Source organism: Anomaloglossus baeobatrachus, chromosome 1, assembly GCF_048569485.1.
Source record: "Anomaloglossus baeobatrachus isolate aAnoBae1 chromosome 1, aAnoBae1.hap1, whole genome shotgun sequence".
NCBI lineage: Eukaryota > Metazoa > Chordata > Amphibia > Anura > Aromobatidae > Anomaloglossus > Anomaloglossus baeobatrachus.
The window spans coordinates 52,086,142-52,158,230 of NC_134353.1; the positions used below are offsets into that span (position 1 = coordinate 52,086,142).

The 72,089-nt window shown below is 45.0% G+C and overlaps 2 pseudogenes; both read right to left on the reverse strand.

Moving 5' to 3' along the window:
* Positions 1-5,850: 5,850 nt before the first annotated feature.
* LOC142256640 (forkhead box protein I1c-like) lies at positions 5,851-21,470 on the reverse strand (annotated as a pseudogene).
* A 419-nt stretch (positions 21,471-21,889) lies between these two features.
* Positions 21,890-46,117, reverse strand: LOC142257446 (forkhead box protein I1c-like; annotated as a pseudogene).
* Between the last annotated feature and the right edge of the window lie 25,972 nt (positions 46,118-72,089).

A 72,089-nucleotide genomic window follows, 5' to 3' on the forward strand; every position in this document is an offset into this window, starting at 1 on the left:
AGAAATCCCTTTAATTCAAAGACAATTTTTATTAACAGCAATAGAGTTTATACTAGAGAATAATATATTTAGTTACCTTTGAAGGATCCCACTATAGACAGATCAGGGGCTGTGCGATGGGGACGAGATTCGCACCAAGCTATGCTAATATTTTTATGGGTGCATTTGAATCCGTCTCCATCGCACAGTCAAAATATAAAGAACATATAGTCCTTTACCGTCGTTTCATCGACCTCTTCCTAATATGGAGGGGTCCACTTATAAAAGCAGAAGAATTCATAAAAGACCTAAATAAGAATGACTGGGGTCTATCTTTCACATTTAATTACTCTGATAAAACCATTCAGTATTTGGATTTACAGATTACCCTTAATGAAACTGGAAAAATTACAACATCAACTCACTTTAAGACCGAGGACGTTAACAGCTATCTGAAATTTGACAGTGGACATTTACCAAGATGGGTTCGGAATATCCCATATGGACAATATAGGAGGATAAGGAAAAACTGCACGGCAGATAAGGATTATGAGAACGAATCCAAAATTCTCAAACAGCGATTTATAGAGAAAGGATACCCGAAAAAGTTAATTCGGGATGCTTTTAAAAAAACAAACTCCCTTACCCAAGAAAAATGCCTACAATCTAAACAAGAGAACATGACAGAAAAAGAAGGAAAAAATAAATTTTCAAAATGGAGTTTAGTCACTACATTCTGCCAGCCAAGAACCCACATCGAAAAACTACTGAATAAATACTGGTTTATATTAAAAAATGACCCCATCCTAACAGAATATATACCTCATAGACCAATCGTTATATACAAGAAAAATAAGAGTATAGGTAACATGATTGCACCCAGCAACACCTCTATAAAATCAATAACAACTAAAGCTGACAACCCGGGCCCCTGGGGCTGTTATCCCTGTAAAACACCTAGATGCCTATGTTGTCAGACAATAAAAAAAGGAGCAAAAACCTTTACTTCAAAAACCACAGGGGAAACTTTTCCAATAAAACATAAATTTAATTGCCAATCCGCATATGTAATTTATTTGTTAGAATGCCCATGTGGCACTCAATATGTGGGTCGGACGATACAAGAAATGCACTCTAGGCTTAATAAACATCGACACAATATTAAAATTGGCTATACATTACATAGTATTTCAAAACACTATAGTACCCAGCACAATAGGGATCACGAAAAAAATGACACTTACGATCATAGATTCCATCAACAGCAAAGATCCACAAGCACTAACTAAATTAATCAGGAAAGAACGTTACTGGATCTTTAAGCTGGGCACTCTGGCCCCAGAAGGACAAAACCTAACACTGGACAATGTAGCCAAATAATGTAAAGATCTCTATTTGTTTGATATCCCATTTGTACTACTTTTATAATCTTTTAATGGTTTTATGACAAACTTTTTTTTTTTTAATTTTTTTAAAATTTTTTGAACAAATTAATTTTAAAGTACAAAGATTTTATAGTATGCACACAAAAGAGTATAAATATATTGATTATATTTCTAAATTTGACAGCAATTTTTATGGTTAATATGAACTTCCCTTTATTACTGTTTTTATATATTGCTATTTTTTACTATATATATTATATATCTCTTATAGTCAATATTGTTCCCAATGGGATCCAAAATAAGTGTTTTATCATGTATACCCCGATTTATTATAAGAAAAAAATACCATTAGGGCCAAATGAACCAATGATTTAATTGTACAGCACACCCACAGATTCCACCTGTGGGGTTCTTATAAATTTATTGTATGCCAACTACTCCTGTTATACCTGAGGAAAGCAACAGACTATTTGCTGAAACGCGTTGTATGTAACCAACAGGAGCTCTCTAATATTTTAATAATAAAATTAATCTACTGACGGAGCCTGTCAACCAATCATTAGCGCTCACTAAGACCGAAAAATTTTTCTACTATATGCCTACTCCCTCTAAGGGAATTCGGTCAGAGCTGCTGAAAGACACAGGAATCTCTAATCCTAACGTGGAATCTCCAGCTGGAGGACGGCGGATCGCATTCAGCACTCCAGGATCCACAGTGCCGGTGAATCCTAGGAGTAACGAGCGGTACCTAACCCGGGCGCCTCCAACAAAGCAACGATCCATCAGCGGTGACACCAGGAACCCCCCAACCCGGAGGATTCTTTTAACTAACACCGGGGTTGTGCGAGGGCGCACAACCTCATCAGGTGAGCAAAACCAAATTTTTAAACTTACTCCTATATCCACGGGTACTTCTCATATGCGCTGCTCTATTTTTTCATTACCCCTGCATGTTGGCACTCTTTTGAGAGCCAGCCCTCATGCAGGGATTGTCTGGCAGACCACTGCAATGCCACAGCCCTGTTAGTTGTGGAATTGCAGTGATTGGCCGGCCCGCACAGCGTGACCGAGCCTTTACACCGGCGGGCGCGCTGTGCTCTGCACACAGCCATCTCGTATTCCCTGCTTTCCTCGCCCACAGGCGCCTATGATTGGTTGCAGTGAGACACGCCCCCACGCTGAGTGACAGGTGTCTCACTGCACCTCATCACAGCAGCCGGTGGGCGTGTGCATACTGTGCAGTGAAATAAATAATGAAACCGGCGTGCGGTCCCCCCCAATTTTAATACCAGCCAGATAAAGCCATACGGCTAAAGGCTGGTATTCTCAGGATGGGGAGCCCCACGTTATGGGGAGCCCCCCAGCCTAGCAATATCAGTCTGAGCTGTCACTAAGCTTATCCGCGGCCACCACTGGATCCAACGGTGGCCGTGAGTTACCTGACTGACAGCAGCTGATCACGCTACTCACCTCAGTTGCTGTGTGAAGCTGACAGGAGTGGCTGTGTATTCTGCAGCTCCTGTCACCTTCATGTAGCAGAGCTGGAAGCGATGCTGGAGGTCCGTGGATTACGCCAGACATGGAGGGCTTTTTGGGGCTTATTAAATTGGTTACGAGGGAATTGTTTTGTTTTTTGTTTTTTTTTTTCTTTATTTCTAATTGTGTGTGTGTGTGTGTGTGTGTGTGTACACTGTAATTTACAGATTAATCATGGAAGGTATCTCGGGGAGACGCCTGACATGATTAATCTAGGACTTATTGGCAGCTATGAGCTGCCATTAACTCCTTATTACCCCGATTTGCCAACGCACCAGGGCAAATCGGGAAGAGCCGGGTACAGTCCCAGAACTGTCGCATCTAATGTATGCTGCAATTCTGGGCGGCTGCTGACTGAAATTGTTAGGCTGGGGGGCTCCCCATAACATGGAGCTCCCCATCCTGAGAATACCAGCCTTCAGCCGTATGGCTTTATCTGGCTGGTATTAAAATTGGGGGGACCGCACACCGTTTTTTTTTTTAAATTATTTAATTATTTATTTCAGTGCACAGTATACACACGCCCACCGGCTGCTGTGATTGGGTGCAGTGAGACACCTGTCACTCAGCGTGGGGGGCATGTCTCACTGCAACCAATCATAGTTGCCGAAAAGCAGGGAATACGAGATTGTTTGTTTAATGAGCGGCCGGCTTTTTCAAAAGAGGAAAAGCCGCCGGAGTTTAGTGAACATCTGTGCAGCGCCGCGGCAGTGATCGGGGAACGGTAAGTATGAGAGAGGGGGGAGACTAACCGACAGACAAGACAGAGAGAGACCGACCGACGGACTGAGGGAGATAGAATGAAAGAAAAAAAAAATAACCGACATCACTAGTAAAAAGCACAAAATGTGCGTTTTGGACATCTGAGTGCCACACAATGTTTTCACGTAAAATCTTTCATGTAATCTCCAAAAGTAACATACACCAGCTCTCACTATTGGGTATGTGCCCTTAACATTTCCGCCATAAATTCATTTTGGTGTCATTTTGGAAGGTTTTCTGGTGAGTCCGTAAAACTCGGACAAAATTGTTCACAGCTGTGACTTTTGAGTGATAAATGCTTCAAGGGGTCTTCCCCATGCTGTTGCCATGTCATTTGAGCACTCTTCTGAGACGTTTGTGACATTTTTAGGGTTTCTACATGCTGCCGGGGGTCATTTCATAAAAATACTCAGGTCTCCCATAGGATAACATTGGGCTCGGTGCTCGGGCCGAGTACACGAGTATCTTGGGATGCTCGGCCCGAGCCTCGAGCACCCGAGCTTTTTGGTACTCGCTCATCACTAGTGAAAACCCCTATATTTGGAATAACACATGACATCTGAATAGGGACTTTTTTTTTTTTTTTTTTTTTTTTTTTTTTTTTTTTTTTTTATTGGTAACATTTGACAAGGATCACATTTTTTGTGTTCTATGTTGAGCACTTATGTCAGAGTTTCTGTGGACATCTCACGAAAAAATGCTATTGAGACAAAACTCCTGATGGAGCCACTCGCTATAAGGGCTCTTTTTCCACTTGTACTGCTTCCAATGCGAGAGCATCAGAAGCGATATGCTAATGACCCTCTGCTCCGGGTGTCAGCCGAGGGTCATGCGAATGTGATGTGATCACATCACAGCTACGGAGAAGATGGAGGGAACACTTTCTTCCATCTCCTCCGCTGTCTGTGTAGCACCCCAGGGTTCATATGCCACAGTAACACAGTTAATTCCCCACACAACACAAATACCTCCAGGTCAGAAGGGGGAGACCAAGCTGCTTCCCTGTATATTCTGGTGTGGAGAGGAAGTGGTCAGTTCAGTCTGTTCAGTTCAGTTCCAGGGAAGACTGAGGAATAAGGATCTTCAGGTTGGAGCTGGTTCAAGCTCACCACAGGATCCGCTGACCAATTCCAGGCCTAAGCCAAGGGTCTGAGGAAAGGAGACAGAGGAACATACCTGGGTGAAAGAGTATTGCTGAACTCACCCCAGTGGAGTGCATAGAACAGATGCCAGATCCGAGGCTGTGCAGATTACACACCGCACATCTAACACCGGAGGAGAAGTGAAAATTCCAGATTCTTCACCTCTACCACAGACACAGCAACACCACAGAGTTCAGGAACATACAAGTAAGGACTCGAGTTGCCTGTCAGGTCGGTACCCGGGAGGAGAATAGGGCTGGCTGCCTAGTTTATACAGCAGCAGGGCCACACAAGCACAGGGCAGAAAAGGGAGCCAAAGCGACCCAGCTGTGTGGGAGAAATCCTGACAGACTCCGTGGACAGTACTCTGCTGAATGCCATCTTCAGTAAAGGCTAAGGAACTGCAAAACCATGGGTCTGCTTGTTTGTTGTGCTTGTGTCTTGCACTCCCCCCCCCCCCCCCCCCCCCTTCCCGCCATAGACTAGACCATCAAACTGCCCCGGGGAGAAGGCTCTACCCGTGGGGAGCTGTTCCATCTCAAGCTGCCATCAATCACCCCCGGAGGCTCTGCAGCAGTGGTGGTCATCTCTGATCACATTTGACGAGTGATGTCACATACATAACCCCCCCCTTCTTATTGTTGAACGAGGGATCACAGACCAGGTCACGACACAGTGATCCCCTTTCCAGAAGCGACCCCTTGGCCAGGTTCGGAGTATCCCCTTAGCCCCTGGCGACACATCTGTCTGAGTGCACCGCACTGACATCGCATAACATGCAAGTGCAGTGCGATTTTTGTTTAATTTCCCTGCCCCTCCCTTTTAGATTCTTCTTTCCCAAACAATAACAAAGCTTAGTTAACCTTTTTGATCTTTTGTTAAATGATTTATTGGAAAATCTTAGATTAATAAATATATGTGGAATTTTATATTGCTTTAATTTTATATGTACATGGCAGATAACTGTGGTGTCATTTTTATGGTTATCGCTTTAAAAAGTTCTACAGAATCTTTATGATAAACAGCAGAAGCCCAAAAAAGTTATCTCAACAGCAGCCGGCATGACCTAGCTCTTGAGGATGCGCTCTTCTGCCGTCACTGGAGTAAATAAGGCTGTCAATGCTGAGATCATTGTAGAAATGGCTGTGGAATTGGCTGCTTTGATGGGAGTCTGTGAAAGGACCTCTGTTGTGTAATGTGTCCTGAAAATCTGCAGATGGTCCCACCACAGAGCTTGGGGTGAAACTGCTTAACGCAGAGAAGTTCTGCTGGGAGATATCATTCACCAGCCCCAGAGACACCGGCCTGTTCACGGAGCTGAAGTCCAAGGAGTAGGTCATACTGCTAAAGTTTATTAAAACAAGGGGTAGAGCTGATTCCAGGGAGAGATGTGCTCTTCTGGTTTTCTAAGGAGGCTTCCACCACTGGGGATCATGGGGTGACCATAGATGGGCTATCCCCACCTTCCCTCCCTAGAGCCGAGGACATTTTTTCTCTTTTAGCCGTGACAGCGTCAGTCTTGTTGGATTTTGATATGCGCCGCCTTCTCCTGCGGAAGTTCCCATCGTCCATTATCTTCTCGCAATTGGGATCCAGGGTCCAGCAATTGCCTTTGCCTAAACATTGTAAAAGATAATATAAAATATAAACAAAGAAATAAAAATATAATAGTGCTTAAATACCTAATATAAATACAGTAGAAGATATTAGAAAAAAAATCTGTGGGGAAAAAATAGGTTTTACTGATACACACCACACAAACTTTTGAGGTGTGTGTGTGTGTGTGTGTGTGTGTGTGTGTGTGTGTGTGTGTGTGTGTGTGTTCCTCTTTAATCTTTAATTCATTTTAAAAAAAATTATATAATAAATTCTATTATACTTGTGTAATATGTGTATATATAATTTTACTAACATTTTCTGATTGGCCGGCCGCTTAATGACGTCGTGGTGACGTCGCTGTGATGCCGAACATCCCTCCCCCCGATAATGTTCGCTGCGGCAGTGATCACACGATATCGCACACACGACGGGGGCGGGTGCTTACACGCTCGATATTGCTAGCAATATCGTAGTGTGTGTAAAGCCCGCTTTAGGCCGTTTGAGAGTAAGAAGTCCATGAATAGAAAAATTAACTTTTTTTTTTTTGTATATTTAGAAGTCAACATATTTTTAATTAAAAAAAAAAATGAAATTAAATTACAAAATCAAGGGCGACTTTTATACTATTGCAACAGTAAAATATATAAGATGATATATAGAATGATCTCAATCATAATCTTACCTGGGTCATCCTCATCTCTTGGCATTTTCTTTAAAGCTGTTGTCGCGGGCGGAGGAGGGGACGCCGCGCTCTCCCACTACTCGGGTCCGGCTGCTGCGGCCTGCCGCTGCTCGGTGGCTCGAGCGATGGGCCGGATCCCGGGGACTCGAGCGGCGCTCCTCGCCCGTGAGTGAAAGGGGTTTGGGTGTGGGGATTGTTTATTGTCCGTGACGCCACCCACGGTTGTGGTGATTTGTTGCCACCACCGCTGCTCTGTATGGGGATCCCGGGGACTGATGACAGGGAGCAGCAAAGTTGTTGGTTCTCCCCTCCGTGGGTAGGGGGTTGTTGTCCCGGGGCCCAGTGATGAAGTGGGTGATGCAGGGCTTGGTGGGGTGCAGGGACGCGGGGGGCAGCTCTGTGCCTTGCGGCACTGTGGTACTCACTCAGCCTGAGACGATGACACAGTTGTCGGTAAAACACACGGCTGGAAAGACTGTTCCCATGGGCGGCTGCACTTGCTTTCCCCAGTAGGTGACGGTCCCTTTTTCCTGCACCTAAGATGATGGTTGCGATGGGTTCCCACCGATAACCCGCTCCCCGGCTTGGATATGGGCCGGAGGAGCCCTACTTTGCCCGCAGGCGCTGGCCCTGAGAAACTGGTGCCCTGGCGGTGGCGGTGTCTCTCCGTTACGGTTTCATAGTTTCATAGTTTTTAAGGTTGAAGGGAGACTCTAAGTCCATCTAGTTCAACCTGTAGCCTAACATGTTGATCCAGAGGAAGGCAAAAAAACCCCAATGTGTCAAATAAGCTCCAATGGGGAAAAAAATCCTTCCTGACTCCACATACGGCAATCAGACTAGTTCCCTGGATCAACACCCTGTCATAAAATCTAATATACATAACTGGTAATATTAAATTTTTCAAGAAAGGCATCCAGGCTCTGCTTAAATGTTAGTAGTGAATCACTCATTACAACATCATACGGCAGAGAGCTCCATAGTCTCACTGCTCGTACAGTAAAGAATCCCTCATCTGTGATTATGATTAAACATTCTTTCCTCAAGACTTAGCGGATGCCCCCTGTTCCAGTCGCAGGCCTAGGTGTAAAGAGATCTTTGGAAAGGTCTCTGTACTGTCCCCTCATATATTTATACATTGTGATTAGATCCCCCTAAGCCTTTGTTTTTCCTAACTAACTAACCCCAAGTTTAATAACCTGTCTTGGTATTGCAGCCCACCCATTCCTCTAATAATCTAGGTCGCTCTTCTATCTACCTGTAAGATTATGCTATTTATAACCTTCTATACTTTTGCTAACAAGAAATGCATCCATTCCTCTCAAATTCATTCAGTGAGTTGGCCATCACTACTTCCTCAGGAAGAGAGTTCCAGAGCCTCACTGCTCTTACCGTGAAGAACCCTCTTCTATGCTGATGTAGGAATTTTCTTTCCTCCAATCGAAAAGAATGCCCCCTTGTTCTTGTCATAGTCCTTGGTACAAACAGATCATGGGAGAGATCTCTATATGGCCCTCTGATATATTTGTACATATTTATTAGGTCTCCCCTAAGTCTTCTCTTTTCTAGAGTAAATAGACCTAATTTTGATAACCTTTCCGTGTATTGTAATGCACCCATTCCATTTATTATTTTAGTAGCCCGCCTCTGAACCCTTTCAAGTTCAGTAATGTCTTTCTTCAGCACCGGCGCCCAAAATTGCACACAATACTCCAAGTGTGGTCTGACTAGTGATTTGTACAGAGGGAGAATGATGTTTTCATCTCGTGCCCCCAGACCTCTTCTAATGCATCCCATCACCCTATTTGCTTTGGTGGCTGCTGCCTGACACTGGGCACTCCAATTTAGATTCTTATTCACTAAGATGCCTAAGTCTTTTTCCATGTCTGATTTCCCCAGCAGTTTCCCATTTAGTAAGTAATCGTAGCATCTGTTTCTCCTTCCCATGGACTGTTGCCTTCAATCGGGACTTGGTTGCTAGGAGACAGACGTCCCCTTCACTGACGGATTTGGCAAATTATGGCGACTCCTAGCCTTGCCGGGATCCGAAAGGCCCCTGCCCTGGTGCTGACCTTCGTATACTGCTCCAGACCGCCGGGTCACCACCCATCCGCGGTCCTTCCAGCAACCTCCGAGCAGTCCCTCTGCAGATTATCACCGCCGTCTGCTGACCTTGCTGTCACAGTCCGGGGCACACACCCGGACCAACTTCAGGCTTCCTTAACTGTCACTTTCCACTGTCTCTACTCTCACTGTTTACTCCTTCTACTTCCTCCTCCTAAACTAATCTGGCTGGTTCTTCCTGCCTCCAGGGCTGTGAACTCCTTGGTGGGCGGAGCCAACCGCCTGGCCCACCCCCTGGTGTGGACATCAGCCCCTGGAGGAAGGCAAGGATTTTTGGTTAGCCTAGGTGTTCCTAACTGGGGTGTAGGGTGTGGTGGTGTTATGACCTGTGACCCCTGGCTTGCCCAGGGCGTCACACTGTCATTGATAGAAGTTGTGCAGAACAGAATTTGCCATCCTGCTTTTTATAAAAAGGAATATTGTCCTCCATGTACTGGTATGTCTGGATAAGGGGTCAATTCTGTTCAGGTGTATTTTGTATGGCCATAGCAATAAGAACTGAGTAAAAAAAAAATGGAGGCCTTACTATATTCAAAAGTTGCTTCTGAGAAGCTATGGAAAACCAACTCTGATCTGTCAAAATGAATCCAGATGATTTTGGCAGATATGGTCTCTGAGATCCATAAGAAGGTGCCATATAGGAACTTGGGTTACCTCCATGAAGATTGCAAAGTGTATTGTTGCACATCAAGCCAAAAGTGAGGATTGGTTGAAGGTTGATAGTCCTGAATTCCATAATTGGCCAGCCTTGATGCTGAATCTAAGTTCTGCTCATTGATCATACTGAAGTTTTCATAATTTGATGCCATCTTTGTGGTCTCCTGGGACATTTTTGGATGGGTCTAATGAAGATTTGAAGATCTCTGAGCTCGAAGCTTAATTCGGCTAAAAATCTTCACACATGAAGGTTCTGCTGGGAAGAGATGCCTTATGGATTAGAAATGGTGGCTTTATATTTCTCTGGAGCATAGATCCTCCCAGCTGGGGGCCAGTGACTTGGTGTGATTTTTGCATATTTTATTATTCTCAACAACCAACTACATGCACACCCTTGTCTTTCAAATGAGGCATACAAAGTGAAGGGCCAATCACCAATGAGTAAAGCTGGTTGAACTTGCAAACAACTGGGACCTGCTGAATTAAAAAAAAAACAAAGCCACTCTGGAATCTTCTAGCCATATAAGTCTTTGGAGACCAAAATTTGGAGATTAAAAACATTGGTTGAAGGGATAGGGGTAGGAGCGCACGCAGTGTATCTGTGGCGCCCCTGCAGCAGATTGAACTGCTCAGATCCGGGATGGTGTCAGTTCATGGCTCGAGAGTCTCCAGCCCTGGGGGCTTAAGGGCCACACTCTAAAATGGGATATTTACAGGGGAGTTGTAGCTCGTGACGCCACCCATGGTGTGCGGTAATCGGGAGTACTGCTTTTGTTGGGAGTACCCGGGGAGATGGATTGGGGCAGCAATGTGTTATTACCCTCCACTGGTAGGGGTAGGCTCCGGGACTCTGGATGGTGATGCGGGACACAGTGCAGGGGTCACTCATGTACTCTCTCAGCCAATAAGCAGATGCTGATGTGAAGCCCCACAGGTGTTGTGTCGGTGCATTACTTTCAGGGACTCCACGTGGTGGTACGGTCTTTGGTCGCAGGTAGGGAACTTTCTCTTTAGGATTTTCATGACGACACTCTCTGTATTGCGGTCAGTGGGGACCGCCACTGCAGATTAAAGAGTGTCTGGGGCTGATGGTGGGTGCAGTCAGTTGTAGTAGCCTCCCGAGAGTGAGGCAAGCCCCAGGGCCCTGTGTAAGTGTGAGGAACCACAAGGCGCAGAATGTGTTTCAGGTGTTCTACTCACATTAGGTGGCAGGGTGAGTAACCCGGGCGTAGCTGGGATGAACCAGGCTGGAACCAGGTATCCTTCTGGCTGGCTGATGAGTGACTACCAACTCTCCTTCCTTAGCCCTTTTGTGTTTGTGGTGACCCCGACTTGAAGTCCCTACGGGGGTCACCCAGGGAAGTTGCTGCTGCCTGTTCTCCCTTCGTTTCTGCCCGTTTGCTTGTAGCCTGGACCAGGTCACTCCAGCTGCTTGCCTCCTGTGAACTATGGGCCCTCTCTTTGCTATGTGGCTGTGGACTCTGTAGTGTTGTCTTGAGGATCTGAAGTGCCCCCCCCCCCCTCAGGCAGGTTTGGCAGAAGACAGGTGAATCTATCTCTGCACTGGGACCTGATACCCTTGCGGGCCTGGTACCTCCCTGGTAGTCCCCTTACTCTGCAACCACTTTGCTCTCTCTAGCCTTAAGTGGATTTTGGGTGGCACTATCAGGTGACCAATCTCCCCTCCCCCCCCCCCCCATCGGTAGTCACTGTGCGGGCACTGTTCAAGTGCCCCAACTCCAGGGTCCTCTTACTGCGACTGCTCTCCCTGGGCTGCACACTCTAAACTGGCTCACTCGTGGGTTCTGCACGTCTGCTCTCTGAGCTCCACTTCCAGACTCCTCACTCCTTTCTACTTCCTCTCCCCACTGTGCCTGCCTACGCCACCTAGCAACCAGGCTCTCCACCATACCCCTTGAGTGGACATGGAGGCCACACCCCCTCCTGGAATCTCTCAGGAGTCCTTTCAAAGGTCAATGTGAGACCTGATTACTATGCGCCTGTGTAGTCACACCTCGGTCAGCCTTCTGGATTACATGTATTGCACTGCCCCCAGCATGGGTGCAGTACTCAGTGGTGCCTGACCAAGTCAGGGGCGCCACACTGACAACCGGGTAAACAAAGTCTCTAGGTGCCGCTGCCTCTCTCGGATTTCGTCTGGGTCCCGTCCCCTGCAGTGCTGCCTGGTGTACTGAGACCAGCCTCCTTGCACAAAGTTGAGATTTTACTGATGTGGCCCGGTAGTTTGCAACTTGCCGGGCCCCGCTCCCCACTGTGGCCAAGTGTGGGAGCCTGCTCTCAGGGCTCATGCTTGGGATCTTGTGGGCTGCATATGAGGAAGGCCCTATTCCCCTTTTTTGCGCTAGTGCCCCGATTTTGGAGCTAGTGGGAACAGTCCATAAAGGCGCTGCTCTCTGCAGGTTAATTGCCAGGTTGCCTGAAGCTTCTCGCCCGACCTAGGGTCTGTGTACCCCGCTGTGCCTTTTGGTTCTGGACCGGAGCTAGGACCAGGCTGATGACTGTCCTCTTGACAGGTCCTAGGCAACTCACCTCAATCTGCTGTGACCGGGGGTCCGACTCCTCTAGGCCCAGACACCACCTGCAACCTAGACAGCTACTTTCGGGAGGCACTGCTTCCTCCAGGCCCCTCAATGGTGTCCGGTAGGTTAAAGTGGTCAGTGTAATTAGTTGCAGTTAGACGTGCCCCCACCCTGAGTGTCAACTGACTGCAACCAATCACAGGTGCCAGGACAGCCGGTGGGTGAGGAAAGCAGAGCAAGTGTCTGCGAGTTAGTATGGTGGTAAAAAAATAAATTAATAATCTGTGCAGGGTCCTTGTATTCTGATGCCAGCACAGATAATGCCCGCAGCTGCAGCCCCCAGCTGTCAGGCTTTATCGGTGTTGTGTATCAAGATAAACCCAGAGTAACACATGCGAGGGACTTGCATCGCATGACCTGGCAGCTGCACACACTCCTGGCAGGAGCATGCAGGTAGATAGAAACACAATGGCTGACCCGCTCCTGTCAGTGGGCGGCTGTGCCAGGTGATGCAACACGAGACTCACGCGAGTCCCTTGCAAGTGTGATTCCGGCCTAAAAGACCTTATTTAGCCAAGACAAAGCCAGCTGGGGGCCAGTAATGCCGCATCCATTAGATGTGGCAATCTTTGAGCTTTACTGGCTCTTCTAGATTACCCTGGTGCGGTGGCAAACAGCTGCTATTAAACCCTGGGTTAGTGATGAGGGGTACAGAAGTACAAACACAAAGAAAATCTTTTTATATGTAATAAAATAAAAAATTTCTCCCTTTCACCACTTAACCCAAACACTCTGCAGGTCTAGCATAATCCACGAGATCCCATGCCGCTTCCAGCTCTGCTACATCTTAGTGAGCGGCCATAGAACACAATTGCCGGCTGTGAGTGTAGACAATGACCTGAGCTGCAATGACTGCAGGCACACTGTAACAGGCTGGGGGCACATCTGACTGCAACCAATCAGACGACAGGACGGTCGGTGGGTGGGGAAACGCACAGTTTGTGTATTTTGTGTATTTGTGTGTGTGTGTGTGTGTGTGTGTGTGTGTGTGTGTCCTAATGCGCAGTACAGGAAGTGAATGTGTACCGCCAGCGGCCGAGCTGCTCGGGTCCGGAGTCGCGGTGGCTCGAGGGGTCTCCGGATTCAGAGTGGTCCACGCGGACACTCTATTAAAGGGGGGATATGTACAGGGGGGGGGGGGGGGTTTGGAAAGTTCGTGGCTCCACCCATGGTGTGTGGTAATGTGAGGGACCACCGCTGCCATTGGGGAGACTGGTGGCGATGGTGTTGCAGCCTGATGTTTAACCCCCTCCGTGGGTAGGAGTTTGTGTCCCAGGGCCCGTCAATGATGGGTATGGCATTTAGGTGCCGTTGTGGATAGGAACAGGGGTTTCCAATGGACTCACTCCGTCCCGGAATAACTACACCAACAGCTTGTAAACCAGAATTCTGAGCGCCACTGCAGCCTGTAGGGAGCACGCCTGGATCTGTGCCCTTGGTGTTGCTGTTTGCCTATGGCCCTGTCCTTGGCACCTTCGTCTGTTGGACACGTGGGTATAAAACTCTTCGGGTCCCGCACACCCGTATGGCTAACGGAGTGAGCTTGCTCTCAGGGTTCACGCGTAGGATTTCTTTGGACTGTAGTGGGAAAGTCCTATCCCATCGAAGCACTACTACCCCAATTTTGGAGCTGGCGTGAAGCTACTTTCCAGCCTAGGGGTCCACGTACCCCATCGTGCCCTGGCCCCTGCCCGGTGACAGCTCAAGGTCACCCTCCTCGGCAGTCCGTGCCCCTTGACACTGTCCCCTGCGACTGGGGTTCCAGCTCCTACCAGGCCCAGACCAACGTCTGCCACCTAGTACACAGGAGCTCTCCTCCATGGTCTCTGACTCGCCCACCCCAGGGCTATGGGACACCCGGTGCCGGGCCGGACTAGTCCGGTGGTAGTCAGTGGTGGCTGGGCCCGGCTCCGTGGCCCTGGTGGGTGTCAGTATAATATGTGGCTGATGACTTTAAGTTTGTGTTCGTGACGCCACCTGTGGTATGCGGCTAATAAGCCGCCGCTGCTGTGTGAGGCCTCCGGGATGATGTTATGGCAGCAATGGTAGTACTGCTCCCCACAGGTAGAGCAATGCCCGGGGCACAGTTGGTGCTTGTGAATGTCTATGCAGATGAAATAACTGAGGCAACTTCAGAGGTGCAGTTCAAGTTCTTTACTCACAGTTCTTGTCAGGGCAGGCAGGACCCTTGGACTGCTGGGACCGCTGTCAGGGACCTCCGTCTTTTGGGTGATTCCGAGTGTGAAATCGGTACCCCTCTCTCTTAGTGTCTCCTTCTCTGCTGTCTTCACTAGCCTTGCCCGAGTTTGGATGGCCCTGGCTTGGCCTCCACTACAGCCTCCAGGCTGGGGGGTCACCTGTCGGCTGATTACCCCTTTTCTGAAGGTCTGCTATGGGTTCTGGCCCTGGAGCTTGCAACGTCCCTGGGCCTCGGTTTTTACTGTTTGGAGATTGTCTTTGCACTCCTCCAGTCTCTAGGGACCGTCCCCTGTCGCAGCTTAATCGCTCCACCGATGTCAATGTGGACCAGGCCACCGCAGCCTGCAGCTACTCGTAGCGCCTCTGGGCCCTCGGCTTCGGTACCCAACAAGGACTGCTCGTGGTACCTACAGGACTACCCGCGGCCCTGCGACTCCTTCTGTTCCTACGTGGTGTCACCTGGACCTATGGGTCCCAGGGTCTTCACCAGGAAGCGTCTCTTTTAGTTCCTCTGCTCCTGTCTGACTTGGAGCTTTCTTTCCTTCTTTCTTTCTTTTCTTTCTCCTCCTTGCCTGCCTCCAGCAGGCCTCCTCCTCCCTCCTTTCTCTCGTTCTTCTCCTCCAACTACATGCTGCTTCTCTCACTCCCTGAGGTAAACTGAAACTAACTTGACCTTCCTTTCTCTATCTGCTCTCTGGTGGCTCCTCCCACCTCCCCAGTTGCTAAGCTACCACCCTATGGGAGCAGGGGATGGGTCTTACAGCCCCTCTCAGCATGCAGCATGGGAGGGTTGCCTGCCACTTTCCCTGGTCCTGTGTGTCCCTAGCAATGGGTGTAGTGTGGATTTACCAGGGGACCGGAGTTCACTCTCTTCCTCTCCCAGAATGGGGCATCACACCGCTGATGGGGTGCAATGACCTGTGGCGACGGAAGCCTCAGGGGCGCCACATCTCTCCTCGTGAGAGCCACCACCACTCCACTGTCTCAACTCAACTGTCACTTTCCTCATCTTCACCTCAACAACCCCCCCCCATGTGGGCGGCTCTATTCCCTTCAGGCCCCCCAATGGTGTCTGGTAGGTTAAAGTGGGCAGTGTTCCTAGGATTTTGATTGGCTTAAGCTGTTAGCAACACCAAAGGACCAGGATCCGTAACCAAGGGGATGGAAACAACACACACACACACACACACACACACACACACACACACACACACACACACACACACACACACACACACACACACACACACACACACACACACACACACACACACACACACACACACACACACACACGTTTTGTACCGACTCCTATCCCCATAGGGAACACATGTAGGCTAGATTCATATGACCGTTCCATTTTTGTGATCCGCAAAAACGCTTTTTTTTTTTTTTTTTTCACTGATTCATCCATGTGGGATCAGTGTGACATCCGTGCCGTATACGGTCCATGTGCCTTCCGTGTTCTTTTTTGTTTTTGCGGACCGCAAAAAAAGGAAGCAGCAAGAAAGATAAATGAGTAGATAGAGATGGATAGATATAGACAGAGGAATGAATTAATGAATAGAGGGATTGAAAGATAAGAGACATATAATGTCCTAACCCCCCCCCCCCCCCCCTGCATATTTTAAGCTTTAAGCACCCTTTAGTGACTTTCATGTGGCACTAAAGGGTGCTTATGTGACGCCCTGGCAAAAACCAGGTAGTCACAAATAGGCCCCCGCATAACACCTTCCCTCACAAAGCAACACCAGCCAACCTTTAAACCCTAGTCACCCCCCCCTTAGGGACAGTTAGATACACCAGTGGGCGTGGCCAGGCGGTTGGTGCACGCCCACCCAGGGGTCTAGACTGCCCAGGGCTGAAAAACAAACAGTCTAGAGTCTAGTTCAGTTGCGTCTGATCTGTGGTAAAGCTCAGTTTGGAGAGGAGTGTGGAGTGAGGCCAGGCCTGAAGCTGACTGACAGGTACCAGGGTAGGAGCCCTGGTGCCACTGGCTAGGAGGCAGACGGTGGTCTCCGTCAGCAGGACACGGGAAGATGGTAGAACCGAGGTGGACCGAGACGGGGTTGTAGCCTGCCGGTACTGACATGGGGAACCGACCCGGAAACCGTAGCACACAAGGGGGTACTCTGAACCTGAAGCCGGCACCAGAAACCACTGGAAACAGCTAATTAACCAATTGAGGCCAGGACTAGAGGCCATGTCCCACCTAAAATCCCTCATAGAAGACGACAGCGCACCGATTCAGGAAAAAGTCACTGCCAGGGCCCATAGATCCCACGGGCCAGCGTCTGCGGGCACGGCTCCTTAGGCCACATCCAGCCAGGAGCAGACTCCTAAGCTTTATACAAGGACAGTCCAACACACAAACAGTGCAGAGAGAAGATAGAGACCCCCAGCTGGGTGGGGGACCAGAACGCAACCGTCACCGGCCGCCACCACCACCTTGGTTTACCAGAGACTCGTGTGTTTACTAAAAGTGAGTACAACTACACTCCCTGTGATCACCATCCCCTGTACTGTGCCACCGGGCCCCGGGGCCACCATCCCTACCCACGGAGGGGTTAAGAACTTGCTGCCCAACATCGCCCCTTCGTGTTCCGCAATAGCAGAGGTGATGTCCCACCTCACCACACACCGTGGGTGGCATCACAAACTCACTATGGCCTAGCCCGTATAACTACATCCCTCTATTTATTCGGCGTGTCCGCGAGACCCCCGGGTCCTGAGACCCTCGAGCCACCGCCCAAGGAGAAGGTCCGGATCAGAGCTGCGTCGGCTGCTGGGCACGGGGGCGGCACACTTAGCCTTGTATTTAGCCCAAAAAATAAATGAATACTTAAACACTGGGGGACCCCCCCCCTATCTTTTGTAGCCAGCTAGGTTAAAGCAGACTGCTTCAGTCTGCAAACCACAGATGGTAGCTTCACCTTGGCTGGTAATCCAAAACAGAGGGCACCTCACGCTGTTATTTAAAATAAATAATTTAAAACAAAAAACACTGGGTGCCCCCCCCCCCCCCCATTGGATCACCAGCCAAGGTAAAGCAGACAGCTGTGGTCTGGTATTCTCAGACTAAGGAGGTCTGTTATTGGACACTCCCCAGCCTAAAACTAGGCTACAGCCTCCCCAGAAGTGGCGAATCAATTAGATGGTTTAACGGCAACTCCAAACCTGGTCGGGGTCCGTAGGCCCTGCTGAATGGTGCTGGCTTCTCTTCACTCCCCGGTTCGGTACCGGCGGGCCACCGCCCATCCCCGGTCCTTACGGTTATGCGTCAATCGGCCTCTCCTGTAGACGGTCACCACCGTCTGCCAACCTTGCTCTAGGTGCCCGGGCCACGTACCCGGACACAGTCAGTCTGCTCCACTACCACTTCACTCCTTCTCCTTTACTCTCCCTAACTGCTCTCTGACTTCCATTTCCGCCTCCAGGACTGTGAACTCCTCAATGGGTGGGGCCAACTACCTGGCTCCACCCCACCTGGTGTGGACATCAGCCCCTGGAGGGAGGCAACAAGGATTTGCGTGTGACTGATGTGCCTAACCGGGGTGTGGGGTGTGTTGTTGCAGTAACTGTGACGTCCTGGCTTGTCCAGGGCACCACATCATTACCTGCTGTGACTATCTCCTGCACTCCTGACGCCAGCGCTGTCACTGACTTCCATTGCCCGCCGCGTTCTCAGCAATATTGTGGGAGCCCGTGACGTCACCGCTAGTGACAGTCTTGGGCCGCCCGCGAGACTTGATGTGAGAACGTGGCGGGCAATGGAAGTCAGTGACAGCGCTGACGTCAGGAGAGCAGGAGATCGTCACAGTAGGTAATGATCTCATCTAACCTCTTGACAGCAATGCTCGTCATCCCCGTGGCTGCCCGCACTGCAGTGTGAGAAGCTGCTGATTCTGCAGTCTAAGCAGCCGCGGGGCTGGCAGGGAGCAGGACACAGACTGCACGAGCAGTGATGAGAAGCTGCGCTCCCTCTGATCAGTGCTTTCAAATGTATCGTCATCTGTGATGCCAATACAATTAAATGTGCGATCCTGAGCAGGGGGCCCGGTGCTGGCGGTGACACCGTGGGCAGCCGCCGCCAGGTCCCTCCCCTTCAGCTCATGGATCCCACAGCAGTGCAAGGGGAGGTTGCGGGGAGAGTACGGGTGCAGGGAAAGTGGGGCCGGGAACTCCACGCACTGTACCCGCCCAGCAGGGTGGCAACATGCTGTTCCCAGATTTGCATGTCAACCTGGTCCTGCCCATGTTGACATGAAATGACCGGAAGCCGCAAAATCGCGGCAGGAGTGGTCACATGACCGCTCTGAGCCGGGTGAGAGGGGCTGACAGCAGGGCAGGTAAGTGGTCACTATCTACTTACCTGCCCCAATGTAGCCCAATAGTGAAATAATAAAAAAAGTCAAAATAAGCCGGATAACCCCTTTAATTCATCTAGGGCTGCAGTGACTAATTTGGTTCCACAGGTGATTTTACTTTGTGACATTTTACACCATGCTTTTTCTGTAGGATAGCAAATGCCATTTTACTTGGCCTATATTGTGCTCAGCGTCTCTTGACATGCACCCTGTAAATTGAGTTCTCCTTATTACAGTAATGCCAATCGTGTCGGATAACTGTAGTTTAGGCATACGGTGACGCTCAGGAGGGGACATTTTGGATTTGGGAGCAAAGAATTTGCTGAATTTTATTTGAAGGGTGGGAGCCATGTCGCTTTTTCAGAGTCTTTCTACCACCAAGACTGATGGCATACCAAACCACACCTCCCTCCCCACACGAAACCAACTCCCCTAAACGTAACGCGCCGAAAAAGAGCCACCTCAAACAAATCGGTGCACACCGACTCGAGTGCCAATATTAACTGACCCAGGAGCTTGTACGAAACCGGACTCTTGACTCCTTTCTAACATGTTGTCGTTTCCAACCTTTCAATGCCTGTTGGACTACAAAATCTTTGGTCACTTCCTGCAAACCCCGCAGACGAAGATGAAAACCGATGCCTAAAATCTGACAGCCGTCGAATATGGTGCCTCCAGTGCCCTGAGACGTAATAAAAATTCCAAAATGGATTCGCGAAGCTGGTCTGGGACAAACCACCTTGGCATTTCGCCCACCATCTCGTACCACTCTCTCCATGCCTTACCATATGATGACCACATAGACTCCGCAACTGAAGCTCTCACCAATGACATTAACCTTTCGTCACCAGGTCCCACACCAGCTGGGGGCAAGATCTGCCTTCGCTGTTTGCTCCTGGCATCAATTGATGGAATTCCTGCCAACGGAAACGGGAAAGGGCATCAGCACATTTGTTGTTAACCCCGGGAATATGCCGGGCACGAAACCACACGTTATACTGCAGACTGCGAAGAACCAGATGTCTCAATAGTGATAATACAGGGAGAGAGAAGACAAATTAATAGGTTGTACAACAGACATATTGTCAGACCAAAAACGCACCCTCTTATTCCGAAGTTCGTATCCCCACAGTTCCACCACAATTTGAAAAAGCTCTAAAAGGGTGCGGTTTTTGCACAGCTCCCCTTCCAACCAAATTCCAAACCCTATGGAACCCTCTGCATCCGTGAAAAGTTCTAGTTCCTCATTTGACACTTCGTCTGTTTGACAACATTTTCTCCCATTATAGCTTTGGAGAAAAACCCTCCATACCTCCAAATCCGCCTTCAAGGGGCTGGTGAGACGAATCTGGTGTTAGGGCCTAACCACTGCTCTTGTTGCCAGGGACAAACACCTTGAAAAAACCTTACCCATGGGCATTATGCAGCACGCGAACACCAAAAGACCTAAAAGCGATTACATCTGCTTCAGGGTTACCTTTTTTAAAACCGCTAGAAAATCGTTGATCAGGTCCAATATCCGCACCACATTCTCCACTGGGAGGCAAAATAGCATAACCTCTGAATCTAATTCTATGCCCAGAAAGGACAAACACTGCACCGGCCCAACTGTTTTTTTCCGTCGACAATGGTACACTGAAACGTCGCATAAGGATACTAAAGGAATACAACAGAAATTGGCGCCTGGCCCTGTCTCTAGCTACAAAAAGAAAGTCCTCCAAATAATGATCACCCTGGACCCAGTCTCACAACAGGTTACCCACTCAAAGGAGCTAAACAATTCGAAATAGCATGATATCGAGCAACCCATTGGTAGACACGAGTCATAATACAACAGGCCATCCATGCAACACCCTAACAGGTAGTAGCAATCAGGGTGACCCGGAAGTAATCGAAACGCTGCCTCAATATCAGATTTTGCCAAAAAGGCACCTGTTCCCGCATCCTGAAGCAAAGACACTGCTCTGTCAAAGGAAACATATGACACTGAAACCTCATCCTTAGATATCCCATCATTCACCGATGACCCCTTTGGAAAAGACAGATGGTGAATCATGCAATATTTGTTGGGCTCCTTCTTTGGCACAATACCTATGGGGGGGATACTCTCAAATTCACAAACTGGGCAGATTCAAACAGGCCTACTATCCTGCCCAAAGAAACCTCCTTCGCAATCTTCTCTTACCATTTGCGGCATCTGAACTGCTGATTTCAGATTCTGAGCTAAGCTGGGGAAACGTGAAAAAACTAAAGAAATAAAGAACCCATAGGTAAAACCGGTTCGCAGCCGCTGCTTTATTAGGATATCGGTCTAACCAGGGTTCCATCTCTGCCACCTTCACTGGGGTCTTTCCCATTAGAGGAACCAATCGCCCGACTTTGCTTAGGTTTTGGACATTTGACTGCCATGTGCTGGCCGCCGCACGAGGAGCACTCATGCTTCTATTTACATAAGCCAAAAAACCGGCAGTGCCCCTCATTGAACAGCCAGCAAACTCCTGGTCTTCGCACGGCCACCCCTTGACCTTGGGGAACTGAGGGGGCGGCCGCATGCTGAAAGGGCCTTTTGGCCATCAGACGCAACCAAATGTCTGTCGCTTTCACACCCCAACCGATATCAGGCTGCAGCGAAAGACGCCGAAATTCTTCGTCATAACTATGCCAAGCACTGCCGCCATGAGATTTATATGCACTGTAAATTAAATCCATGTAAATAAATAACTCCGAACAGCGCTCCAGTTGCTTTTGACCCATTACGCATCCGAATACCGTAAATGCCTGAATCCAGTTCCCAATCGTGCGAGCCACCTTGGGTCGCCTGTCCAATGACCTTTCCGTATTTGGTCTCCGTTCCTTTTCAATAGTATGTTGGTCGACTGAGACCAAAGACCAAATGTCCACATACTGGTTTGACCAAATCTTCATCTTTTATCTCTTCGTCCAAATGCGGGCCCAAAGAGCTGATTCCGCAGATAAATGCTTCCTTGTGCACAGCAGCCTGAGAACGAAACTCTGGCTGCTGCACCGAGGGGGCCGAGGGCTCGCTAGAGTCCAATATAGCTAGCAACGTCTTAACTGCTGTTACTAGGCTAACATCCTCCTCTGAACCCCAAGCCCCAGCAACATTAAACTTGCCATCGGCTGGAGGAGACAACTACCCGTGCAGGGAAAGTGGCACTGCGTTGGCTTGGCTTGCCTCACTGAACGGCTGACAACGATGATCTGTGTCTTCAATTCCGACTCGACCCGCCGGAGCTGTAAGAATTGCCTGAAGATGACGACTGAGAGCGATGAGATCTTCCTCTCAGTTCTGACACCCTGGAACCATGTCTATAGCAACGCCTGCACTCTTCAGCTGAGTTTCTTGGACGGTCTGCTCCGCGGGAAGGTGATCTCGATCGCGCCCTCCTACGACGGTTACGCTCCAGTGACTCTCTGAGATGTCTTTCAGTATCATGCTGCAAATATACTGAGGGCAACGCCCCCACCTGAGGCATCCCCGTGACACCTCATGCGGCCGGCTCCTGTCCAACTTGAAATCCTTGAGTGGGAGGGGGTGTAGGGGGCTCCTCCGCTGACGAGGCTGCTTGTGCTGTATTCCCCATGCTTATATTAGAACTCTGCGCTGTTATGTTTATATAGTTACTGTCACACTGCACTGTTGCTAAGCCTCTAACTGCTCCCTGCAGCGACAACGCTCTCAAAGATGGCTGAGGTTGCTGAAGTGGAGTTACCTCAGCATTACCCTGTGACCTGAGGCTGAGTACTGCAGGTGGGAGGGGAGGGGGTGGGACGCTCGCACGGGAGCTTGAGGGAGCTCTCCTCAGCTGACTCACCGCTCCCCCTATTCTGTGGGCGGTCCCTATGCTGCCCAGGACTTAAATGCTGTGGTTGCCGGACATGACGCGACTAATGCCTGCCCCTGATTCCTTCAGCCTCAGCCTGCACTGCGCCGTTCACCAGCTCCCTCAGCCGTGCCTGGAAAACTGGGTCTCCCGACTGCAGGCCATGAAGTAAGTACCTCCCAGCAGCTCCTTGTCAGCCATCGCTGTGTAAAGGTCACGCTGTACGTGGAGCTTCAAACAGCCGATGCCGGTAAGAGGCTGACAGCTGGGGTGGGGGGAGGGGCAAGCTTATAAACCTTTGAGCCCTACCACCTTGTAACGTTAATGGGGAGGGGGGGTGCAACAGCAAAAATGGGATATACGCTAACTCAACGCAGGCTGAAAAGCCAAAGGCACCCCTGCACCATAACTAAAACCGACTTTTTTTTTTTTTTTTTTTTTTTTTTTATAAATTAGAGCATAAAGTTAACACTCATTCCTTTAAACCCAACACTCACTACTGAGGCACACTGCAAGACACCATAATGACTACACTTCCAAAGCCATCAGTCTAGGACCACTTGCCAAAAAGGCACGTAGTCTGACATAACGTGAAAACCCCTATATTTGGAATAACACATGACCTCTGAATAGGGACTTGTTCTTATTGGTAACATTTGACAAGGATCACATTTTTGTGTTCTATGTTGAGCACTTATGTCAGAGTTTCTGTGGACATCTCTCAAAAATTGCTATTGAGACAAAACTCCTGATGGAGCCACTCACTATAAGGGCTCTTTTTCCACTTGTACCGCTGTAACTGGGTGCCAGGGGTGCCTCGGGGGTTGTAGTCGTGGCCCCATTTTCTATCAGGTTAACCCCCGGCTCCGCCGTCACTATTGGGACAGGAGATGGCTTGGTGGGGCAGAGTGTGGTGATGCAGAGAACGCTGTCAGACATATAAAGACTTTGCAGACGACGGTCAGTTGAATCAGAAGGCACGTTTATTGCACACATCCTCACAACAGTGGCAGTAAGCTGATAGCGTCGTTTCACAACTCCTGATGGGGGAAAAACACCTCTTCTTATAGTCTCCTCTCGTGGGGATGTGCCCGGCTACTCTACTTCACCTGGGCTCCCACTCCGGCTACCGCAGACCTGACGCACTCAAACCTGTTTCACCATAGAGGACACTTTCTCTTTCTCTGTTCTTTGTGCGCTGCTCACTTAGCTCCCACACCCTGCCCCCACTGCTCCTTCTCTCCTGTCCCGGACTCGACTGCCTCCTGACTCAAAACCTTTTTTTCTCCAACACACTCTCTCCCTCCCCCCCAAGCTGCCGGCTCCACCTCTCTCCTGCACTGTTTCTATGGGGACAGCCGTCCTACCCGGCCACTAGGGGAAACCACTAAAACAGTATAAACACAATTTATCATTAACATTAACATTACAACTTTATCTACCCCAGCATGGGGTATCTTCAGGGGGGAAAACTACTCCTCTTTGTAAGGGGACCGTCCACCCCTTACACCGCTTCCAATGCGAGAGCATCAGAAGCCATATGCTAATGACCCTCTGCTGCGGGTGTCAGCCGAGGGTCATGCGAATGTCATGCAATCTTGTGACCACAGCTACGGAGAAGATAGTGAGCACTTTCTGCCATCTCCTCTATAGTCCTATCTCTGCGTGCACCGCACTGAAGTCGCATAACATGCGACACTGGCCTGTTGACAGAGCTGAAGTCCAAGGAGTAGGTCATACTGCTAAAAACGTTTATTAAAACAAGGGGTAGAGTTGATTCCAGGGAGAGATGTGCTCTTCTGGTTTTCTAAGGAGGCTTCCATGACCAGGGATGATGGGGTGACCATAGATAGGCGATCACCACCTTCCCTCCCAAGAGCAAAGGACATTTTTCTCTTTAGCTGTAACAGCGTCAGTTTTGTTGGATTTTGATCTGCGCTTTTGTGACGCCCTGGGCAAGCCAGGGGTCACAGGTCACAACATCACATGCACCCTACATTCCCTGCAGGAACACCAAAGCTAACCCAAAATCCTTGTTGCCTTCCTCCAGGGGCTTATGTCCACACCAGGGGGTGGGCCAGGCGGTTGGCTCCGCCCACCGAGGAGTTCACAGCCCTGGAGGCGGGAAAACCAGGCAGATCAGTTAAGGAAGTGAAAGGAGAAGAAAGTGAAGTGGTAGAGGAGCTTAGGAGAGAAGCTGAAGTAAAGTGAAAAGAAACAGTTTGTAAAGCCTGAAGTTGGTCCGGGTGTATGCCCCGGACTGAGACAGCAAGGTCAGCAGACGGCGGTGATAGTCTGCAGGGGGACTGCTTGAATGTTGCTGGAAGGACCACGGATGGGTGGTGACCCGGCGGTACCGGAGCAGTATACGAAGAACAGTCAGCACCAGGGCAGGGGCCTTTCGGATCCCGGCAAGGCTAGGAATCGCCATAATTTGCCAAATCCGTCAGTGAAGGGGACCTCTGTCTCTTAACAACCAAGTCCCGATTGAAGGCAACAGCCCGACCGTGAAGGGGAGACACCGCCACCGCCAGGGCACCAGTTTCCCAGGGCCAGCGCCTGCGGGCAAAGTAGGGCTCCTTCGGCCCAGATTGAAGCCGAGGAGTGGGTAACCGGTGGGGACCCATCGCTACCAAGAGACTTTACATGGGTGCAGGGAAGAGACCGTCACCGCTAACTGCAGGGAACATCAGCACCGTGAACCGTCCGAGGGACCCGTCCAACCAGCCGTTTGTTTACCGAGAACTGTCGTGTCTACTGGCTGAGTGAGTACCTCCGTGCCGTGTGGCACAGCGCTGTCCCTGCGCCCCTGCATCTCCACAGGCCCCATACCCGCCTGTCCACCATCCCAATCCCATCACCGGGCCCCGGGAGCACCAAGACCCCTGCCCACGGAGGGGCAAATCAACTGGCTGCTCCGTACCATCACTCCCGGGCTCCCCAAACAGAGCAGCGGTGGTGTCCGCTCAATCACCACAGCCGTGGGTGATGTCACGGACAATAAACTATCCCAAAACCCAATCCCCTTTCACTCACGGGCGAGGAGCGCCGCTCGAGTCCCCGGGATCCGGCCCATCGCTCGAGCCACCGAGCAGCAGCAGGCCGCAGCAGCCGCGGCAGCCGGACCCGAGCAGTGGGAGAGCGCGGCGTCCCCTCCTCCGCCCGCGACACTTTCTTCTCCTGCGGAAGTTCCCATCGTCCATTATCTTCTCGCAATTGGGATCCAGGGTCCAGTAATTGCCTTTGCCTAAACATTGTAAAAGATAATATAATATATAAACAAAGAAATAAAAATATAATAGTGCTAAGATACCTAATATTATGAATACAGTAGAAGATATTAGAACAAATCTGTGGGGAAAAAATAGGTTTTACTGATACACGAAGTTCAAAAGTTTTTTAATTCCTCTTTAATCTAAAACTCATTTAAAAAAATATATATAATTTACTAACCTGTTCTGCTAAACTTTGTTTTTGGTTGTACAATGTTTTATGCTGGGCTATACTTGGGCTGTTTGAGAGTAAGAAGTCCATGAATAGAAGAATTAACAGGATTTTTTTTTTGTATATTTAGAAGTCAACATATTTTTTATTAAAAAAAAATGAAATGAAATTACAATCAAGGGCGACTTTTATACTATTGCAACAGTAAAATATGAGATATAGAATGATTGCAATCATAATCTTACCTGGGTCATCCTCATCACTTGGCAATTTCTTAAAGCTGTCATTGAGAGATTGTGCAGAACAGAATTTTGCCATCCTGCTTTTTTATAAAAAGGAATATTGTCCTCCATGTACTGGTATGTCTGGATAAGGGGTCAATTCTGTTCAGGTGTATTTTGTATGGCCATAGCAATAAGAACTGAGTAAGAAAATTGAGGCCTTACTATATTCCAACATTGGTTCTGAGAATATGGAAAACCAACTCTGATCTGTCAAAATGAATCCAGATGACTTTGGCAGATATGGTCTCTGAGATCCATAAGAAGGTGCCATATAGGAACTTGGGTTACCTCCATGAAGATTGCAAAGTGTATAGTTGCACATAAAGCCAAAAGTGAGGATTGGTTGAAGGTTGATACGCCTCAATTCCATAATTGGCCAGCCTTGATGCTGAATCTAAGTTCTGCTCATTGATCATACTGAAGCTTTCATAATTTGATGCCATCTTTGTGGTCTCCTGGGAACTTTTTGAATGGTTCTAATGAAGATTTGAAGATCTCTGAGCTGGAAGCTTAATTCGGCTAAAAATCTTCACACATGAAGGTTCTGCTGGGAAGAGGTGCCTTATGGATTAGGAGTGATGGCTTTATACTTCTCTGGAGCATAGATCCTCCCAGCTGGGGGACAGTGATTTGGTGTGATTTTTGCATATTTTATTATTCTCAACAACCAACTGCATGCACACCCTTGTCTTTCAAATGAGGCATACAAAATGAAGGGCCAATCACCAATGAGTAAAGCTGGTTGAACTTGCAAACAACTGGGACCTGCTAAATTAAAAAAAAAAAAAAAAACACAAAACAAAAAAACCCCAATTTGCTCTGGAATCCGCTAGCCATATAAGTCTATGGAGACCAGAATTCGGAGATTAAAAACGTTGGTGGAAGGGATGGGGTGGTGGTGGGGTTAGGAGCGCACGCGGTGAATCTGTGCAGCCCCAGAAGCGCATTGAACTGCTCAGATCCGGGGTGGTGTCAGTTCGTGGCTTGAGGGTCTCCAGCCCCGGGGGCTTAAGGGCCACACTCTAAAGTAAGAGGGGATATTTACAGGGGAGTAGTTTATGACACCAACTGTGGAGTGCAGTTGGGAGTACCCAGGGTGATGGATTGGGGCAGCAACTACCCTCCACGGGTAGGGGTAGGCCTCGGGACTCTGCATGGTGATGCGAGGACACAGTGCAGTGGGTTACTCATCTACTCACTCAGCCAATAAGCAGATGCTGACATCCGGGTAAACCAAGTCTTTAGGTGCCGCTGCCTCTCTCGGGGAGCTCGTCTGGGTCCTGTCCCCTGCAGTGCTGCCTGGTGTACTGAGACCTGAGTCCTTGCACAAAGTTGAGATTTTACTGATGTGGGCAGGTAGTTTGGAACTTGCCAGGGCCCGCTGCCCACTGTGGCCAAGTGTGGGAGCCTGCTCTCAGGGCTCACACGGGATTTTTTTGGGCTGCATGTGTGGAAGGCCCTATGCCCTCGTTGCGCTAGTGCCCCGATTCTGGAGCTAGTGGGAACAGTCCATAAAGGTGATGCTCTCTGCAGGTTAATTGCCAGGTTGCCTGAAGCTTCTCCCCGACCTAGGGTCTGTGTACCCCCGCTGTGCCTTTTGGTCCGGACTGGAGCTAGGACCAGGCTGCTGACTATCCTCTTGACAAGTCCTAGGCACCTCACCTCAATCTGCTGCGACCGGGGGTCCGACTCCTCTAGGCCCAGACACCGCCTGCAACCTAGACGGCTACTTTTGGGAGGCACCGCTTACTGCTTCCTCCACCTCCAGGCCCCTCAATGGTATCTGGTAGGTTAAAGTGGTCAGTGTCCCTAGGATTTTGATTGGCTTAAGCTGTTAGCAACTCCAAAGGACCAGGATCCGTAAGCAAGGGGGGTGGATACATCTGGCTCTGCACCCCCCCCCCCACATGCACACGCGCGTGCACACACAATCTCTCTGTACTGACTCCTATCCTCATAGGGAACACATGTAGGCTACATTCACATGACCGTTCCATTTTTGTGATCCGCAAAAAACGCTTTTTCGTTTTTGTTTTTTTTTACGGATGCATCCGTGTGGGATCAGTGTGACATCCGTTCCGTATACGGTCCATGTGTCATCAGTGTGCCTTCCATGTTTGTTTTTTGTTTTTGCGGACCACAAAAAACAGAAGCAGCAAGAAAGACAAATAGATGAGAAGATATAGAGATGGTTAGATATAGAGGAAGGAATTAATGAACAGAGGGATGGATAGATGAGACATATATATATATAATGTCCTACCCCCTTGCACATTCTAAGCTGGCACCCTTTAGTGACTTTCATGTGGCACTAAAGGGTGCTTAGCCTTGTATTTAGCCAAAAAATAATTTTTAAAAAAACGACGTGGGGTCCCCCATATCTTTTGAAGCCAGCTAGGGTAAAGCAGACGGCTGCAGCCTGCAAACCACAGATGGTAGCTTCACCTTGGCTGGTAATCCAAAACAGAGGGCACCTCACGCTGTTATTTTAAATAATTTAAAACACAGGGTCCCCCCCCCCCCCCCAGATTGCTTTACCTTGGCTGGTAATCCAGACAGCTGTGGTCTGGTATTCTCAGACTAAGGATGCCCACTGTTATTGGACACTCCCCAGCCTAAAAATGACAGGCTACAGCCGCCCCATAAGTGGCGCATCTATTATATGTGACAATCCTGGCGCTTTGCCCCAACTCATCCCATTGCCCTGGTGCGGTGGCAAACTGGGTAATATATGGGGTTTATGCCAGATGTGTAGTGTCACCTGGCATCAGGCCCTGGGGTTAGGGATTCCAAGTGTCTATCAGATACCTGACATCACACCCAGTCAGTAATAAAAAAATAAACAAAAAAAAGTTTTATTTGAAAAAACACTCCCCAACACATTCCCTCTTTCACCTGTTTATTGAAAAGAACAATCAAATCTGGGTCCAGCGTAATCCAATAAGGGGGTCCCACAGCTATCCATACCATAGTCAATGTCCCAGTCAATGAATTGAATGTTCCCCATTTGGCTGGGAGAGTAGTGCAGTGACCCGAGCTAACATCATTAGGTCAGCCCAGGTCACTGCAGGGGATGACTAGCATTGCTGTCTGGAGGTTAGATGAGATCATTACCTGCTGTGACTCATCTAACCTCCTGACAGCAACGCTAGTCATCCCCGCGGCTGCCCGAACTGCTGTGTGGAAGCTGCTGATACTGCAGTCTAGGCAACTGCGGGGCTGGCAGGGAGCGGGACACAGACTACACGAGCAGTGATGAGAAGCAGCGCTGCGCTCCCTCTCATTAGTGCTTTCAAATGTATCTGCATCTGTGATGCCAATACAATTAAATGTGCGATCCTGAGCAGGGGTCCCGGTGCTGGCGGTGACGCCATGGGCAGCCGCTGACAGGTCCCTCCTCTCATCTCATAGGTCCCACAGCAGTGAGAGGGGAGGTTGCGGGGGGAGAGTACGGGGGTTTGTGTGGGAGGGTGCAGGGAAGGGGGGGCGGGGACTCTACACACTGTACCCGCCCAGCAGGGGGGCAACATGCTGTTCCTGCCCATGTTGACATGAAATGACTGGAAGCGGCAAAATAGCGGCAGGAGTGGTCACATGACCGCTCGGAGCCGGGGGAGAGGGGCTGACCGCAGCGCATGTAAGTGGTCACCATCTACTTACCTGACCCAATGTAGCCCAATAGGGAAATAATAAAAAAAAAGTCAAAATAAGCCGGATAACTCCTTTAATTCATCTAGTGCTGCAGTGACTAATTTGGTCCCACAGGTGATTTTACTTTGTGACATTTACACCATGCTTTTTCTGTATGATAGCAAATGCCATTTTACATGGCCATATATTGTGCTCAGCTTCTGTTGACATGCACCCTGTAAATTGAGTTCTCCTCACTACATTTGTAGTGGCCCGGTCCAGATTGTGTCTGTTTCTTTAAGTACATTCACTTATATGTAATATTATGCTATGTTATAAGTAAAGCATTTTTAATTTGTTGTATTCTAGCACCATCTACTGGTGAAAACTGTAAGAATCTGAAGTGTTCATTGGGTGTTATCCTATTGGCTAGTTCTTGGTCACATGGCTCAATAGGCGGGGCTATTCTCCAGCCTCTGTCTGGAAAGAACTGGAATGAACTGTAATGAGCTGGTTCTGGCTGAGTCTCCTCTGAGGGAAGATATTATGTGGAGAATCTCTTCACCACAAGACTCCTACTAGGCCTGAGGCCTAGAATTTCATAATTTCCTGATTTTTATTTTTTTTTTTTTTTTTTCTAACCGCCAATATGCTGAAGGCTTCCTATCATGAATCCTTACTGGCCAGATATACATTGTGCATCTCTTCAGACAGTAGGGCATACTGAGTATATACCCGACCCTACTGCATGTAGATTGGGGAACTTTGAGGGTATCCCGCCCCACTGCAATATTAGTGGCTTGGATGCCATTGTCCACGAACCAGCCGTCCGGTCCCCGTAGCGCGCTGGGAAACTGTCTTCATTTGCTTACAAGTACTGCACGTGTCTGAACTAGCAGTGAAATTAACCCCAGGACTCCAGGTCTGTACAATCTTATTATATCTACCCTCTAAGCTCAAGAGACTCTGAACCTAAAGCATACCAGTATTAATTCTGAAACAAATCGTGCTCTTAAAGCTCCAGTACCCTAATTGCACTTCAGCATTCAACTCCAAGCTGTATTTGCCGTGGCCTACCCACGAGAGACTGTGAAACATATATTCCGTATTCATTTGCTTTGTTCCTGCTATATTAAAGCAACTGTTATCCCCAAGACCGTGTCTGTGGACTGTCCATCAGCTGTGGATACTGTGTGGGGGTGGTGGATAGCAGGGAACATCTGGGCCCTTACACATTCATATGTATTAAAAATATATTTCAAACCAGGACAAACTACAATTACTTATACAGTGAAAGTTAATAAGGTGTCTTAATCACTTTGCTTAAGACAATTGAGAGGTGGAAGGTAGAAGACCTACAATACTTCAAAGCAATATATGTCAATGCTGAAGGGGAACAGGTAAAAAATGGCCATGTCCTTAATCTTCCCCTATCAATGTCTTTTCCTGCCTGTCAATGGAGTACATCCTTACTTAGCCAATGCCCCCATTCCTCGGCGGCTCTCCCTTGTAAATCTCTTCTCTTTTCCTCTCAAACAATACTCAAAAAGTCTCTCTAGTGATGAGGACCACCTATGTCTCTGGCACTCAATTATAATAAGAAAAATACAAATTTATAATATCTTCAATAAGGGCTATCCCTCCACAATCTCACTCTTGCCTGGTAATGGCGTACACCCTTATTTTTACGGTGCCCTCATTTCTCTGCGGCTGGCCCTGAAGAAGCCCTATAATCCTGGTTATTACCAGGTGTCAATCCAAAAAAGGGACCTTTTTTTCAAAGTTTATAACAATAGGACTTTGCACTTACCTGATAATTATGTATCATAAGGTGCCTAGAGAACATCCAAATTTTCATGTCATGATTTCCTTAGGATCTCCTCTCGTCTCAACGCGTTTCACTCCATATAAATGACCAACGGAGCTCGTCCAGATTTTTTCATTTTTCAAAATTGCATAGTAGCCTGGCATAAGAAAACCATTGTCAAAGTCAAAAAAATATTTAAAAAAATTATTTTGCCAAATTATTTTTGTTATATTATACAGAAGTTGTCCCCCAAGGTAGGTCCAGTCCATATATAATACACCTTTATCATATCATGTCAATTCAAAAAACAGTATAAAACAGCATAAAGGATGGATTTTTACCTTTTAGATGTTGTGGTCTCCAAGGATCAGAGCGGTGTGACACACCATAGCTCAGACACTAAGGTTTAAATAGGATAAAACCCTCCCCTTAAGCGCACATGACCCTTTTCAGGCTATTCCATTGGTTAGGAGATTGTTCACATCAAAGGCTGATTTAGCTTAGTTGGAATTTATAAACCTAGTTGATTTAGGCTATTGTTACCTTAATCGCTATGTTTTATACAGTCTGAGTTAATCAAAACCAACTAATATAGTTTCAAATGCATATTCCCGGTAACCGGAAGTGTTTATGCATTTCCATTATTGAAGATATTATAAATTTGTTTTTTCCTTATAATTGGGTGCCAGAGACATAGGTGGTCTTCATCACTAGAGACTTTTTGAGTATTGTTATTGTAATTATTTTTGAAATATTTTTCTGACTTTGACAATGGTTTTCTTATGCCAGGCTACTATGCCATTTTGAAAAATGAAAAATCTCCTAAGCTCCGTTGGTCATTTATATGGAGTGAAATGCGTTGCGATGAGATCCTAAGGAATTCATGACATGAAAATTTAGATGTTCTCTAGGCACCTTATAATACAGAATTATCAGATAAGTGCAAAGTCTTACTGTTCTAAACTTTGAAAAAGGTCCCTTTTTTTTGATTGACATCTGGTAAATAACCAGGATTATAGGGCTTCTTCAGGGCCAGCCGCTGAGGAATGGGGGGGGCACCGTAAAAATAAGGGTGTATGTACTGCCCCGCGGGCTCGGCTGCGACCGCTGAGCCGCTTGGATCCGTGCTCTTACTGCGGGTGGTAGCTCGAGCCTCTCACGGACCCGGAGGTCACGTCTCTCTGCAAGGGAGTTGGCACTACGCGCGGGACTCAGGTGAGGAGTTCCACGGCCGGGGCTGCAGTGGTTTGATTTAGGATGTAAGTTCGTGACGCCACCCACGAGTTGTGGTGATTGTAGACACCACCACTGCGGTGAAGGTATGGGGGCTCCCGGGAGCTGTGTAATGGCGCAGCTAGGTGTTGACCCCTCCATGGGTAGGGGGTGTTGGTCCCGGGGCCCGATTTTGGCGAGGGCCGGAATGCAGGGTGAAGTGTTGCGGTGCGGCACGGTGCGCGGCCCGAAGGCACTGGTGTACGCACTATGACACAAGACACCGGAGTCTCTGGTAAACCAAACTGAGTGATGAACGGGGCCCGCAGCCGTCTGCAGCTTCTCCCAGAATAGGTTGGTGGTTTCCGCCTTTCTCCTGCACCTCTGTGTGTAAATGTTTGACTCCTATGCCTAGACACCAGTAGTCCGCTCCCCGACTTGTTATGCCGTAGGAGCCCGTTTGCCCGCAGACGCTGGCCCTTTGGGTCTCTATGCCTTGGCAGTGGCTTTACCCTGTATGGTTGGGCTGTTGTCTTCTAACGGGACTTGTGTGGGATAGGTCCTTAAGTCCAGTCCTCAATCAGTTGATGACTCAGCCCTGTCGGTTTGGGGCTTCGTACTGGGTCTGAGTAGTCCTCCTGGTGCTCCGGTTTCCAATCTGTTCCCCGGTTCGGTACACTAGTTATACAATCTGTGGATTGGGAGCTGTAACCTCTTTACAAATAGATCCATCCACTGTATATTACATGTGTGACACAAGTCCAGTTATCGACCGCCGGGAAGACTTTGTATATATCTATTAGGACAAAAGGAATAGTGTAGTAATGTCCACCGTAACATATATGATTTTCACTAGTTTGTCATTATTAATGTAACTAAAAGTTCTGCTTCATTTTGAATTGGCAAAAATATATATATATTAGCATCACCTGTTAGCGACTGTGTAAATCATATGAACAGGTATAGGGACAGTGCAGTTTGTTCTATGAGATAGTGTTCCTACTGCAGAATCCAAAATAGTTCTTTTAAGGGCTGAAGATAGTATCCACTGTGCTAGCTGCTGTGTAAATCATAGAACTGCAAAAAAACAAAACAAACAATGGGTTCAGGTGTAGAGCCTGTCAGCCACCATCTCACTTCACAGTCTGAGTGTTACCAAATGTTTATTGTGTTAATACTACAAGCAACCTAGCATACTTTTGGGGGGGGGGGGGGGGGCCTCATATCTTACAGAACCTACCTAGTGGCTTGCTGCCGCTAACAGTCTCAGCGTTATCCAATTTTTGTTAATACTCTGTCAGGGTCACAACTTCTGCCTCAAGGCCAGTACCTTCCTATCAGCCACCTAGTGCAATTTTGGGGGCTTCATATTTTACAGAACCTACCTAGTGACTTGCTCTTACTAACACAGTCTGAGTGCCAAAAAGCAATACTAAAATAAAAAAAAAAAAAAAAAAAAAGTGTTGTCAAACCTGGTTTTCTTTTGGGGCTGAAAGACATTCACAACATCTTTGTCGACTCCAAGTGGTCGTTTGTCCAATAAAAAAAAGGTACCTTTTGGTTTTTAGACTTACAGAAACAGCTATTGTAAGAAACTATTAACACAAGTATAACAACCCGGCATAAGTGTTGTTCCACTACCCGTAGAAAAGGTCACGTTAAAGTATTCACCTTCAATAATAAAAAAAAAAAAAAAAAAAAATGGAAAAAGAGGGGGTAAGGGCCGTGGACGAGGTGGTAGTGACAGTGGTGGTCGCCCAAGCAGTGTGATTGAGCCAAAGAAAAAGGGTTCCTGCTTTATCTACCTCTGCCTTCCTATTCCAATTTTCTTGTCCACGTGGGAAACCACTCTTGCGCCCTGAACAGTGCGAACAGGTAACGAGTTGGATAGCAGAAAATGCCTCCAGTTACTTGTCAAATAGCAAATCCCAAGAGTCCACACACAGACTTGAGTAGCCCAGAGGCTGGCCCATCGAATCCTCAGCCTGGTCCTCTCTCCTCACATCATCAGTATTCTAAGTAAACATATGACCCCAAAGCAGGTTACTCTGAGGAACTGTTTACGGGTCCCTTTGGCCTTTCACCGCACCTCTCACTGCACAACACCAACGCAGATGAGGCTGCGGTGTGCAGTGATGCACAGATCTTTGAACACCCAAGGCCAAAAGAAAGCCATGTTGTTGGCCGTGATATGCTGACCAATCAGGTGGAAGTGTTGGAGGATGATGAGACAATTTCGCTCAGGTCAGCCTGAAACCTCCATTCCCGAAGATATTGACCTTCAGGAATATGAAGAAGACATGGTTGATGAGGTGATTGACCCAACATGAACGGGTGGCATGGATTGCGAGAGCAGCAGTGCAGAGGAGCATGTGCCCATAGTCCGCAATAAGGCTGGAAGACATAGGGTTTCAACCACTGCCAGAAGTCAATCAACTGTGCACATGATACCACCACCTGTGGCATCTCAGAGTCCAAGGGTCCATGCACCACCTCAGCCATCTTAGAGTCTAAGGGTCCGTGATGCGATTGTGTGGGAGTTTTTTTTTCCCAAGAGTCCTTCACACCAAATGGTAGCCATTTGTCAAACCAAGCTTAAGAGGCAAAAATTACTTCCAACTTGGGCAACTCCAGCATGAGAAACCATATGTTAGCCAAGCACACCACTAGGTAGTTGACAGCTCTAGGTGAAAAAACACGATTTCCAGACTCAAAACTCTGCCACTCCCCCTTGGCTGCCTGCTTCCCAAAGTGGTGTGCAAGAAGGTGGCACTGTTGCCTCCTCTCAACCTGATGTTGGCCAAACTCAATCAACGACATCAGCTAACAGACTATCCAAGTAAAGTGCAGACAATTTGATTATGATCAAAATGAACCATAGATGGATTGCCCCAGAGTATCTCAGGCCGCCTGTTAACAAGGCCCAATAATAAGTGTAGCCCCAAAATTATTTGTATTTCTTAAGTTCAAATAAGTTCCATTGTTTCTCATTCAAGACTATTTTGTCTTCTATCATCTAAGGACACCACATGACTAATGTAACTTGTTATGCTGCTGCCATGTAATTGTTTGGCCCTATTACTGAGGGCAATATTTTTCAAGCCTTTGTACATTATGCACTGGCACAAGCACTGTCGAGGCTACACTGTCTAGAACAATTGGTCAGGCAGTCTCTATTTGTGTTCTTTATTGATGCTGTGCTCGACGGTGTGTTACACATGGCCTTCTGCCAAATCAGAATTTATTTTTTTTAGCTCCTTGGCATGTTATGCCCTGTTTATACTTCAAATTTTTTTTTTTAATAAAAAGCTGTTGGGAGTACCTTGTGATGCTTTGCTGTATGGTGTCTGAACCACTACACCCTAGGGGAACTGAATGTATTAAACTCCTTGGCATGTTGTGCCCTGTTGCTTAGACTACAATTTTTTTTAATTTTTTTTTTTTTTTTTTTTAAATAAGCTGTTGGGAGAAACTTCTGATGCTGTGCTACATGGTGTTCGAACCATTCCCCCCTGGGGAAACGGAATTTTTCTAAATACTCGGTGTTAGCTAGTGGAATAAAGCCCAAATTCCAGAGTGAAACAACAGCCACTTCCACGGTGCTGCATACCACAAACTGTGGTCTATTCTGCAGGTGATTATTCCTCCTGCTCCCAACCTGCTTTTGGTCAGATGTAATCATTAACGACATCATTTGTCCATAAAAACATACATTTCTGAATCATTTGAATAGAATTTGAATAGAGGGCCACTGGAGCCGGTGGTGCCTTGTGGAGGAGTAGGAGGAGGGCAAGGTCAACATCCCAACATTCAATAGATAGCTCTATACTGTCCCTTGATAAAATTGCACATTGTAATAAAGTCACTCATTAGCCTTTAGCCTAAATTTTTCCAAACTGAAAAACCTAGATTTTACCTCATCTTGGTATTGCAGTCCATGCATTCGCCTAAATATCCTTGTTCTCCCTTTTCTGCACCCGCTCTAGTTCAGTTATGACCTTCCTACACACTGTAAATTAAAATTTTACACAATATTCTAAATGAAAGCCCACTAGTGGCTTGTAGAAGGATAAAATCATGTCCTTGTCATGACCATCTATGCCTCTTAATGCATCCTATTTTATTAGGCTTGGCAGCAGCTGCCTGTCACTGGTCACTAGAGAGGAGTTTGCGGTATACTCAGACCCGAGTCCTTTTCAGTGACAGATTTACCCAACGTTTTCCATCAGATATTTTTTGTAGTATATTTTTCAAAAAAAGTGTTAATGTGACGCCCTGGCAAAGCCAGGTAGTCACTCAGGTACAATTCTCCACCCTCCTTGACAGTCCAACACAAAACCCACACCCAGGTGCACAGCACCAACCAGTAAAGCCTAGTCACCGCCCATGACAATAGAAACACACCAGTGGGCGGGCCCAGGTGGATGGGAGCGCCCACGTAGGGGCCCTGAGGTGTTCTGGGAGGGAACAAGACAGTCTAGTTTGGACAGTTGAGGTGGAAGAGTGCGAGGTGACAGCAGAGTCAGGGGTAGGGGCACCTCGACTACTGACTAGGTGGCAGATGGCAAGCAGGACCACAGGCGATGGAGATCCAGTAGCGGGAGACCTTAAGTGGACCGGGGCAGGGTTGTAGCCCGCCGGTGCCGACAATGGGAATCCGGTCCAGAGGCCGTGCACAGTCGGGGTGCCTGGACCCGAGGATGAGGAAGGTTGCAAGCCCCTTGTTAATTAACCAGCCGGGGACAAGGTTTCAGGCCTTGTTCCACCATACGCCCAGAGAGTGAAACGGAAGCCCAACACAGGGGATAGGGTGTCCGCCAGAACCCACAGAGACCCCAAGGGACAGATTTCGCGGGCCACAGCTCCCAACGTACAAAATACCGAGAGTGGACTTCCCCATTCTAAGCGGAGTTATCCCATTGAAGACACAAACACTGAGTGCAGGAAGAAGGGACCACTGTTTGCTACACCCGGGTGTGGGACCCGAATACACCCGCTGAAGGAGACTGGTCACTGGTAATTTGGTTTACCACTGGACTGTGTGCCATTCTTTGGAACTGAGTACACCATTCATCCCCGGTCCATCCCTGCATGTCAGTCTCCGCAGCCATTGCTCCCGTACACCCTGGGCTCTGGGCCCACAGCTCCCCTACCCGTAGAGGGGATTCCATCCTGCTGCTGTGGCACCCTGGACAAGCCAGGTCATCACAGAACTACACCAACACACCCCACACCCCGGTTAGGCACACCAAAGCCAAAACACAAAATCCTTGTTGCCTTCCTCCAGGGGCTGATGTCCACACCAGGGGGTGGGCCAGGCGGTTGGTCCCGCCCACCGAGGAGTTCACAGTCCTGGAGGCCGGAAAAGGAAGGAGTTCAGATTAGAGTTTTGAAGGGAGAGGAAGTAAAGTGGTAGAGGAGCAGTCTGAAGGCGGCCCGGGTGTGTGGCCCGGACGGAACAGCAAGGTTGGCAGACGATGGTGACCGTCTGCAGGAGAGGCTAATTGGAGCAAACCGTATGGACCGTGGACGGACGGTGGCCCGGCGGTACCGGATCGGAGAGTAAAAAGCCAGCACCATCCGGCAGGGCTTACGGACCCCGACAAGGCTAGGAGTCGCTGTTAAATTTGTCAAATCCGTTAGCGAAGGGAACCTCTGGGGTTTCCCAGCAGTCAAGACCCAATTGAAGGCAACCGCTCAAACCGTAGAGGGAAACACAGTCAGTCACCGCCAAGGCTACAGTTCCCAGGGCCAGAGCCTGCGGGCAAAAGGGGCTCCCTCAGCCTCCATCCAAGCTAGGGAGCGGGTTACTGGTGGGAAGCCATTGGACCCGTAACACAACACAGGTGCAGGGAAAGGCAGTCACCATCAACCTGCCGGGAAGAGAAACACCGTAGCAGTCTGTGGGACCCGTCCATCCAGCCGTTTGTTTTACCGGAGACTTTGCATTAGTCATTGGGTGAGTGAGTACCACCGTGCCGTGCGGCACAGCGCGGCCCCCGCGACCCTGCACCTCACCAGGCCCCATAACCCGCCTGCCATCCATCCCTACCCCTCACCGGGCCCCGGGACAACCAAACCCCCTACCCACGGAGGGGAGAAACAACATCCAAGCTGCTCCCTGTCACCGCTCCCGGGATCCCCATCCAGAGCAGCGGTGGTGTCACAACCTCACCACAACCGTGGGTGTCGTCACGGACAATATCCCTAAACCAAAACAAACCACCCCCTTTCACTCACGGACGAGGAACTCCGCTCGAGTCCCCGGGATCCGGCTCACCGCTCGAGCCACCACAGAGCAGCGGCAGCAGCAGCCGGACCCGAGCAGTGGGTGAGCGCAGCGTCCCCTCCTCCGCCCGCGACACTGCCCTGCTCCATCAGCCCAGGCAGCGACGGTACTACCAACTCACCGCAACCCACGGGTGGCGTCACTGACAAAAACTATCCCCTGTAAATACATCCCCTTTCCTACGGTTGTGAGGACGGACGGCTGTACGAGCCTGGGTCCGGCTACCACTCGAGCCGAAGTAACGAACCCGGATCCGAGCAGCCCGGCCCCAGTCCGCAACATTAACACAAATGAAATTTCTTATTCCTTAATCTCGCCCTCAGCACAGAACTCTTAAAATAGACTGGAGTTACTCTGGGGGGGAGGGGAGGAAGCCTTGATGTGATCACTCTTCACCAGGCACTGTTAGGGTACTGTGCTTACATGCAGTGTAATCTGCTGGGCACTCTGTATACAGATTGTGAAAGTCTCTACTCCTTTTTGGGAGTGCAATAAATGAGAAGAGCATGAAATAGGGGACATGGGGCTGCTGGATGTGGTAGTTGACCTGCTGCAGGGAGAGTATGTGGTCAATCTGCGCCACCCAACTTCCTATGGTGCACTCAGACCACAGGATGTCCTGCTTAATTTCTTAGGCCCAAGTACAGCTGCATGAATGGTGAGGACAGAACAAGTAGAGGCAGTTTGATACTGGATGCCTGACTGAATCCAATTTCTTTGCTTTTCCTTCCACCCAATCCCCTGCTGAAAGTGCAACGACAGTAACCCACTAAAAGATATCCTGAAAGTGCTGCCCATTGTGTTAAAGTTGTCAACGCGATATTCTACTCCCACTCTTGACATACCAAGACCAATACCGCAGATCCAGGATCAGGGATGTGGGGCACCTGAAACAATGGATACAGGAGGCCTATGGTAGCATTTGTTCTGTGGTATTGCTCTGTGTCTCAAGAGTGGGAGAAGAGAATCGCGTGGACAATTCAACACAATGGGCAGCACTTTGAGCACATCCTTTAGGTTACTTTGGGTTACTGTCATTGCTCCACATCACAAACGTATCAATAATTCGATAATTAATAAAGCTACGTTAAAAATGAGCACAGCATTGTTTTTCTTGTGCAAATCTCTACGTGTTTGATGTGTCACATGACCATCTTCCCATTGAAAAAAAGTAAAATTGAATTCAAAATGTCAGCTTTGCAGATGGCCGCCATGGGTGTCACCCGGCCTCAAATGTTTTGCCCCTCCCATGTACGAATATGCCACAAACTATTTGGTGATATCAGCAACCACTTCCATTTTATCAGGGTGTATCCATCTTCTGGTCCACCTTGTAGTAGTATATGAAAACATTAGATTTGCTCACAACCCAGCATTATAAAATTCGGGGACGTATCAGTGTTCAAAACGCTCACTACACAACTAAATGAATGTGAGTGTAATTTCCACAATGTGGTTGTTTGAGGGTTTTCTATTATTCTGGCACCTTGAGGACACTGAAGGTTGCACCCAAAAACAGCATGCCCAATACCACTGCTGATATCATCAGGTTCTCAAGAACAAAAATTAAGAAAAAAAATAATTCAGAATTGAAAGCTCCAACAAGCATGGAAACCTCATGAGTTACACACTTAAGCACACCCTAGGTGAGAGGTGTATTATTAATGGTGGAGATTTCAATATGGAAGTTTAGACTCAGCAAAAGGCAAAGCCAACTCTTGCTACACCAGAGTATGAAATTGGCTGCAGAGCCACAAACAAAGGCCTGCAGCCACAGATTTTCCTTGGTGAGAGAAACAGACAGGTAACATTAACTTTACAGGGTCAGCAGGGAGTAACTGGTCACCTGAGTGAGTATCCAGGTGCTCACTCAGGCACTGTCATTGCACTGGTAGAGATTGCCTCCGACATCCAGGTTCTCCTCGATGAGCACCACAACGTGATTCGCTCCCTTGAAGTCAACATTGCTCTGGACAAAATGAGGGAGGTGCTGCAGGAGCTTGATTCTGAGCAAATGCAAGACGTTGTACTTGCTGTGTAAGTCCTTGGAGTAGGCCAGACAGGCTTTGCACCTTGTCCACCACCACTTGGGGTGGATCCATTTGATCTTTGTCTTCTTTAAAAAAGGGCCAGATATAATGTACCAGCAGTCCGGGACCACAGACACAAAATGGTTAACCTGAACTGACAAGGGCCAGCCGCCCACTAAGTAGAATCTCGAGGTACCCTGAAACCTTTTAACCCCTATACAGGGATCTGGATTTACTGCAAGGTCCAGGAGATCACTGCCTATGGAAAGCTGCAGTCCACAGATTGGGATAGTCACCAGGCAGGGTCAAAACCTGGAAGTTAGCAAGGTACAAAATTCGGAGGCAGGAGGAATGTCCGGGAAACAGGCCGAGGTCAAAACCAAGATGTCAGGCAGGGTACAGAATCAGCAGGCAGGGTAATGTCAGGAAAAAAAAAAAGAGGTCAAACAGGGGACAAACCAGCAAGGTGTGCACAGCACCAGTAAAGGGTGTAACTCTAGGGGAAACAAGGCTTCTGGCAAAGATCAGCAGACCACTGAAGATCTAAAAAGGGTGTGGCGTCTTCCAGTAGGCTGGAGTGGGAGTTGATAACTTCAGCTGGAAGGCACACACCCTTTATAATCAGCCAGTGGTACTGCAATTCCCAGCCAGACCAAGCTTGGTGGATGGGCGGTGACTGCGGTCACAAGAGCTACTGGTCTTGGCTCCTCCCCTATCAGCAGCACCATCTGCAGTGGAAATACGGTGGCACTTTGTGACTGGGGCAGACATCACAGGAGCAGACTCTGGTGCAGATGAGACAGATAGCTCTAGAAAAAATTTATTATCTAATGTAGATACCAAAATGGGGTCATTTGTGTGTGGTTCCTGCTGCCTTGGCACTTTGTGATTCAAAAGGCATGCCATTGTTTGAGAGATACCGTGCGCCCAAACCGTAGTCACCAACCACCCATGAGATACTGTCATACTAAGGAAAGATTGCTTTAAAAATTGTGCCATCCATTTAAACCTGTTATGTTTGTGAAAGGAAACAACTGGGGGGGCTGGGGAGAGGGGAGGGGGCTTTAATGAAATATGTTTGCAGAAAAAACACAAAACATTGACATCTCAATTCTACAAACTTGAGAAGCACCTGTGAGTCCAAAAAGGTTACTGCACCCCAAGATGAAGTGCTTTAGAAGTGTAATTTTCTAAATGTGGTCACTTGGAGGGGGGGGGGGAGGTTCCTGCTATTTTAGCTCCATGGGGTCTCTGCAATCATGATATAGCATCCGGGTTCTACTAAAGTCAAAATTGTGCTCCAAAAGTCTAGTGCTCCTTCTCTTCCAACCCTGCCATGTGCTCAAGCGGTAATTTATGATTATAAACTGGGTATGAGCGTACTCAGGAGAAAATGCCTTAGAGATAGTGGTAGCCAGTTTATCATATGATCTTTGTAAAAGAAAAATATTGGAGCTAAGACAACATTTTTGGGGGAGCATTTTTCAATTTCTTGGCACCTTTGAGTCTGAAAAGTTTACCACATCCCAAAAATGAGCTCCTTGAGGATTGTAGTTTTTAAAAATTGATTTACTTTGTATTATTTTTGTTTTGGGTTTTTTTGCAGTCTTGGCATCTTTGTGGCTCTACAAATGTGACATGTCTTCTGTGATCTATTGAAACTCAAATTGCATTCCAAAAGTCTACTATTATTACCAGTTATGTATATTAGATTTTATGACAGGGTGTTGATCCAGGGAACTAGTCTGATTGCCGGATGTGGAGTCAGGAAGGAAATTTTTTCCCCATTGGAGCTTATTTGCCACATTGGGGTTTTTTTGCCTTCCTCTGGATCAACATGTTAGGCTACGGGTTGAACTAGATGGACTTAGAGTCTCCCTTCAACCTTAAACTATGATACTATGTCAAATATTTTAAACCCAAAATAGCCGGGAAAAAAAAAAAAAAAATAAATGGCTTCAGCCCTTAGAAGGACTAGTATTAGTTGGCTGTAAAAATGCTGTACTGCCCACATTAGTCTCGCTACACCGGCAGCTCAGGAACTAATGCGTGCACACAAAATGGCGGCTGCCTTATATAGCCCTATGACTCTGTGCGGCCAAGCCAATCACAGTAACACCACAACAAAGATGGCTGCGGCGTTACTGTGAGGGCAAGCAACGTCAGATGTGTTTATTGGCTGGAAAAAGGCGCCAGGAAGTTCACAAATGAAAATAAAAGTATTGGAGCGAATATCAGCTGTCGGATAGCTAATACCTCGGATACCCTATTAGCCATCGGATACCAAATGGTGGCGAATATATTCGCTCATCCTTACTTGACACCCTAAGATAAAGCAATGGGGCCTCTGTTCAATGTCTGACCCTGAGTGACCTTAACTGTACCCTCAACTATTAAAGTGTAGCATTAAGCATACAGTGCACACAGGCAGAAGGTGGAACTTAATGCTAAGGATGTGTAAACAGTCATACAGAGAAGATTGAGGAAAACAGAAACTCAAGATTTATGGAATACTTGTAAACCCCCCCAAATCCCAAACGTAATATAAAGGGAAGGGAAACTAAAAAAAAAAAAATCCCAGGGAAAATCAAAGTAGATTAATCCGCATAGTAATCCTTAACTAAAGAGCTGGGACTCCAGACATCCATTCAGTAATATTTGTGTGTGTGTGTGTCCTCCCAAATGTGATAGGGTAAATAAAATTAAGAATTGAAATCACCTAAATGGAGGTTGAACAGAAGAGTAAAGGACAGAAAAGAACTATCAGCATTTGGACAGAGCACACAGGCTGTGGTCCAACAGAGAACCTACTCACACCCAGAGGTTACCGGTTTGAGCCCCAGAGCTGAGCCATGACAGCAGTGCTATCTGGCTTTGGGATCACAGATTTTGCTGGAATACTTTGTGGGCAACATTTGCAAAGCCCCGAAGGACAGAAAAAAAGAGAACCCAGAACTGACCCAATTTTAGAAATTGCTCATCTCAATGAATTAATCTAGTGTTGCAGTGAATATTTTGATCCCACAGGTGATTTTACTTTGTGACATTCACACCATTCTTTTTTCTGTAGAATTGAAAATGCCATTTTACGTGCTCAGCTTCTGTCGATATGCACACTGTAAATTTTTAATTGGGTTCTCCTCACTGCAGTAATGCCAAATGTGGTGGCTGACTGCAGTTTAGGCATCCTATGAGACTCAGAAGGAGGGGACATCTGGCTTTGAGAGCAAAGAATTCACTGAATCTTATTTGAAGGGTGAGAGCTGTCACTTTTTCAGAGCCTTTGTTCTACCGGTAATTTGCAAACCCCTATATTTGTAATCGGTTACATCTGAATAGAGACTTATTTTGTGCGGGATAAAGTTAGTTTTTTATTGGTAACATTTTGGGACACCTTTATTTGCTCACTTTACCTATGGTGAGGAGCACGTTTTTGAGATCTTTGAGCACTTATGTCGGCGTTCCCGTGTAAATGAGACACAACCTTGATGGAACCACTCACTATGAGGCAGATGGAGTCAGGTTGGACTCAATTCGGCGTCTGTTCTGGTAGGATCCATACTTTTAGGCATACACACATTTGGTGATCCACAATTGGGCACTAAAGAGGAAGAAAAAAAAAAGCTGTCGTTTTGACAGTAATAATGTATTTTCGTTTCCCTTTATTTTTTTTATTCCCCCTCACCCACACACTTAGTGGGTCATAAGGCCAACATTTACAGCAAGAAAAAATATTACAGGGGTCACTAATATTTTTTTTTTTCTTGCTTTAAATGTTGGTCTTATGAATTGCAGTGCATGAGACCTGTCAGGCACTGCTATACGAAGGATCTAACAGGCCATATACTGCGGACAGCAGCATGATATTCATTCACTTAGGAGGTGGTGCAAAGTAGTAAGGCCCCTTAACAGCCTCCATGAAAAGGTATATTGGCAGTTATTAGGTTAATAGAAGCACTTTTTTTTTTTTTTTTTTCCCGTTACGTTCTTCTTACCCAATTAATAAGAAAGCTTAGTTCCAAAAAGTTATTTTTTATTTTTTTTAATTTATTGCTAACTCTTTGATATAAAAATAAATTATAAATAAATACAGCAATATACAATTCCACCCCACCCTTACTTTCATACTTAGTTTTATGCATTACACAAAATACATGTATAGGGCAGATAACTGTGGTGTCATTTTCGATTAACTGTTTATCATAAAAAGTCCATATAATTTTTTTAAACAGCAGAAGCTAAAAAACTAACTCAGCAGCAGCCGGCATGACCTAGCTCTTGAGGTTATGCTTTTCCTACGTCACTGGAGTATATAAAGCTGTCAATACTGAAATCATTGTAGAAATGATTGGAATTGGCGGCTTTGATTGGAGTCTGTGAAAGGTCCTCTGTTTAGGTGTAAAGTGTCCTGGAAATCTGTAGATGGTTCCACCAGAGCTTGGGGTGAAACTGCTTAATGCTGGGAAGTTCTGCTGGGGGATATCATTGACCAGCCCCAGAGACATTGGCCTGTTCATGGAGCTAAAGTCCAAGGAGTAGGTCATATCACTAAAAATGTTATTAACATAAGGAGTAGAGCTGATGCCAGGGACAGATGTGCTCTTCTGGTTTTCTAGTAGAAAAAAATATATATATGCACACATATATATGAGAATCGGGTTTTAGCCGCGCTAAGAAACCACTGTTGTCAGGATGTAGGTTAAATTAAAAATCTTTTTATTACAGCATCCAACGCGTTTCAGAGACATAGGCCGTCTCCTTCTTCAGGGAAAAGAGAAATACATGCATAGTACACAGAACAGTTACTTAGAGAGGAGTTCATATCGCCATGCTACCAGCTATGACGTCAATGCTCTCATGGTAACGGAGTGACTCATGGGCAGGTGAAAAAAGCAGAGGAGGAGTATTAACTGCTGAACACAGAGCATATATCGGAGCATTGAAAGAAAATATATATATATATATATATATATATATATATATATATATATATATATATATATATATATATATATATATATATATATATATATATATATATATATATATATATATAATGAATAAAATATATGTAAGTAGCATGGAATAAAACTAGGAAACCATTAACCAATAAAAATATACATACAAATATGTATTGTTTGGTTTTTCAGAGCGCGTCCATATGATGACAGGTGCGTGTGCTTACAGCGATTATCAAACTCAAAAGTTTTAGATCACTCAGTTGAACACTAAGTGATTAGTAGACATCCATGCCGCTAAAAATGACTATTTGTAAAGGGAAACAGATGAATGAATCACCTAGTGGGGAAAAGAGTATATATAAATGTTTTTGGGTTCACTGATTCTGTAAAGGGGTGTGCATTACGTTTGAAATTTAGATACTTGAAATGTTGAAAGAATTCCTAGAAAGCGGGGGATAATGTACGTGAAGGGCGCTTTGCACGAAGACACAGAGCAAGTTCTCAATGGGAACAAAGGTGAAACAAGTTCAGACCGTGGGAACTGAAGAAGTACGCATGCGTGAAGACACGGTGAAAGTGACTCAAAATAACAAAGCCTGAGGAAAGAACGGGCTCCATCCGTGTTCATAAATACAAAGACAGAGTACTTACTGCTACACTAAGGAATGAAGTAAAATGCGAATGTGAGGTTGAAAGATTTTTATCGCCCAATACACATAAATAAGTGGACTACTTAGTTGCTTAGAGCGTGTCAATATACTAGATGTGTAAATTACATGTGATTCTCGAACTCAAGAAATTTGAGCACTGAGTTGTACACAGGGGGTTAGTAAACATCCATTACTCTAAAGATTATCTGGTTATAGAGGGAAATGGGTTTGGGGAATTACAATAGGTGCTATAGTGAAGAAGAATGATAAGGGAGATGGTGCAATTTACTTGTGTTAACAGCCTAAAGACTATTTGCTGAAAAGTAAGAGACCGTGTGTTAGGCCTGTGCCACACATCCGTGCCTCCGGTACGTTTTTGGCATTTTTTGCACGTACCGGAGACACGTGCTGATGTTGACATACTATTTTTAATCTAAAAAGCCTCACGTCAGTGTTTGCGCACGGAGCGTGTGTCCGTTCCGTGCGTACGTTTGTGCGTGTCGAAAAAGCGCTGACATGTCCGTTTTCCACCGGCATCACGTCCTCACGGATCCATTAAATCCTATGGGTCCGTGTTTACACGTACGTGATACGGATGGCCTCCGTATGCTATCCGTGTGGTCCGTGTCCGTGTTTTAATTAGAAAGTTTGTTACACTCTGAAATACTTTCAGGTGGCGTTGCTAACATATTTTCTTGCACAAAACTAACTGTGCATTTGCAGAAGGAGTGAGCAAGCAAGAAGTTGGAGTTCTGTGTATTGCAAGATCTATTTTGAGCAAACTTTCGTCTTCGAAATATAATAATGGCACCACGGGTGGACACGGAGAAACTTATAACAGCTGTCGAGACTCACCCACCATTATGGGATACACGTGTAGATGGTTACCATGACCGACTGACAGTTGATCGCCATTGGAATCAAGTAGCTGAGGAAGTGTACCCCAATAATGCATGGTCTAGATGTTCTCCTGCAAAGCGTGCTAAATATGGTAAGTTGTTGTATTTTTTTATATTTTTTAATTTAATATCTATATTTGGATTTATTCATACTTTCAAACTGTGATTGTTTTGGCATAGTTATGTTGTCTTTTAGTGTAAAATCCTATGAGAAGATTTGGTGTATGTACTACTCAATATATTGAGTTCCTGTACACTTTTTTCATAGTATCACCAAACTTTCATCAGTGTAAAAAATCGAAGTATACTTAAATTTGTAATCTGACTTGGAATTCCTCATGAATTTACTTAATTAACTGATTAAACTGTCATGTGTTTTAAAATTCCCTGTTGGATTAGTCAAAATTTAGTATCACACTTGAAAATTCTTTTTTTTTATTTTTTTAAAAATAATTGATTAAAATGACATGTCAATATCATTACCTACATGTATCAAATAATATTTCGAGTAATTTTTAGCCAAATGTCATTGCAAAAACACCGAATTATAATTTAAATATAGATGACAATGACTTAAAATATAATTATTCAGAAATATTATTTGGTTTTGTGTGAATGTCTAAACATGTTTTTGAATGAAGAATATCTAAATAAATTATATTTCATCCTAAGTATTTGACCAACATAATTGGGTTAAATTGTATATTAAATTTCGCAAACATTATTTAAATTAATGTGTGCACATTTATGGAGAATGTTGCAAGTGACATATTTGTTAATTTTCCCCAGTTGACTTGGTAAAAAGGCGTTGGCGTTCAGCCCGTGATCAGTACCGAAGGGAGTACAACCCTATGCCATCCTCATCCAGCCAAGGCCGCAAACGCAGATATGTCTACTATGAACAAATAAGCTTCCTAGCACCCATCTTAGAAGTTACACAGTAAGTTTTTTTTTTTTGGAAAAAAAAAAAAAAAACCCCTGAAGAAAATTGGACAAACATAAATGTTAAGATTGTAATATGTTTTTACATTTCTTATAGAACGGAGGATAATCTTGACGAATCAGATGATGAACCAACAGCAGGTCCCTCTGCTACAGCCACCTCAGCATCAGAACAAGAACCTGCCAGAGAAGACATTGAAATTCCTGAGACTCAACAAGATGCAGCAACTGAATCACATGAGGGTGGGACAGAGAGTGCACAAACCAACACCCAAGGCTCATCAACGCAACAAACAACCACACCAGCTACACAAGCAACACAAACAAATGTACTTCCACGTTTTGCACCACAACCTCTACGTGCAAGAAGAATCCGCAGACCTGAGGAAATGAGATCCTTACCGGAAATAATTGACACACGCATTATTCACATAATGAACACTTTAATTCCAGAAACAGATGCCGAGCGTTTTTGTCGCTCTTTATCAACTAGCTTAACCAAAATTCCTTCAGATAGACAGGAACGTGTAAGAGCTGCTATGCTGACCCTACTGTCAGCTAGTCAGGCAGAACAGGAACCAGTGAGAGTGTATGAGGCCATAGAAAATTGGCGTACCATTATGCAACAACATACAGTCCCAAACACAACAGACAATCAAAACACAATTTCAACACAAACAACAATGGCAACTGTAATAGTCAATAATCCACTATTACAACAATCTGGACAACCTTCAATGGCTTCAAGTACGTTATTCCCAACACCAATTAGACAAGGGTATGTTGCAACCAATACTGGTGCCTTAAGCACAGTACAAAGTGCTACCTCTCAGCAACCCTTGAACTATATGAATTTACAACCAACTCAAACTACTAGTTACTTTACTCAACCCACAAATATTGGTGGTTTACCTAATTTGTTTCCAGGTTCAACATACCCACAATCATTCATGATGCCTCATTATCCTATCTCAACTATGTTACCTACACCACACTTACAAACCTCAGTCAACTATCCTCAAGGTCAACAACATACACACACACAATACCCAATTACCCATGTAGATCCACAGGTCTACTCAACCACAGGCAATGTGTTGGGACAAACCAGCATGCAACAGACTGTTCCACACACTACTGTAGCTAGTAATAGGAATGTTGTTCAGCAAACAACTGTTTCCATTCCTGAAAATACCATTTCTGAGGCCACACAAAACAACATACTCAGCAACACTCAGGTTACTTCACTAGAAGATCTTGTTGACTTGTGATGCACATTTTTGCTAATCTTAACAATCAAACAACAAATCTGATGAATGTGTCAAAATGTTAAAAAAGAGGGATTTCCAAAAATGTGCAAACTCAGAGTTGAAAAGATTTTTAAAAAATGTGTGATTATACTTAGTGACGGATCACATATATGTTTTATGGCCTTTATGTTTGGAAATGTATTAACACAGTTTTACCCAACCAATTTGATGGTTAGATTAGTTCTAATATTCTGAAAACACAGCTTACAATTTTTTGGTCTATGTCAATGTCCAACATGATAGCAACTTAATTGGCCGACATTTTTGAACATTGTAAGCAATGCACACATTTTCTTTACAATGACTCTTGTATGTAAAGTATATTTTGTATGTTATGAAGATTAGCATTAAAATTTTCGTTTTGAAAAATTTAACACAAAATGAACAATATGTACATTTTTAATGTGGATGTGAAAAAATAACATCCTTAATTTATGGATTAATATGCTTATTCGTAATAAAAGATTATGTTTTTGAAGAAAAAAAACATGTTTTTTTTGGATATTTAATAATAATATAGCATTTTTTCAATAGACGATTAACATTATTAATGTTGTAAGTTACAAATAAGTTTCCTAAAACATGATATTAACACAGAAATGTACATACACATACATACAACATTCAGAAAACCATGTTGCTAACAGAAATGTCAGTTTATGAATAACGCATTTCCCCTTTAATACTTGTTTGATTTAAGCTCAGAGATGTTGAGAAAAATTAACCAAGTACCTATAATAAAATAATTTGATATTTTTATCAACAAAAAACCATCACAATCTTAACAATCATCACTATTATTATTATCATCAAAACAATTAAAGTAATCAGTAAATAAATTTCTAATTTGTAAACCAGATGTCACGGAATTATGAGACATAGGTTCACCTGTGGGATTAACAACATGGTTTATCTGAAATTCATCATCCACATAAGTTCCTCCTTCATGTATCCGACAGTAATTGTGAAGCACAATGGTAGCCTTGAGTACAGATGTGACAAAGGTTGGCTGCAACTGAATCGTTGTCTGATAAATGCGCCATTTGTTAGCTAAAATACCAAATGCACACTCCACATAACGTCTTGCTTTAGTTAGCCGATTATTAAAGTACTGTTTCCTGTCATCAATGGATCTCCTTGGATATGGTCGCATAACATGTTTTGATAATGCAAATCCTGCATCTGCTACCATCACATATGGTGCCAACGGTCCAGATGTACCAGGTAGGGCAACTGGAGGGGGGATCAATAATGAATTTTCTTGCAGGCGTTGGGCTAATCTGGATGAACGGAAAATACGGGCATCTGAGGCACTACCATAGGCCCCAATGTCTGCATAAATAAATCGGTATTCTGTGTCAACCAATGCCAAAATAACAACGGAAAAAAACTTATGAAAATTGAAATAACGTGACCCAGAGTTTGGTGGCTTTTTAACTCTGAAATGCTTGACATCCAAAGCTCCTATGCAGTTAGGAAAGTCAACAGAGTCCTTGAAGCCCTTAGAGATTTTCAACCAATCTTCTCTGTTTGGCTGAGGCATCATTTGTTCTTTTAAATGTTGCCATATCATGTCGCATGTGTGACGTACTATAACGGCAATGGTTGATCTCCCCAACAAAAAATCAAAATGTAAAGCACTAAAAGATTGACCAGTCGCCAAGAATCTATGAAAACAAGACAAAGAATGATTTACAATTAACACTATTTTTTTAAAATTCAAACAATCATAAGAAAACACAAACATTGAATCAAAAATGAGATTACATCAATAAGGATCAATTACACATTTCACTGTGAAAAATAACACATTTACACAAATTACAAAAAAAACAAATATATTACCTCAGAGTCACCATAAATCTCTCCTCTGGGGAAATGGAAAGCCGCATCCAAGTGTCCTGATGTTGCAAATGAGGTCGTAAAATATTTAGTAAGTAATCAAAACTCTCAACTGACAACCGGCAGTATGAAAAAAACTTATCTGGGAAATTCCGTAACTCAAAAAATAAAGTATGGAAATGACCATGCATAGGCCGCATCATCATTAGTGGATGCACCCACAATCTGGTTCTTCTTACATTATCATAATGCAACATGTGCCGTCTAACGCCAAAACGACGAGATATAATCCAACATAAAAACACTAAGGCCTCCGTGGATAATGGCATTGCCACAATTTTGTCTCAACACATAGGTGCTCCAAGACATAATACAAGCAGGAAAGAGCTTATAGTTAACTTATATTTATGTCCTAATCACATACACCTATGTGTCATTTAATTCCAAGTAATCACCATTATCTCAATGTGTGAAACATGTGAAACACGCACAAAAAACGGACTGCACACGGAACACACACTGACGTATTTCACGCACAGGAAAACGCACACACGTACACACGTATGACACACGATATGCATACGGACACCACACGGAGGGGAAAAACGGACTGCAAATACGGAACACGGACACAAAAAACGGACTACACCAAACGTACGTTTTTTACACGTGAGTGTGGCAGAGGCCTTAGAGGAGAGAGGGCCAGCTTCAAAACACTGTACCGATTCTCTATGGAAAAAGGTGAAATAAGTTCAAGCCATGGGAACCAAAAAAAGGTACATGTGTGAATGTACAACGTCTTAAAGGGGGGCACAGTCGATATTCTGAGTATAAAAAATGGTGCAGGAAAATTTAAAACATATAAAACAGAAATTCTCTACTCTGGATACCTACGCTGTGAAAAAGGAAATGTCTCACATAACAATATGGTTGATTGTATAAAAATATACGATATAAAAAAATTTTGGAAAGGAATAAAAACTATGCCTGTAATGCATAGAAACGCGCTGGGATAAACTTTTAAATAAAAACTGTGTAAAACATTATGAATTTATGGTCCAAAAATATTATTAATACACCATAGAAAGCAATAAGATTAAAATAAGAAATGGAAGTACGGGGGTTCATCACACTCATAGCAAAGCCTTTTTAGTATATAATGATATGAGGATGAAAAATGAAAAAATATATATGATAAAAGGTATAAAATGCATATGTAAATTATAATTTGAATATGAACATTAATAATATATAATATGAAAGATAATATGCATTAATAATAAAAAAGATAGTATAGAAGATAAAAATATATATATAGAACCATGAAAAATTTGCAAAAAAAGTTTTTAAAATTTTAAAAAAATGTTTTAATATATTAGAATTAATAATAATGAATAGGGCCAATGGCTCAAAAAACTAATAAAAAAGATCCGCTACTTCATTCAGACCAAATGGGTTTAAGGTATTGAGTTTATGTATCCAGAAGGTCTCTTTACGACTAAGTGTCTCTGTTCTATTATGCACCAAAGAATCGATCTGCTCAATGGGAGTAATCTTGAAGTCCAAACTTTTATTGTGTTGGATCGTGCAATGCTTGGACAGACCATGTAAGAGATAACCAGATCTTATACTGTGGCGGTGCGAATTAAGCCTATTGTGTAAGGCTTGGCTTGTCCTGCCAACATATAATTTACCACACGAACATTCTATTAAATATACAACAAAGCTTGATTGACATGACAATCTATCCTTTATTTTGAATGATTCAACACCATTGGAGGAGCAGAAGGAGGTCCTGCCATGGCAAATGCTTTTGCAGCATAAGCATTTACTGGAACCGCATCTGTATGAACCGGCTAAATCATGGGATTCGGACTGTGCTGTTTTTGATCTCAATCTGCTTGGTGCTAATATATTTTTTTTATCGTGGGGGCACGCCTGAAGGTGATTCCCGGAGTGGGGGGTATTACGGATTTGAGAAAAGGGTCATTTTGTAAGATCCCCCAATGCTTTGATAAAATATTCCTTATTGCTAAATTGTCACTACTGTATGTGGTGATTAGGTTCAAACTCCAATCCTGTTTCTTTTGTGTATCTATGTTCTTTTGCGCTCCACAAATTCTGAGCGGGAGGAAGGTGCCCCTTTTCGGCTTAATGAGGTCTGCCTGTCTAAGACAAGAGGATTCTTTGAAAGCCTTCTGGATCAAGGATTTGGGATATTCCTTCTCCAAAAAACGTTGTCTTTTATTCATTTTATTCAATATATATATATATATATATATATTTTCTTTCAATGCTCCGATATATGCTCTGTGTTCAGCAGTTAATACTCCTCCTCTGCTTTTTTCACCTGCCCATGAGTCACTCCGTTACCATGAGAGCATTGACGTCATAGCTGGTAGCATGGCGATATGAACTCCTCTATAAGTAACTGTTCTGTGTACTATGCATGTATTTCTCTTTTTCCCTGAAGGAGACGGCCTATGTCTCTGAAACGCGTTGGATGCTGTAATAAAGAGATTTTTAATTTCACCTACATCCTGACAACAGTGGTTTCTTAGCGCGGCTAAAACCCGATTCTCATATATATATATATATATATATAATATATTATATATTTTTTTTTTTCTACTACGTCTCCACGGGGCCGCTGCTTGAACCACGCGGACACTCATATGCTTTATAAGGGGTTGTGACTGGCACAACCGCTCCAGGTGAGTGTATCCTTTTTACATGCATATACGGTTAATACCGGGTAAAACCCTATTTACGCCTTTGTTTCCCCCCCCTTCCAGCAGCTTCTGGTTTTCTAAGGAGGCTTCCACCACAGGGGATGATGGGGTGACCATAGATGGGCTATCACCACCTTCCTTCCCTGAAGCCAAGAGCTTATCTTCTTCCTTAACCGTGACAGGGTCAGTCTTGTTGGATTGGACCTGCGCTTTCTTCTCTGGCGGCAGTTCCCATTGTCCATTATCTTCTCGCAGTTGTTATCCAGGGTCCAGTAATTGCCTTTGCCTAAACATGGTAAAAGATAATTGTTATAATTAAATACAAAGAAAGATAAATATAGCAGTGCTAAGATACCTAATATTCTTAATATTGTATAAAATATTTGGAAAAAAGTGTGAAATTAAATTTTTACTGGAAAATGGAATTCAAAAGCGTCAATTTTTTTTTAAATATTTCCTCTTAAATCTAAAAATCCACTTATGTAAAAAAAACTAAATTTTATAACAAAAATGGTAATAGTAATATTTTCTGATAAACATGTCTTTTTGGTTGTACAATGTTATTTGCTTGGCTACACGTGACCTGGGACATTCGAGGGCAAAAACTCCATGAATACCGTAGAAGGGCAAAGAATTAACAGGCATTTTTGTACAATTTTATAATTCAACATAATTTCATTTTTTTTTTTATTTTAATTAAAGATAAAATACACATTTTAAGGGCGACTCAATAGAAAATGCTATTGCAACAATAAAATATATAATTGGAATGATAGCAGTCCTATTCTTACCTCGGTCGTCCTCCTCTCTTGGCATTTTCTTAAAGCTGTCATTCAGAGACAAGTTGTGGTGAATAGAATTTTGCCATCCTGCTTTTTTATAAAAAAAAAAAAAAGGAAAATTGTCCTCCACGTACTGGTATATCTGGCTCAGAGCGGAGTATGAAAATGGAGGCCTCACTAGGTTCAGAAGTTCCCCCTGAGAAGCCATGGAAAACCAATCCAGATCTGTCCTAATGAATCCTGATGAATTTGGCAGATAAGGTCTCTGAGATCCAGAAGTAGTTGGCATATAGGAACTTGGGTTACCTCCATGAAAATAGCTTGTGTTTGTTGACTCCTGGCCCGTTAAGCCAAAAGTGAGGGTTGGTTGAAGGTTGATAGTACTCAATTCCATAGTTGGCCAGCCTTGGCGCTGAATGGAAGTTCTGTTGGTTGAACATACTGAAGTTTTCATAATTTGATGCCATCTTTGTGGTCTCTTGGGATCTTTTTGGATGGATCTGAGCTGGAAGAGAATTCAGCTAATAATCTTCACACATGAAGGTTCTACTGGGAAGAGGTGCCTTATGGATTAGAAGTGCTGGCTTTATACTTCTCTGGAGCATGGATACTCCCAGCCGGGGGTCAATGATTGCTGTGGTTTTGCCTATTTGTTTCTCAACAACCAACTGTATGCCTCATTAGAAAGACAAGGGTCTTTCACTGCAAAGTGAAAGGCCAATAACCAAGGAGGCATCAGAACTTAGGTGTTTTTTGTTTTGTTGTGTGTGTGTTTTTTTTTTTTTTTTTTTTTCTTGCCATTCGTTGTTCTACTGATCTCTCTTCAACTGCACTTCAAGATTTATTTATTTTTATTTTTTTTACTAACTTGATGGTTGCTGTGAAATAGAAGTAAAAAAAAATCTTCACATTGAGAGGAAAGTTTTTTTTATTTTTTTTATGACCAATGAGCATCTATATTTTTTTTACTATTAAAATGATTAGAACATGTAAAGAGAAATTACTGAATAAAGCAATATTCAGTTAAGCAGCTAAACTACTTCTAGACATTTAAAAAAAAAAAAATCAAAATCCAAAGACTAATTAGTAACCTGTTAAATTAGTAGAAAATTAAGTGTGTGTGTGTGTGTGTGTGTGTGTGTGTGTGTCTGTGTCTCATTTAAACACCACATCCTTAACTAATTGTCTCAATTTAAATTTAAGAAAATGAAAATAAATGTATATTTTATATTTTAGAAATTATTATAATGTACAATAAGAATAGTATTGATGCAATTTATCTGACCACTTTAGTGTAACTTGCTTTTTTTCAGTTTCATCTACCATACAATATTGTAAGACTTGAAATAAAAAATAAAAATACATTTCTTAAAGCTTATGTTTTTTGCTTGATCAAATCACACAAGATGCAAAATTATCAAATATCTACACTATGAAACTCACATTGCTGTTTTAGTCCAAAAAAGCGGCTTTTGTACAGTCTGTTAGGTTTTTTTTGTTTTTGTTTTTTTTTTCCTTCTATAATATGGATTAATAGATTAATGGCTGTTTATTTCTTAAACTACTAATGTGAACTATACTATGAGATACTAAGAATAATTCAATATTAAATCTCATTTTAAGTCATTACCTTGTACAGTATAAATCGATTCGCTTCTATTTTTATATATAATATATAATCGAATATATTATATATAATATAATATAATTTATTTTTTTTTCCCCCCTATAGGTTTTGCTGGGAATGTCTGCAGAAAGTTAACAACCATTTTCTCAAATTTCTGCAGCAAAAAGCGGGTAAAAACGCAGTGTGCGCACAGGGTCTAAAAGTCAATTAATACAGCAATTATAACGAATTTATGTACATAGTCATATGAAAAAGTTTGGGCACCCCTATTAATGTTAACCTTTTTTTCTTTATAACAATTTGGGTTTTTGCAACAGCTATTTCAGTTTCATATATCTAATAACTGATGGACTGAGTAATATTTCTGGATTGAAATGAGGTTTATTGTACTAACAGAAAATGTGCTATCCGCATTTAAACAAAATTTGACCTGTACAAAAGTATGGGCACCTCAACATAAAAGTGACATTAATATTTTGTACATCCTCCTTTTGCAGAAATCACAGCCTCTAGTCTCTTCCTGTAGCTTTTAATGAGTTCCTGGATCCTGGATGAAGGTATATTTGACCATTTCTGTTTACAAAACAATTCCAGTTCAGTTAAGTTTGATGGTCGCCGAGCATGGACAGCTGCTTCAAATCATCTATGAGATATTCAATGATATTCAGGTCTGGGGACTGGGATGCCATTCCAGAACATTGTAATTGTTCCTCTGCATGAATGCCTGAGTAGATTTGGAGCGGTGTTTTGGATCATTGTCTTGCTGAAATATCCATCCCCTGCGTAACTTCAACTTCGTCACTGATTCTTGCACATTATTGTCAACAATCTGCTGATACTGAGTTGAATCCATGCAACCCTCAACTTTAACAAGATTCCCGATGCCGGCATTGGCCACACAGCCCCAAAGCATGATGGAACCTCCACCAAATTTTACTGTGGGTAGCAAGTGCTTTTCTTGGAATGCCGTGTTTTTTTTTGCCTCCATGCATAACGCCTTTTTGTATGACCAAACAACTCAATCTTTCTTTCATCAGTCCACAGGACCTTCTTCCAAAATGTAACTGGCTTGTCCAAATGTGCTTTTGCATACCTCAGGCGACTGTTTGTGGTGTACTTGCAGAAACTGCTTCTTTCGCATCACTCTCCAATACAGCTTCTCCTTGGGCAACGTGCGCTGTATTGTTGACCGATGCAGTGTGACACCATCTGCAGCAAGATGATGCTGCAGGTCTTTGGAGGTGGTCTGTGGATTGTCCTTGACTGTTCTCACCATTCTTCTTCTCTGCCTTTCTGATATTTTTCTTGGCCTGCCACTTCTGGGCTTAACAAGAACTGTACCTGTGTTCTTCCATTTCCTTACTATGTTCCTCACAATGGAAACTGACAGTATAAATCTGAGACAACTTTTTGTATCCTTCCCCTGAACAACTATGTTGCATAATCTTTGTTTTCAGATCATTTGAGTTGTTTTGAGGAGCCCATGATGACACTCTTCATAGGAGATTCAAATATGAGAACTACTTGTAAGGGTATGTGCGCACGTGTGCGTATTACATGCAGTTACGCTGCGTTCTGCACCACAGCGTAACTGCATGCGTCCTGCGTCCCCTGCACAATCTATGGAGATTGTGCAGGGGCCGTGCGCACGTGGCATGTTAGAACGCAGCGATTCGGCTGCTTGCCGAATCGCTGCGTTCTAAGAAGTGACATGTCACTACTTCCGTGCGTTCTGCATGCTGTCTATAGGGAGAGGCAGCATGCAGAGCACACGAATCTGCCGGCACCATGCGCTTCAGAACGCAGCTTTTCAGCTGCGCTCTGAAGCGCACATTTTCGGTGCGGTGCAGAGCGCACACGTGCGCACATAGCCTAAGTGGCCACCTTAAATACCTTTTCTCATGATTGGATACACCTGCCTATGAAGTTCAAAGCTCAATGAGGTTACAAAACCAATTTAATGCTTCAGCAAGTCAGTAAAAAGTAGTTATGAGCGTTCAAATCAAGAAATTGATAAGGGTGCCCATACTTTTGCAGCGGTCAAATTTTGTTTAAATGCGGATTGCACATTTTCTGTTAGTACAATAAACCTCATTTCAATCCAGAAATATTACTCAGTCCATCTGTTATTAGATATATGAAACTGAAATAGCTGTTGCAAAAACCCACATTGTTATAAAGAAAACAGGTTAACATTAATAGGGGTGCCCAAACTTTTTCATATGACTGTATCTGCTATGGTCTTGCAAGCTTAGGTCTACTATATCAGCAGGTATGAGTAAAGTATAAAGAGTCGCTGATCATGCAAAATTCACACTTATTTAAGAATAAAAGACCTTAATCAACCACTATATACTATTGGCGCTTACTGATCCCAAAAGGTGTTTACAACAGTTTGTGTTTACCCCTTGTATAACCCAGACCTGTGACTCTTACCTTCACTCATATGTAAACTATAACCTGGAGGAGATCTCCATAATCTTACCAGGGTGCCAGTGTCTAGTGCAGGAAATATGGTGTTTTAACCTTTTTAAGGACTAAGTTATTTTGCACAATAATGACCGAGCCTCTTTCTCCTTGAATGCTCTATGGCTTTTGCATTTCTTGCTCCGTGCCATACAGCTCGTGGTACGATCTCTGACCACAACAATACTGTATCCGGGAAGAGGTAGGTAAAACATTCGATGTCCGTCTTAATCACTGTTAGTAGTTCAACCGTTCTGCGTTTCCCCAAATCATTGCCACCAGCATGAATTGCCAATATACTAACGACCTTGTGGTCATCCTGGAGATGTCGACCATCTCCGGGAAAACCAGTTGCCATCGTAGCCCTCTGATGCCTCTCCAGTTGATCTGTTTTTGAAGCCCAGGTTCTTTCCTCCTGGCCGATTAACAGCCCTTTTTTGCTGCCCTGTAAATATAAAACTTTGCAACAATTCAAAAAATTAAAACCTGTGTTAATACTATTGCAAACTTTAAACAATTACAAAAATTGCAGTACAAAGTTCGGTCCTCATTCAGTGACAACTTTTTTTTATTTATTTTTTTGGCTTGTCTCCTGTACTCCTGCAATTGAATGAGATCCATTAGAGACTTCTTCCTTTTATCTTTGTGTCATTCCAGGGCCGCCATCAGGGCATTACTACTGTGCCTGGTGTACTGGGCCCGGTGAACAGCACCCCCCCCCCACACAGTGATGTGTGCAATCCCCCCCCCCTCCACAGTGCTGTGTGCAGTTCCCCAGTGTTTCCTCTAAAGCTGTGTACCACCCCCAGTGATGTTTCCTCTAAAGCTGTGTACCAGTATAGAGGTGTGGCCTTAAGTTCCGGCCGGACTGTAACGCACGCCGCATGGTCATAAATTAGTGTAATCCGGACACCACCAAGATAGTAAAAATGTTCAGACAGAAAGCTGAGAGGCCTAAAGGTAACAAGAGATTGTTAATTGATGCTGAATTGTTTAACAGAATAACGCAGATATTGCCATCAGGATATATTGAGGTCAAAGATGAAGATGAGCAAGGGGATGTTGTGTTTTCCTATAGGTTACCAAAGTCTGGGGATGGTTTTAGGGGCACTCGAAGGTTGTTTTGTTGCTACTTCGCAGCCTGATCCTGGACAAGACCCGGCGCTACTAACAGATGTTGGTCACATCCCCTGGCCAAAATACCTGAACTTTCTGTACTGGCCACACCAGACTTAGTTCACTCGGTACTAGTATCCACCTCACAGTTAGTAGCGGCACCCCCCACATCTCACATTGACCCTGCCTCTATCCATCCAGAAGTACCAATTGAGAAGCCGCCCCCATACGACCCAGCAAGCTGCACGTTACCAGTGTGGCTACCAAAACAGACTGGAGAGATGGTTGTAATAATTATGCAGCTCACCACCCACACCTGAGTCATGGCCATAAGCCTGTCCCAATTTTTCCTGGTTTTTAATTCCGGGAGGAGGTTACTAAGTGCCTCAACTACATCCGAGAACAAACGAACAGACTCTGGAGCTGTTATCCACACACATACCCCTGGTCCCTCCGATACCTGCAATACAGTCTCTTAACCCCCCCCACCGGCCAGTCTGGCGTCACGCTCCTCAGTCACCAATCCACTCCCCTTGGATCCCCCTCCTTCCTCTAGAACACAGTGAGCCTTACCCTGAATCTGACGAACAGCCCTCATTCAATTGTGTCCCTTTCAACCCCACCCAGTCGGCAGCATTACTCGACAGCCTGCCAGATCCCGAAATTTAATCCTATGCGATTTTATAGGGAAATGCAACAGGTCCATTAGTGGTGTTTAGCTGCTCAGAGAGACTGTTAATCTCACCAAGGTAAAAGTGGGAGACAGTTTTTGGTCCTTTAAAGCCACAGCGTATCCAACAGCAACCAAACCCTATTGTGAATCCCTACCAGTCCAACAATAGATCCAATCAGCGTTTTGACAATAATCGTGGCCAACAAGGCCAAGATCTGATCTGTTGGCGTTGTGGCCAGACTGGTCATCTACAGAGAGAGTGCTATACCCACCAATCCCAGTGTTGGCCTTGTAGCCTCAAAACTGTAACCAAAACTTGCAGCACATAAATCCACAATGAAGGTGTTCCCTGTAGCTTCAGTAATGATCTTCCTTAAGCCAGGTGTCCCTTTTCCCAGAGTATCACAGTATCCCTTTAAATCAGCCCCAGGAGATTTCCCAAGATACCGCCCACAGTCTGGCTGCACTCACGAGTCTGCCCCAACTTTCCCTAATGACACAAAGGGGAGCCCCGGACTGCTTGTGTGACGCCCTGGGCAAGCCAGGGGTCACAGGTCACTGCACCACCACACCCTACATCCCAGTTAGGAACACCAAAGCTAAACTAAAATCCTTGTTGCCTTCCTCCAGAGGCTAGGGTTCACACCAGGGGGGTTGGACCAGGCGGTTGGCTCCGCCCACCGAGGAGTTCACAGCTCTGGAGGCGGGAAAAACCAGCAGTTGAAGTCTAGCTGAGGGCTAGAGAGGAGTCAAGCTAGGGAGGTGGAGTAAACAGCTAAGATGAGCTAAGGAAGTGAAAGTAGTGAAGTGAAGTGGAAGTGGTAAAGGAGGAGTAAGAGAAGCTGAAGGAAAGTGAGAACAGTTACAGAAAGAAAGCTTGAAGTGTGTCCAGCTGTGTGCAGGACGGAGTCAGCAAGGTCAGCAACAGTGGTGATTGTCTGAAGGGTTGACCGTTTGGAAGTTCCTGGAAGGACCGCGGACGGGTAGTGACCCGGCGGTCTGGAGCAGCGTACCAAAAGACAGTCAGCACCAGGGCAGGGGCCTCTAGGACCCCGGCAAGGCTAGGAGTCGCCAAACTTGCCAAATCCGTCAGTGAAGGGGACGTAGATCCCCCAACAACCAAGTCCCGAGTGAAGGCAACAGCCCAACCTGTACAACAGAGACACCGCCAGGGCACCAGTTTCTGAGGGCCAGCGCCTGCGGGCAAAGAGTAGAGCTCCTCCGGTCCAGCTTGAAGCCGGGGAGCGGGTTACCGGTGGGAACCCATCGCGACCAACAGACAACATTAGGTGCAGGAAAAGGGACATCACCGCTACCGACTGGGTGAGCAAGTGCAGCCGTCCGTGGGACCGACCAACCAGCCGTTTGTTTACCGAGAACTGTGTCACTGTCTCAGGCTGAGTGAGTACCACAGTGCCGCAAGGCACAGCACTGCCCCCGCGTCCCTGCGCCCACCAGGCCCTGCATCCTACATATCCTCACCAGGCCCCGGGATCACCAACCCCCTACCCACGGAGGGGCAACACAACACCTAGCTGCTCCACATCACCACCCCCGGGGACCCCCGTATTGAGCAGCGGTGGTGCTACAAATCACCACAACCGTGGGTGGTGTCACGGACATTACCCCAACACCCCAAATCCCCTTTCACTCACGGGCGAGGAGCGCCGCTCGAGAACCCCCGGGATCCGGCCCACAGCTCGAGCCACCACTGAGCAGCGGCAGCCGCCGGACCCGAGCAGAAGGGGTGAGCGCGGTGTGCTGACACCCTCCTCCCCGCCAGCGACACTTGCTCCCTCGCTGCAGTGATATCCAGTTCCAAGCCACCCGTTCTAATGGTGCCTTCCATTCCACCCCATCAGTCTTACAGTTCCTGTCATATGTTTTTGTAGTAAAGGTTATTTACTGTGACTGTAAGAAGTTATGTCCATGGGCTTTCCTGTATCTGTAATGTGTGTTTTTTTTTTTTCTTTTTTTTTCTCTACCAACCATTCTAACACTGCACACTCTGAAAGAGAGGTGGGGGGTCTATTAAAGCCCGTAGGGATGTGTGGGAGGGTGTACTCATTGTCAGCTGCAGGAAACTGTAGCTTATCACAAGTTGGAGGAAAAAAAAACCTGAGTAGAGGGAAAAAAATGGTTTCAGCAGATTTATAAAGCTGTTTGTCTTATGTACTGATGAGTGCTTTTTCCGGCTGGTGGGGTCGAGTTTTGTTTTAACCCTTAAGAGTTCAAAATTTTACAGGAGATTATTAATAGTATCCTGCGAAAACCGAAATAATTATTAATTTTGCAAAAAAAATATACAAATTGTTTTTATGGTTATTTTTGTTTTGGTTTTTTGCATACAGACTACAAAAGAAAGGAAACTAATAAGATATTGGCAGATACAGAATATATACGGTGCTTATTGTAAGGTTTCAAAATTCCCCAGTAGTGTATACGTTTTATTCATTGGTTGTTTCATCATATTGTCTGCTGTTTATAAAACTGAATTTTGTTAAATTGGTATATAGAAAAACAAAAAATAAAGGGGGGAAGAAGATATCTATTATATTTTTCCAGTAGTAGAAGGCGCAGCAGACATATTGGATAGGCTTAAAGCTGGCCTTTCTTTTGCAACAGTTATGTCATATTTATTGGACTACTATGAAATATGTCTGTTAGAATGATGTAAGAGTTCTTTTTAGTTTTTGTTTTTATAGATGGAATAGGATGTTGGTTGATTCTGCACTGCATAGGTTACAGTTTACACAACATGAGGTAGTCTAAATTTGAACCACTCCCTCACCTCCTATCTGTACAGGAGGAAGTGACGTATTAATACCTCTCTAGATGGGTCGAGCAGTAGTAGGTAAGAGTCAAAATGTGTATCAAGAATATAGATCTTTCCTGTTGTCAAATGAGCTAGGTATGCTGAAGATAAAGTCTAGATCTGAGCTGATGGAGTCGGATGGAGATCCCCGCACAGGTGCAGCTGACCAAGAAGCAGTGAACGGGCCTAGAGTTGAGGAGTCCTTTACCAATGCCTATGGACCATACCTCGGTGACACCTGTCACGTCAGTGACTTCTGTCACTCCTTGTGTTCTTAAATCCCTACAGGAACAAGCAAATCAACAAGGAATGGAGTGTGAGACGCAGGGAGCCAGCTGACTAAGGAATATCTGTGGATAAAGGGCGGTAAGCTTTCTCTGCCATGAGATCTCTTAATGATGGCCCAGGTAACATGGACTAAAATCTGTGAAAGACAAATATCAGTGTGTGCTTTGGGGACACCAGGGTTCAGTACCCAGGTAGGCAAACTCACCCAGTTTTGTAAAACACGTTCTTAAAACAATGAAGAGAAAACTGTAAAGAGTCCGCAGAAACACCCTGCACCTGCTCTACCCATTTTTAGAGACTGCAAACTGATTATAGCTGCATATCATGAGCACGTTTGTATGCAAGTCTATGCGTGTTGTGTAGATTTCTTTCCAGGTTTGGTCAGAGGCATTGCAGTGCAGAAAACTAAATCCTTGCTGAAAATCCACATAATGCAAGTGGTATGTAAAAAAAAAAAAACTAACAAGTTGTGAACCAATGCGTGTTTTGTTTCTCTTTAGTAACAAACGGGTCTCTATGTAAAATGTTTTTTGGTCTAGCACAAAGCACGTACAATTTTCATATGATTGACTAAATAGTGAAATAAACAAGTGTATTTTCTAATTCCAGATCCTAAATCAGAGTTAGTAGTATATGGTTTTCAGTCAGGAGACTGATTAATCCAAAAAGGACAAGCGAGAATGAGCCATGAGTCAAGATTAGATGAGTTGATCCAGCTTCTCCCAACCACAGAGATTTCGATAAAGCTCAACTGCAGGACAACATGGATTCATACCTCGCATTGCAGAAGGGTCGATTCACTGGAGCTGTACTGAGCGTCCTGCTCATATTTATCCTTTTCAAAAAGACCTGTACAGTCTCAGACCATCATTGCCATAACAGATAGAAAAGAGGACTTAGAGAGCCTTGAGACATGGGAAAGTCCAACTACAAAGGGTAAGGACTCGCCTAGGGGTCCTTGGTCTCAAACCGGTGAAGAAAACACTTTCCCCTCTCCGCCCATGCCTCAACGTTCAGTCAGGCAGGCTTTCACAACAGCTCTTTCCTCCTCTTTTCCTAAGGGAACACAGTACCCTTAGTATTTGGAAATTGCAGAAGTGAGTCAAGGAATGACTGTTGAGGGTACGAATTGAGTAATTTTAAAAAACTTACTTCAGCCATTTCATAGACCCAAAAATGTAGTTTAGTTGATGTCACCTAACAATTTATAAATGTTTTTGTCTCCTAATTCATATATGAATATATTCAATGATTTTCCTTAATACAAAATGCTAGCTATGGACTCTCATCTCGGGAAAAATTTTGGAAGAGCCTATCCCATCAGGCTGATGTCTCCCCGGCCTAGTCTGCTGAGCACTGGCAGTGACACGCGAGTTAACGTCACATCTCAGAAACCAACAGACCTGAAACAACCGAAGCAGAAAGCGGCCGCCATTTTGCCCATTATTCCAGAAGGTTTCTCCAAGTCAGCGCCACAAACTGTTTACATGAAGCCTAATCATGTTTTTGGTTTTTTTTGTTTTATCAAGAACAGATCATCCAGGTTCACGAAGTGGCCCTAAATTGACTAGCACTGACAAAGTATCCTCCTTTTTGTTTTATATCCGGAAAGAAGTACCATAGACAATCTGTAGCAAATGTTTTTTTGGTTATGGGCTAATTTTAAGATTGGGTCTAAATTCAGTGTTGCTTGGTCAGGTTAATGTGCCCTAATGAAAGTAATAACGTCAATTGTAATAACCCCTATAACTCATAAAGTTATTTTTAATAAATAGAATAAGTACTTAAGAGGGGTAGATCAGAAATAAGCTCCAAATAAAATATATCTAAATGGGGAAAATTTTAAAATTTAAGGTTGACAACATTCACAGATATCTTATTAAGGGGGGGGAGGACTGTGGAGGTGGCCTGAGCTATAGCTTGTTTGTTGTAATGTAATAAGATTATCTGTGTATGTAAATAATCAAAATGTAGATGTAGTAGCATAATTATCTGTCTATATAGCAATTGCACAGACCTATAATATGATTCTAAGCTGTCTAGTCATGAAGGGGTTACCGAGAATAAGTTATCAGATGTACAAACCATGAAAAAGTCTTCATAATGATGAGCAAAAGTCTTATCAGTAGCTTCACACAGAAAGAATGTATAACGAAGAGATGTATTTCAGAACATGCTGGGGAAAACTGGGGAGTGAAATACTCCATTTTATTCCCAAGGTCAATGATTCATACTGTATAATTGAATCTATCCAATACACGGGTTCAGTGGGTGACGCTGGCTCAAAGAGAGCATGTCTTGTGTGATCATTGTCTGATACATTAACATCAGCTCTGATAGAGCTAATATGGCACCGGCCTCTGGATATCCAAAACGAAGATACCATTAGCTATCTTCAACTAAATTTCTCCCTTGACACTGACATTTTTGTGTATGTGTGTAATAAAAAAATAGATCATATAATTTTTAGCTGTAGTACCCAGCGTTGCCTGTGATAGTAACTCTCTCTCTCCCAGCCTCTGTCTGCCTCTTTCCCTGTCTCTCTTCCCTGTGTCTGTCTGTCTTTTTTTTTTTTCTGTCTTTCTGTTTGTCCCTGTCTGTCTTTCCCTGGGTCTGCCTCCTTTTCCGGTCTACCTCTGTCCCTCTTTCTGTTTTTGTCTCGCTTTCCTTATCTCTGTCTCTCTTACCGATATAATACTACCTCACACATAAGCTTATTATAGTAAGAATGTCCCTTCGTTGCCTATAGCAACCAATCACAGCTCCTATTAATAACCTGTAGCTCCCAGCCCCATTGACTTTATTGTAAGCAGGATTTTTGGAGAGAAACTGCAGGGTTAAATTTTCCACTCAAAACAATAGTCCAGGACGTTCCCTGAGTCACACGAGGCATTTGTGCAAAATTTCGTGATTGTAAATGTGACGGTGCGGATTCCTTTAGCGGACATACCGTATTTTTCGGACCATAAGACACACTTTTTTCCCCCCCAAATTTTGGGGGAAAGTTGGGGCTGCGTCTTATGGTCTGACTATAGGGCTGTGGCAAGGAATGAGGGTGGAGCGGGTTATCGGGGGAACGAGCAGGCTGTAGCAGCCTGCTGTGACCACGTGGACCAGCTCATTACATATGCACGCCCATCTCTCAGCGCAGAAGCCGGCACTGACAGGTGGGCGGGACGACGAGCGGGGACGCGCGCATAGTAAAGAGCCGGTCGGCATGATCACCCCTGACAATTACAGCCTGGAGTGATCATGTGCGGCTGTATTCACTGCTCCCCGTGCGTCATCATCAGCGCGGGGTGCAGTGAATCAGTACACTCACCCGTCCCCGTGTGTGGAGCCGTCCCCCTGCAGCACGCGATGTCTTCCTGTCTGTGCCGGTCAGCTGATCTGTGCTGATCGGCACAGGCAGGAAGGCATCGCAATGCTGCAGGGGAACGGCTCCACACACAGGTCAGTGGCGCAGAGATGAAGATGATCGGTGCTGCATGGAGTGAGGAAAATGAGTATAAACATTTATTTATTTATTTATTTTCTCTGTGCTATAGGATACAGGCCATTACCAGTATGGTATATGAGCACGATGGAGGCATATAGCAGGATGGGAGTATATGAGCAGGATGGATGGGGGGGGGGGAATATGAGCAGGATGGATGGGGGAGTATATGAACAGGATGGGGGTTTATAGCAGGATCATATACAAGGCAGGAGGATCATTACCAGGATGGGGTACCTTAGTAGAGAATTTGGGGACATTACCCCCATAACAGTGTCAGCAGCAGATCCTCGCCCCATACGTGTGTCATGACCACATTTATTTGCTTAAAGTTTTATTTTCCTCCTCTAAAACCAGGGTGCTTCTTATAGTCCGAAAAATATGGTACATATGTATGTAAATTTAATATATATAATATAAATATATGTGTATATACAGTTAGGTCCAGAAATATTTGGACAGTGACACAATTTTCGCGAGTTGGGCTCTGCATGCCACCACATTGGATTTGAAATGAAACCTCTACAACAGAATTCAAGTGCAGATTGTAACGTTTAATTTGAAGGTTTGAACAAAAATATCTGATAGAAATTGTAGGAATTATACACATTTCTTTACAAACACTCCACATTTTAGGAGGTCAAAAGTAATTGGACAAATAAACCAAACCCCAAAAAAAAAATTTTATTTTCAATATTTTGTTGCGAATTCTTTGGAGGCAATCACTGCCTTAAGTCTGGAACCCATGGACATCACCAAACGCTGGGTTTTTGTCCTTCTTAATGCTTTGCCAGGCCTTTACAGCCGCAGCCTTCAGGTCTTGCTTGTTTGTGGGTCTTTCCGTCTTAAGTCTGGATTTGAGCAAGTGAAATGCATGCTCAATTGGGTTAAGATCTGGTGATTGACTTGGCCATTGCAGAATGTTCCACTTTTTTGCACTCATGAACTCCTGGGTAGCTTTGGCTGTATGCTTGGGGTCATTGTCCATCTGTACTATGAAGCGCCGTCCGATCAACTTTGCGGCATTTGGCTGAATCTGGGCTGAAAGTATATCCTGGTACACTTCAGAAGTCATCCGGCTACTCTTGTCTGCTGTTATGTCATCAATAAACACAAGTGACCCAGTGCCATTGAAAGCCATGCATGCCCATGCCATCACGTTGCCTCCACCATGTTTTACAGAGGATGTGGTGTGCCTTGGATCTTTTGCCGTTCTCTTTCTTCTCTAAACTTTTTTCTTCCCATCATTCTGGTACAGGTTGATCTTGGTCTCATCTGTCCATAGAATACTTTTCCAGAACTGAGCTGGCTTCATGAGGTGTTTTTCAGCAAATTTAACTCTGGCCTGTCTATTTTTGGAATTGATGAATGGTTTGCATCTAGATGTGAACCCTTTTGTATTTACTTTCATGGAGTTTTCTCTTTACTGTTGACTTAGAGACAGATACACCTACTTCACTGAGAGTGTTCTGGACTTCAGTTGATGTTCTGAACGGGTTCTTCACCAAATAAAGTATGTGGCGATCATCCACCACTGTTGTCATCCGTGGACGCCCAGGCCTTTTTGAGTTCCCAAGCTCACCAGTCAATTCCTTTTTTCTCAGAATGTACCCGACTGTTGATTTTGCTACTCCAAGCATGTCTGCTATCTCTGGTGGATTTTTTCTTTTTTTTCAGCCTCAGGATGTTCTGCTTCACCTCAATTGAGAGTTCCTTAGACCGCATGTTGTCTGGTCACAGCAACAACTTCCAAATGCAAAACCACACACCTGTAATCAACCCCAGACCTTTTAACTACTTCATTGATTACAGGTTAACGAGGGAGACGCCTTCAGAGTTAATTGCAGCCCTTAGAGTCCCTTGTCCAATTACTTTTGGTCCCTTGAAAAAGAGGAGGCTATGCATTACAGAGCTATGATTCCTAAACCCTTTCTCCAATTTGGATGTGAAAACTCTCATATTGCAGCTGGGAGTGTGCACTTTCAGCCCATATTATATATATATATAATTGTATTTCTGAACATGTTTTTGTAAACAGCTAAAATAACAAAACTTGTGTCACTGTCCAAATATTTCTGGACCTAACTGTACGTACAGTTTTTTTCAAGCATGGCGTTGTATGGAAGGTTTGAGGGGGTGGAGCCTGGGCGGAGTCTCAAGGGGACCCAAATGTTTTGCCAGTATGGGGCCCTGAAATTCCTAGTGGTGACTCTGCATTCAAGCTTGGAAATTTATCAAGGAGATAATTGGATGATTTTTAAATTTTTATTCATTGCCTTTACAAAGTTCATTAGGCCCAACTTGATATGCAAAGGTGGTAACAAGTGGTCGATGTAAAACATTTTACTACCTGGCTGAAGTGAATGTCGGTGAGCCCAACCTTATTGTAGTGATATTCTCATGCACAACTATCCCACTGGTGTAATAAGCAGAAACACTTTATGTATCCACTTTGGAAACAAAGTAAGAAGGCAACCACCTTTTTGTCATCAGAAATGTTGGTCATAATTCAGGCAACTCAACAGCTCTTCTATGATCATAGGTTTCCTTCATGGGGACTGCATAACCAAATGGAGTTGAAGGTAGCTCATTGACCTTATGCAGCAAGATTGAAAGTGTTTCTGGTGCAATTTAGGAACCAACAGTTCTGTATGAAGTTTACAGTTTCTGACTCTGTTGTATCACAGGAACCATTTACTTTAAATAGGTCAGCTGACTTGTTTTTAGTCTGCCTAAACCGCTCCACAGGAAAACAAAGCCTTTCTCCTGCATTAAGGTTTCAAACATGGGATATTAACAGTCTATTTAGCTGCAGAATCGCCCACTCAGGATGGGAAATATTGCCTTAACACAGGTGTCATACTGGAGGTGTAACAACCTCCACACACAGATGCTATCTCAGGATACTGATCTTCAGTTCATATTATGTACGACTTCAAAGAGGGGGGTATGTGAGCAGCCAGATCCGCCCATTTTCCCGACTGTTCATAAAACCGCGCCCTAACACTTCCTAATAACTTTTAATGCTACAATGGAATAGAGCTTCAATTCAGGTTTACATCTTAGAGGATAACTACCTCATTGATACAGACCTCCATTGGCATCGTCCACTACCATACATTGTAGTGTTGATATAGCAGCCACATTACTATGCAGATTTTTGAATCTGTGTTCTAAATTGAAGCTAAAATCTTGAAGGGCTAAGAACCAACTGGTAATGTGGGCATTTTTCTCTTATCCATTTGAACAGAGCATGTTCTGAAAGTAATCTAATGGTAGTACTGTAGCATGTCAACCACTTAGTTAATAACTAGGCACTCCATTTCTACAATTAAAAAGTTATTTTCATTGGCCGACAGCTTCCTACTTGGGTAGAGTATTGGGTGTATTTTCACCGTTGATGACCTGAGACAGGACTGCTCCTAACCTGACCTCTGAAGCTTCTATCTGGACCACAAATTGCTTTTTGACATTGAGTGCCACAAAGACCAGCTGTTGATATAGAGCTATCTTCAACTCTTAAAAAGCAGTTTGTCGGACGGGAAAATAAGCTATTTACTAGATGGAAAGAGAAGGGCGTCGAGAGAATGAAGGATGTCATGAATGTGGAGGAGAGAAGGTGGATGACAGAACGGGAAGTGCTTGACAAGTATGACCTTAATAGCTCACATATCATCCAATATGAACAACTGAAGCATGGAGTATTTGTAGATTTGGGGGAGCTTGGAAAGGAATTGAATAAGAGTTTGATGAGCTTATGGAAAGTGATGTAGCAAGTGTAAATGTTTCCCAAATTTACCGAACATTTCGGGGAATGCTTATATCTGGGGAGGATAGCCGTACTCTAACAGCATGGGGGAAACAATTGAAAGGGCAGGAAGTTGTAGGGGATATATTGAAGGGATGGGTACAGATGC